The sequence below is a fragment of the Coregonus lavaretus genome (genome assembly GCF_964263955.1).
Source record: "Coregonus lavaretus genome assembly, contig: HAP1_SCAFFOLD_455, whole genome shotgun sequence".
NCBI lineage: Eukaryota > Metazoa > Chordata > Actinopteri > Salmoniformes > Salmonidae > Coregonus > Coregonus lavaretus.
The window spans coordinates 273,263-345,351 of NW_028166879.1; the positions used below are offsets into that span (position 1 = coordinate 273,263).

Consider the following 72,089-nt stretch of genomic DNA (forward strand, 5'->3'; position numbering starts at 1 on the left):
CAGGTCTTTCAGGTCGTCCAGGTCTTTCAGGTCGTCCAGGTCGTCCAGGTCTTTCAGGTCGTCCAGGTCTTTCAGGTCGTCCAGGTCGTCCAGGTCTTTCAGGTCGTCCAGGTCGTCCAGGTGCAGATAAAAGAAAAGGAGTTGATGAAGAAAAGAGACTGATCTCCGGAGTCTGCGTGAGAACAACCTTAACGAAACCTGTCTAGCCAAGGTAATGTAAAACAACGGCTGCTGTAAGACTGGAGGAACAGAAACTGATAAGAGAAGGCTGAAGTGACTTAATAACCAGACAGTCCACCAAACAGAGTTTGTCTTAGCAGTTACATTTCTCCAACCCATCCCTCAGCTGTTTACCAAAACAAAGTGTCTGGGTAACCACTTCGTTTTTTCCGAACGCCTGATTGCCATTTTGACTCCTCCATTGAATATAAGTGGTAAATAGGAAGACGAGGCTCAGAGCTGTAGGACGTTCCTCATTCTCATTATGTTGTTTGGCATCTCTGTTTCTCTCTCCTGTCCCATGTGTCCATCCACCTCATCTGCCTGTAGACTCTTCCCTCTGGGGTGGCAGACAGTACAATACAGGAGCAGACAGGCCAGCCCTGGAACAGTCCCTCCAAACATCAGCAGAGTCACCGGCCAGAAGTGCTCAGTTGCTTCAGCCTCTGGCCTCACCAGAACCAGCAGCAAGGGACCGGAGAGGTTCACTAACGCAAAGAGAACCTAGTACACAGCCATCGGCCATCTTGTATCCTGTCCTTTCACGTTAAAGAAGGTGAATATGAGGACGACTCCCACGATGGTCCGATAGAGCCTCTCTAGACTTTTAGACGCGCAGAAGTCAGTGTGGACCCAATGGGCCCAGAAGGTCCCAGCCAGCCAGAGGACAGCCATTCCCAGGGTACTGTAGGGGCTGAGGATGAGGAAGAGGAAGAGGCTGAGTATGTGAGTGGTGAGGAGCTTCTACAGGAGGTAGATGAAGGTAGGGAGGCCAGAAGGCATCTCTCGGACCTAGGGATGTTATTATTATATACATATATATATATATATCACTATATGATCATGTTATTATCTATTATTATATATCATTATTATATTACCTTGGTGAGGATCTGCAGAGACACCTGCGGTAGTCCACTATGGCCCAGGCGATGTTGATGAATGAGCCCACCATGCAGAGGCCTGGACAGGGGAAGATGAGACACGGATTAGAGAAGGATCTCGAGAGACAGGCATGTGAGAGACAGGCATGTGAGAGACAGGCATGTGAGAGACAGGCATGTGAGAGACAGGCATGTGAGATATTTGAGGTGGTGGTAGAAACACTTCCACTCACAAGGAGAGCAGATCTAGTGTGGTTCTAGTGTGGTTCTAGTGTGGTTCTAGTGTGGTTCTAGTGTGGTTCTAGTGTGTGTATATTTCGGAGAGAAATTGACAACTCAAAGTCTCCCAATAGTTGTGGCAGTGGCTGCAGACGCTCGCTCTCTCACACACACACACACACACACACACACACACACACACACACACACACACACACACACACACACACACTTCTCCCTCCCTCCTTCTCACACTCAATTCAATTCAATTTAAGAGCTTTATTGGCAAGGGAAACGTATGTTAACATTGCCAAAGCGAACAGTTTTTTACAGTTTTTTACGATTGCTTACACACTAAAATTAAACTTTTCCCACAATTAGCAAAACCTTACACTCAAGGAGCAAAACACAAGGCTAGATTTGCACAACTGTAAGCACATTGTCAGCTTCACACTATTTGCAAAACATTACACACAGCGATTTGCAAAACACTAAACACACTTGTATACATCAGACACAGAAGTATATCATGATGTCACTTCCTTGCAATTCCAAAGCACTGACTGTCAAATTACCACACCTATGAGCCAATCTGTTAAACACAGCCATCAGGTGCACAAACACATGATTGCTAAATTGTAGACACACCAATCAGGTTTAAGCACTATAAAAATGCAGCAGGTAGGTTCACCTGCCTTCAACCAAAATGGAAGGAGTCAGAAGAAGAGTGAGGGTGAGAAGAGGAGTACACAGAGGAGGAGAAGGAGGTAGAGGAAGAGGCAGAGGCCGAGCCAGAGGTCGAGGAAGACCTGAAGCAGGAGGAGAACATGCACAAAGAAGAAGAGGACCAAACTTATCAAATGACATTCGTGCAACACTAATGGACCATGTTGTGAACCACGGATTGACGCTGAGGGAGGCTGGACTGAGAGATCAGCCAAATCTTAGCAGATATACAGTGGCAACTGTCATAAGGACTTTTCGACAGGAAAACAGGTAAAAGAAGATCTGTCTACAGTTACAGTAATCAGCCGCTTATTGTATGCACCATATCAGCACTTGTGATACCCCTTCCTGTGACATTGTACAGTAAGTTACATGTATTATTCTCTACATAGGATTGAGGGTCGGGAACAACAAGGAGGAAGGGGGGCCATATTCACGCAAGAACAGGAGAGAGAGATAATAAACATGGTTTTGGCCAATAATGCTATCAGGCTCAGAGGACTACAAGCCAACATTATCGGTGACCATGCCATTTTCAATAATGTCCATCAGGTCTCTCAGTCAACACTGGCACGCATCCTGAAAAGACATCGGGTTCAAATGAAACAACTTTATCGAGTGCCTTTTGAGCGGAATTCAGAGAGGGTCAAACGGCTGCGGCATGAGTATGTGGAGGTTTGTATTGTTCACTTTAGCACTGTGATGTTGCATACTGCACACATGACTTTTTTACTTTGACTGTATACTAGACCTATCCTGAACTACACAATCTTGTCTTTTACTGTATTTCAGAGAGTTTTGCAGATGGATGCTGAGGAAATCCTGCATGAATTCATATATATTGATGAGGCAGGGTTCAACCTCACAAAATCAAAAAGGAGAGGCAGAAATATCATTGGCCACAGGGCTATAATTACATTTACATTTTACATTTTAGTCATTTAGCAGACGCTCTTATCCAGAGCGACTTACAGGAGCAATTAGGGTTAAGTGCCTTGCTCAAGGGCACATTTACGTCATTTAGCAGACGCTCTTATCCAGAGCGACTCACCAATTGGTGCGTTCACCCTATAGCCAGTGGGATAACCACTTTACAATTTTTTTTTGGGGGGGGGGGGGGGGGGGGTAGAAGGATTACTTTATCCTATCCCAGGTATTCCTTAAAGAGGTGGGGTTTCAAATGTCTCCGGAAGGTGGTGAGTGACTCCGCTGTCCTGGCGTCGTGAGGGAGCTTGTTCCACCATTGGGGTGCCAGAGCAGCGAACAGTTTTGACTGGGCTGAGCGGGAACTATGCTTCCGCAGAGGAAGGGGAGCCAGCAGGCCAGAGGTGGATGAACGCAATGCCCTCGTTTGGGTGTAGGGACTGATCAGAGCCCGAAGGTACAGAGGTGCCGTTCCCCTCACTGCTCCATAGGCAAGCACCATGGTCTTGTAGCGGATGCGAGCTTCAACTGGAAGCCAGTGGAGTGTGCGGAGGAGGGGGGTGACGTGAGAGAACTTGGGAAGGTTGAACACCAGACGGGCTGCGGCATTCTGGATGAGTTGTAGGGGTTTAATGGCACAGGCAGGGAGGCCAGCCAACAGCGAGTTGCAGTAGTCCAGACGGGAGATGACAAGTGCCTGGATTAGGACCTGTGCCGCTTCCTGTGTAAGGCAGGGTCGTACTCTCCGAATGTTGTAGAGCATGAACCTGCAGGAGCGGGTCACCGCCTTGATGTTGGCGGAGAACGACAGGGTGTTGTCCAAGGTCACGCCAAGGCTCTTCGCACTCTGGGAGGAGGACACAGCGGAGTTGTCAACCGTGATGGCGAGATCATGGAACGGGCAGTCCTTCCCCGGGAGGAAGAGCAGCTCCGTCTTGCCAGGGTTCAGCTTGAGGTGGTGATCCGTCATCCATACTGATATGTCTGCCAGACATGCAGAGATGCGATTCGCCACCTGGTTATCAGAAGGGGGAAAGGAGAAGATTAGTTGTGTATCGTCAGCGTAGCAATGATAGGAGAGGCCATGTGAGGATATGACAGAGCCAAGTGACTTGGTGTATAGGGAGAAAAGGAGAGGGCCTAGAACTGAGCCCTGGGGGACACCAGTGGTGAGAGCACGTGGTGCGGAGACAGCTTCTCGCCACGCCACTTGGTAGGAGCGACCGGTCAGGTAGGACGCAATCCAGGAGTGAGCCGCGCCGGAGATGCCCAGCTCGGAGAGGGTGGAGAGGAGGATCTGATGGTTCACAGTATCAAAGGCAGCAGACAGGTCTAGAAGGACAAGAGCAGAGGAGAGAGAGTTAGCTTTAGCAGTGCGGAGAGCCTCCGTGACACAGAGAAGAGCAGTCTCAGTTGAATGACCAGTCCTGAAACCTGACTGGTTTGGATCAAGAAGGTCATTCTGAGAGAGATAGCAAGAGAGTTGGCTAAAGACGGCACGCTCAATAGTTTTGGAAAGAAAAGAAAGAAGGGATACTGGTCTGTAGTTGTTGACATCAGTGGGATCGAGTGTTGGTTTCTTGAGAAGGGGAGCAACTCTCGCTCTCTTGAAGACGGAAGGGACATGGCCAGCGGTCAAGGATGAGTTGATCAGCGAGGTGAGGTAGGGGAGAAGGTCACCGGAGATGGTCTGGAGAAGAGAGGAGGGGATGGGGTCAAGCGGGCAGGTTGTTGGGCGGCCTGCAGTCACAAGTCGCAGGATTTTATCTGGAGAGAGAGGGGAGAAAGAAGTCAAAGCATAGGGTAGGGCAGTGTGAGTAGGACCAGCAGTGTCATTAGACTTAACAAACGAGGATCGAATGTCGTCAACCTTCTTTTCAAAGTGGTTGACGAAGTCATCCACAGAGAGAGAGGAGGGGGGGGCGGGGGGGGGAGGATTCAGGAGGGAGGAAAATGTGGCAAAGAGCTTCCTAGGGTTAGAGGCAGATGCTTGGAATTTAGAGTGGTAGAAAGTGGCCTTAGCAGCAGAAACAGATGAAGAAAATGTAGAGAGGAGGGAGTGAAAAGATGCCAGGTCGGCAGGGAGTTTAGTTTTCTTCCATTTCCGCTCCGCTGCCCGGAGCTCTGTTCTGTGAGCTCGCAATGAGTCATCAAGCCACGGAGCTGGAGGGGAGGACCGAGCCGGCCGGGAGGATAGGGGACACAGAGAGTCAAAGGATGCAGAAAGGGAGGAGAGGAGGGTTGAGGAGGCAGAATCAGGAGATTGGAGGGAGAAGGATTGAGCAGAGGGAAGAGATGATAGGATGGAAGAGGAGAGAGTAGTGGGAGAGAGAGAGCGAAGGTTGCGGCGGCGCATTACCATCTGTGTAGGGGCAGAGTGAGTAGTGTGGGAGGAGAGCGAGAGAGAAAAGGAAACAAAGTAGTGGTCGGAGACATGGAGGGGAGTTGCAGTGAGATTAGTAGAAGAGCAGCATCTAGTAAAGATGAGGTCAAGCGTATTGCCTGCCTTGTGAGTAGGGGGGGACGGTGAGAGGGTGAGGTCAAAAGAGGAGAGAAGTGGAAAGAAGGAGGCAGAGAGAAATGAGTCAAATGTGGACATAGGGAGGTTGAAATCCCCCAAAACTGTGAGGGGTGAGCCATCCTCAGGAAAGGAACTTATCAAGGCGTCAAGCTCATTGATGAACTCTCCAAGGGAACCTGGAGGGCGAAAGATGACAAGGATATTAAGCTTAAATGGGCTAGTGACTGTGACAGCATGGAATTCAAATGAGGAGATAGACAGATGGGTTAGGGGAAAAATTGAGAATGTCCACTTGGGAGAGATGAGGATTCCTGTGCCACCACCCCTCTGACCAGATGCTCTCGGGGTATGCGAGAACACATGGTCAGACGAGGAGAGAGCAGTAGGAGTAGCAGTGTTTTCAGTGGTAATCCATGTTTCCGTCAGCGCCAGGAAGTCGAGGGACTGGAGATTAGCATAGGCTGGGATGAAGTCAGCTTTGTTGGCAGCAGAACGGCAGTTCCAGAGGCTGCCTGAGACCTGGAACTCCAGGTGTGGGGTGCGTGCAGGGACCACCAGGTTAGAGAGGCAGCAGCCACGCGGTGTGGGGCGTTTGTGTAGCCTGTGCAGAGAGGAGAGAACAGGGATAGGCAGAGGCATAGTTGACAGGCTGTAGCAAATGGCTACAATAATGCAGAGGAGATCGGAATGAAATGAACTAAACATCTGGGACAGTAGAGAGCAGGGCCTCCCTCACCAAAAACTTCTACTTCTAACAACTATAATTGTTTCACTGAACCACCCGAACAAAAACTCTACCAACTTCCACCTTTAGAAATCAGAATTGTTGTGAACCACAGCGGTTCAATGTTTAAAGGAATAGACTCAACCCACTTTATTCAGCTAGCTAACTATGACACCATAGCTAACTAGCATGCTAGCATCCAAAAACACTCAGTTTAGCACCAACACTTGCATCCAAAAACACACAGTTTAGCGCCAACACTTGGTCACAACAAACCACCAAGAGTGTGTTAACACACTAAACAGATAATTCGTGTCCGTGTCTGTTGGCTAGCTAGCAATGGCCACTGTGTTGACCTTGTTTGAAGAACGGCTAGCTAGCTAGCTTCGTGCTACCCCCGGCACCGCCGAACAACAATGCCAACCCACAGTAACTAACCACAACAGCCCACGATGCCTAGCTATGACGCCATAGCTAACTAGCATGCTAGCATCCAATAACACACAGTTTAGCACCAATACTTGGTTACAACAAACCACCAAGAGTGTGTTAACACACTAAACAGATAATTCATGTCCGTGTCTAGTTTCTTTCGTAACGCAGCAAAAAATTAAGCGTTGGTTAGCTAGCACATTAACATTGGAAACAACTCTCCACCGTTGCACTAAACAGATAATTACCAATAAACGTTACCAGTAGCTACCCGCTAGCTAGCTAGCATACCAAGAGTGTGTTAACACACAAAACAGATCATTCATGTCCGTGTCAAGTTCCTTTCATAACGCAGCAAAAAAATTAAACGTTGGCTAGCTAGCTAGTACATTAGCTAGCACATTAACATTGGAAACCACTCTCCACCATTGCACTAAACAGATAATAACCAATAAACGTTACCAGTAGCTACCCGCTAGCTAGCTAGCCTCGTGCTTCGCCGGGCTCCGCCGTAACAATACTTAAACAATACGTAAACAATACTTACCTACAATAATTGCCCACGGAAACCTACAACAACCACCCAAATAAACTACCTACCTACGATCTAAATACATGGTTTAAGCTTTACTCTCCGTTTCTAAACCCTATCGCAGAGTTTTTCTCTGCATGGCGGTAGAAGGTTTACGATAATCAATGTCCCAGGGCAACGTGGGGGTCACATCACCCTTTGCGCTGCCATTTCACAGCATGGGGTTCTCCTCCGTCATGCCAAAATGGGCCCTTACAACACACCTCACATTCTCGCATTTTTGGACCGATTGCCCCACATCGTCACAGCAGGTAATGAAATGCACCAGATGCAATACACTGTCATCTGGGACAATGTGCCATTCCACCGCTCTGCTTTGGTCCAGAACTGATTTCAACACCATCCACAGTTGACAGTCCTATACCTTCCACCATACTCTCCGTTTCTAAACCCTATCGCAGAGTTTTTCTCTGCATGGCGGTGGAAGGTTTACGATCTCCAGCCCCAGGCTCAGGTACCCCTCATTCAGGCCATGGAGGACGCCTGTGACCAAGTCGACGCCGCAGCTGTGCAAGGATGGATTCGACATTCAAGACGGTTCTTCCCGCGTTGTCTTGCTAATGAGGATATTGCTTGTGATGTTGATGAAATTCTCTGGCCAGATCCAGCTAGGCGAAGAGATAATGTATAGTATGTTTACTGTAGTATTTTCTGTACAATATTGTCAGTTTTTTTCAGATAATTTTTTATGTTTGTTGTTGTTGTTATTTACTGTAATTGTAACCTGTACTGGATACAGTATTTTACGTTTGTCTGTTGTTTGCTGAGCTAACAGTGTTATGCACACTACTGTAGTAGCATGAAAACTGGGACATGTTTTGTTGTGATTCTCCATGTTGACATGTTGACTGATTTGGTTATATGGAGAGAAATAAATGATATTTTCCTCAGTCTGCAGCATTGGTCTTGTGTAGTGTTTGTATAGTTGCACTTTCTTTGTGTACTTCATTTACAGTACTCTAATCACTGAGAATTAGACTTGCTAAAAGTGTTTTAGATTAGCAACAGCAGTGTGTAACTGGTTCAAAAAGATTGAGGTCATATGAAATGTGTGTGTTTCGTACGGTAACAAAATATTGTTTTTATGAAGTCGTGTATAGTTTTGACAACAGTGTTCCATTTTGCAAATGATCTGAAGTGTTGTGCTACTTTGGTGTAGGGTTGTGCTAATTGTGTCTAGTGTTTTGACAAACCGGGCCCTGTTTTCAAAATTGTGCTTAAACAATTGAAAAAAACTGTAAATGATATGAGAGAAAAAATATTCCATTTTATTTGGAACGGCAAGCCAGACAAAATTAAACGGGCCTATTTATATAATGAATATGAATTAGGAGGATCACTAAAAGCTTCAGTCATACAAAAATTATACTTAAATCCGAACTGGTTCTCTAGCTAACTAGTAAGATTGTCTCACTCAATGTTCAAGGGACTTTTTCCTTTTATTCAGATTACAACCTCTCACTTTCAGGTATTTGAAAAGGAAATCATCTCCCAAATATCACTAGCCATAGAAAGCCATAGAAAGTTGGTTGCAATTTCAATTTAAACTCAAATATACTAATTGACAAAAAAAACGTATAATCTTCGTATAATCTTCGTAAATGATATCATCGGTAGGACTGGTGGAGTTATGTCGCACATGCAGCTAACAAAAACATATGGAAATGTCTGCTCTACCCAAAATTACAACCAAATAATTGCAGCATTACCGCAAAAATGGAAGAGGAAAGTGGAAGGAGGAAAAAGTAAGGAACTTGTCTGTCGGTCTTGCATTAAATAACATAATTGGTTAAAGAAAACTGTGATAAATAAAAAAGTTTACCAGTTTCATTTAAGGACCAAAAGATTGACAGCAGTCCCATATAGATTGCAAAATAGTTGGGAAGATATTTTTTGACGTACCGATTCTATGGCATAGTGTTTATGAACTGATACGCAAAACGACGCCGGATTATACATTTAGAATTTTTCAGTTTAAATTATTATATAAAATTCTTGCTACCAATAGAATGTTATTTATATGGGGGATACAATCTTCCCAGCTCTGTAGATTTGGCTGTGAAGAGACAGAATCATTAGATCATTTGTTTTGGTTCTGTCCATTTGTAGTTTGTTTCTGGACACAGGTCCAGGAATGGCTGAAGGATTGCAATATTTGCATGGAGCTGACCCTGCAGATAGCACTACTGGGTGATCTGAAAAGTCATAGTCAATCGATCAATAATATAATAATACTTTTAGCAAAAATGTTTATTTTCAATTCACAAACTGTAGAAACAATGAGAATAGAAGGGTTCAGAACTTTTGTAAAACATACAGTTGAAAATATATGTGAAATAGAAATCCAATATGGATGGTGTTAAGAGATAGATGGGTGGTGTTGAATGGAGCTGAAGGATGGGACTAATAACAACTAATAACAACTAATAACAACAAGATAACTAGTCTTAGACATGCTGCGTCCATAATAAGTATATAGGTTATATATTGTGAGCTTTTGTGAAAGGGCACAGTTAGAAAGATATGTCATACAGAAGCAAACCGGATGGACATCATGAAAATGATCGGAGGAAGTTCAGGAGGAAGTTCAGGAGTAAAAACAAACTAAATATAATTATTGACTGTGTCCATAAAATGTATAAGCATGAAGTAGAGGCCTAAGCATTGTTGTTCACTAGTTTACTCCAATTAGGGAAGGGATGGTGGGGTTGGAAAGTAATAAAGGGAAATATATATTTTTAAAGGATATGTATATATATATATATGTATGTATATTTGTATCTATGTGTATGTATGTGTGTATATATATGCGAGAGAAGAAATAAAAACATATGGGCGATTGGAAGTGATGCAGACAATTACATTGATGGAAGTTACAATCTGCAATATTAAAGTTGATCTACCCCCTAAAAAAAAGAATAAAATAAATAAACCAAATAAAAAACATTGCCAAAGCTAGTGAAGTAGTGTGACGAGGTGAAATGAAGGAGTCAGGCACAGGAGGTAAAATACCGAAGTCCAGAGTTTAATGCGTTCACATATATCAAACGCCCCAAGCGTCAAAAGGAACAAGCTCAAGGGAAAACATCCACCTTGGTATAAATACAATGTTGAGTAGCTCAACCGCGCTAACATGCTCTCACAATAAACAATCACTCACAAAGACAAGGGGAACAGAGGGAACACTTATACACATACTAACTAGGGGAATGAGCACCAGGTGTGTGTGATTGACAAGACATGACAAGTGGAGTGATGAGAATGAGATCGGCAGTAGCTAGTACTCCGGTGATGACGAATGCCGAAGCCTGCCCGAACAAGGAGGAGGGGCAGCCTTGGTGGACATCGTGACAGTTCCTCCCCCCCCCCCCCCCACCCTTTGACGCGCAGCTCCAGCAGTGCGCCGACCCCGGCAACGGCCAGGAGGACGCGGAGCAGGGCGAGTCGGATGGCGACGGTGGAAATCCCTCAACAGGGAGGGATCGAGGATGTCCCGCCTTGGGACCCAGCACCGTTCCTCCGGACCGTACCCCTCCCACTCCACAAGATACTGAAGGCCCGACGCCTCGAATCCAGGATGGAACGGACCGAGTACGCCGGGACCCCCTCAATGTCCAGAGGAGGTGGAGGCACCTCCCGCACCTCAGACTCCTGGAGCGGACCAGCTACCACCGGCCTGAGGAGAGACACATGAAATGAGGGGTTAATACGGTAATCGGGGGGGAGTAACAACCTGTATGTCACCTCATTAATTCTCCTCAGGACTTTAAACAGCCCCACAAACCGCGGGCTCAGCTTCCGGCAGGGCAGGCGGAGGGGCAGATTCCGGGTCGAGAGCCACCGGGGCCTCCCTGCGACCGATACCTGGATGACCAGAGGAGGGTGACGTGTGTGCCCAGTAGATCAGATGATCACAGATAAGAGCAGGCACGTACTGCAGCCCAGCTGGACACTGAGGTGGAGATGGCTCTGTGCGTAATGCCTGCGCTATATCAGCGTCCATCGTCCATACTACCGGCGCCACAATGCATGAGGCCGGGAGTATGGGGGTGTTGTCTCTGGGCCTCTCCTCTGTGTTGTACAGCCGAGACAGTGCGTCTGCCTTCACGTTCTTTGTACCCTGAATGTATGATAGTGTGAAATCAAACCGGGTGAAGAAGAGGGCCCACCTGGCCTGGCGTGGATTCAGCCTCCTCTCTGCCCGAATGTACTCCAGGTTACGGTGGTCTGTCCAGACGAGGAAAGGGTGTTTCGCCCCTTCGAGCCAATGTCTCCACACCGTCAAAGCTCGGACAACAGCCAGCAGCTCCCGATCACCAACGCCGTAGTTCTGCTCCGCCGAGCTGAGCTTCTTAGAAAAGAAGGCACAGGGGCGGAGCTTGGGTGGCGTGCCCGAAAGTTGGGATAGTACAGCGCCTATCCCTACCTCGGACGCATCCACCTCCACTACGAACGGTAATGATGGATCGGGGTGAACCAGTACCGGGGCTGAGGTGAACAGATCCTGCCAAATCTGCCTCAGCAGACCAGCGGAGCCAGGACGGCCCACCCTTCAACAAGGAGGTAATGGGAGTTGCGACCTTGCCAAAGCCTCGAATAAACCTTCGATAGTAGTTGGCAAAGCCAAGGAAGCGCTGCACCTCCTTTACCGTGGTTGGAGTCGGCCAATTACACACGGCTGAAATGTGGTCTCCCTCCATCTCCACACCTGTGGTAGTAATGCGGTATCCGAGGAAGGAGATTGACTGCTGGAAAAACACACTTTTCTGCCTTGGCATAAAGATCATTCTCCAGCAGTCGGACCAGTACCTTGCGAACCAGGGACACATGCTCGGCACGCGTAGCGGAATACACCAAGATGTCATCGATGTAGACCACCACACCACGACCAAGCATGTCCCGAAACACCTCGTTCACAAAGGACTGAAAAACGGATGGAGCATTCATCAAACCGTAGGGCATCACCAGGTATTCATCATGCCCCGAGGTTGTGCTGAATGCTGTTTTCCACTCATCCCCTTTCCGAATACGCACCAGGTTGTAGGCACTCCTGAGGTCTAATTTTGTGAAAAAACGGGCCTCATGCATTGACTCAATCACTGAAGGAATGAGGGGAAGAGGATAACTGAATCGTACCGTCATATTATTCAGTGGTCGATAATCAATGCACGGGCGTAAACCGCCATCTTTCTTTTTCACAAAGAAGAAGCTTGAGGAGACAGTGTGATTGACAAGACATGACAAGTGGAGTGATGAGAATGAGATCGGCAGTAGCTAGTACTCCAGTGATGACGAACGCCCGAAGCCTGCCCGAACAAGGAGGAGGGGCAGCCTCGGTGGACATCGTGACAAGTAGATAATAAACAAAAGTGAAATAAACAATAAAAATGAACAGTAAACATTACACTCAGAAGTTCCAAAAGAATAAAGACATTTCAAATGTCATATTATGTATATATACAGTGTTGTAACAATGTGTATTTCCGTTACACTCTCTCTGTCCCTCCCTCTCACACTCACGCACGGAGTACTCTAGCAACGCGCTGCCCACCTGATGATGTATTTTTCAGCAATCTATTTCCTGTGTTTGAGGGGTGCAAAATCCACTTGTCACTTAAATCTCACTGGATTGATTGCGTTCATTTTACTCCTGCGACTCTTTCATTGTCACAGTGCGTAGTTAAGGGACGGTAGACGGAGCGCTCGTGGAGTGACATCCTTTTTTATTTAAACTTGTCACACCTATAAGTATTCAAAAATAAACAAGGAGAGAAAAGCACCAAGTGACATACGTGCCGTGAACACAATCGCAGACAGGCACAAGCACAAACAATGATCCACACACAGGTGGATCTGAGAGGTGCCTAAATACTATCCCCAATCAGAGACTAACTCTAGACAGCTGTCTCTGACTGGGGATCATAAACCACCCCTAGTTATGATGTGAGGGCTCCCCCTAGTGGGAGTAAGGCCTAACCACAGTCAAACCCTCACATTCATACTCTTGTTTGTGCCTGTCGTTTCTTCCCGTTAAACATTACGACTGCGGAAATGTTTGTAATGACCTGTCAAATACACCCCGGTAATGGCTGAAATGGGCTCAATGGTATACATTGTATTTCCGTTGCATCTATAAGAACGCTAAAGCTTCGTTGTGGATTTAACGCATCGTATCGACACTTACATCACAAGAAAGATAACTATTTTGATTTGGGTGTTCATTTTTTGAGGAATTGAAAAAAATTAATAATTGTTTACAAATGTTTAGAATTTAGATGTGCTGAAATGAAAGCAACTTCCGAAAATGAACATTGATGATATTATGTCTGATCTCACAAACAATGTAAAGAATGTTTAGAGGTGTAACCAAACTGTTGATTTTTAATCTGAGGGTATCCTGCTATTGATACATTGTGGAGGCCAGGTCATCTGATGCAGCACTCCATCACTCTCCTTGGTCAAATAGCCCTTTCTTCTGTATACCTCCCCTACCTTGTCACAACACAACTGATTGGCTCAAACGCATTAAAAGGAAAGAAATTCCACAAATTAACTTTTAACAAGGCACACCTGTTAATTGAAATGTATTCCAGGTGACTACCTCATGAAGCTGGTTGAGAGAATGCCAAGAGTGTGCAAAGCTGTCATCAAGGCAAAGGGTGGCCACTTTGAAGAATCGAAAATATAAAATATATACAGTGGGGAGAACAAGTATTTGATACACTGCCGATTTGGCAGGTTTTCCTACTTACAAAGCATGTAGAGGTCTGTAATTTTTATCATAGGTACACTTCAACTGTGAGAGACGGAATCTAAAACAAAAATCCAGAAAATCACATTGTATGATTTTTAGTAATTAATTTGCATTTTATTGCATGACATAAGTATTTGATACATCAGAAAAGCATATCTTAATATTTGGTACAGAAACCTTTGTTTGCAATTACAGAGATCATACGTTTCCTGTATGTCTTGACCAGGTTTGCACACACTGCAGCAGGGATTTTGGCCCACTCCTCCATACAGACCTTCTCCAGATCCTTTAGGTTTCGGGGCTGTCGCTGGGCAATACGGACTTTCAGCTCCCTCCAAAGATTTTCTATTGGGTTCAGGTCTGGAGACTGGCTAGGCCACTCCAGGACCTTGAGATGCTTCTTATGGAGCCACTCCTTAGTTGCACTGGCTGTGTATTTCGGGTCGTTGTCATGCTGGAAGACCCAGCCACGACCCATCTTCAATGCTCTTACTGAGGGAAGGAGGTTGTTGGCCAAGATCTCGCGATACATGGCCCCATCCATCTTCCCCTCAATACGGTGCAGTCGTCCTGTCCCCTTTGCAGAAAAGCATCCCCAAAGAATGATGTTTCCACCTCCATGCTTCACGGTTGGGATGGTGTTCTTGGGGTTGTACTCATCCTTCTTCTTCCTCCAAACACGGCGAGTGGAGTTTAGACCAAAAAGCTCTATTTTTGTCTCATCAGACCACATGACCTTCTCCCATTCCTCCTCTGGATCATCCAGATGGTCATTGGCAAACTTCAGACGGGCCTGGACATGCGCTGGCTTGAGCAGGGGGACCTTGCGTGTGCTGCAGGATTTTAATCCATGACGGCGTAGTGTGTTACTAATGGTTTTCTTTGAGACTGTGGTCCCAGCTCTCTACAGGTCATTGACCAGGTCCTGCCGTGTAGTTCTAGGCTGATCCCTCACCTTCCTCATGATCATTGATGCCCCATGAGGTGAGGTCTTGCATGGAACCCCAGACCGAGGGTGATTGACCGTCATCTTGAACTTCTTCCATTTTCTAATAATTGCGCCAACAGTTGTTGCCTTCTCACCAAGCTGCTTGCCTATTGTCCTGTAGCCCATCCCAGCCTTGTGCAGGTCTACAATTTTATCCCTGATGTCCTTACACAGCTCTCTGGTCTTGGCCATTGTGGAGAGGTTGGAGTCTGTTTGATTGAGTGTGTGGACAGGTGTCTTTTATACAGGTAACGAGTTCAAACAGGTGCAGTTAAGACAGGTAATGAGTGGAGAACAGGAGGGCTTCTTAAAGAAAAACTAACAGGTCTGTGAGAGCCGGAATTCTTACTAGTTGGTAGGTGATCAAATACTTATGTCATGCAATAAAATGCAAATTAATTACTTAAAAATCATACAATGTGACTTTCTGGATTTTTGTTTTAGATTCCGTCTCTCACAGTTGAAGTGTACCTATGATAAAAATTGCAGACCTCTACATGCTTTGTAAGTAGGAAAACCTGCAAAATCGGCAGTGTATCAAATACTTGTTCTCCCCACTGTATGTAGTAACACTTTTTTGGTTACTACATGATTCCATATGTGATATTTCATAGTTTCGATGTCTTCACTATTATTCTACAATGTAGAAATAGAGAAAATAAAGACAAACCTTGAATAAGTAGGTGTGTCCGAACTTTTGACTGGTAGTGTATATAATTATTTAAAATATATTTTCCTTTATTATTTTCCCCTAACCCTACCACCCCTCCCCTAATTGGAGTAAACTAATGGACAACAAAACTTAGGCTTCTACTTCCAGCTTATACATATATTTACATTTACATTTAAGTCATTTAGCAGACGCTCTTATCCAGAGCGACTTACAAATTGGTGCATTCAACTTAGGATAGCCAGTGGGACAACCACCCTTTTTTTTATGGGGGGGTGGGGAGGGGGGGTGTAGAAGGATTACTGTTATACTATTCCAGGTATTCCTTAAAGAGGTGGGGGTTTCAAGTGTCTCCAGGAGAGGGTCAGTGACTCCGCTGTCCTGGCGTCGTGGTGGAGCTTGTTCCACCATTGGGGTGCCAGAGAAGCGAATAGCTTTGACTGGGCTGAGCGGGAACTGTGCTTCCATAGAGGGGCTAGCAGGCCAGAGGTGGATGAACGTAGTGCCCTCGTTTGGGTGTAGGGTCTGATCAGAGCCTGAAGGTAAGGAGGTGCCGTTCCCCTCACAGCTCTGTAGGCAAGCACCATGGTTTTGTAGTAGATGCAAGCTTCATACTGTATACATTTTAAGGACACAGTATATTTTACAATAGTTGTCTTTTGTTTGTTTTTAGTCCCATCCTTCAGCTCCACTCAACCCCTCCCATCTATCTCTGAACACCATCCAGTTTTGATTTATATTTGCCATATATTTTTCAACTGTGCTGTGATGTTTCACAAAAGTTCTGAACATTTTTATTCTCATAGATTCTACATCTCTTTTTTGTTTTGTTGCTAAGAGTATTATTATATTATTGATCGATTGACTATTACTTTTTTTAATCACCCCTCACGGGGCAGGGATATTTAACGTTAGCTAGTTAGCGCCAATCACTAACGTTACGCACATTTGCTAGCATGTCACCGCCTGTGTGGAAAAGCCTGACTACACCACGGAGAGATGTTAGCTAATGTAGCCAACTAGCCAACCAAGATGCCTAACTAGCTAGCCCGCCCTGCGACCTGTCTGGAACTGCGAGGAGTAACAGCGTAGCCTACGTTGCTACCATGACGAAGACCAAAGCCAGCGGGAGTACCGTTGAGGACAGTGGTGTCTCTCTATCACAGGTGAAGGATCTTTTAAAACGAACAAAAAGAGTTCTACAAGCAGTTGTTACAACAACAAGAAAATAGCTTCAAGTGTTTTGTCCAAATACTGGTGGATTCAACTAATAAAAGACTGGACGACCTGACCAGAGAGGTCCAGGACCTGAAGAACAGTTTGCAGTTCTGCCAAGGTAAACTTGATGAGTTTAAACAGGAGGACGGCACGACGACCACAATCTGTAAATCATTGAGAGAGGACATCAGTTCTGTATGTGAATCCATGATAACAATTTTCTTAAATTTTAGTCATTTAGCAGACACTCTTATCCAGAGCAACTTACAGTAGTGAGTTCATACATTTTCTGTACTCGTCCTCCATGGGAATCGAACCCACAACCCTGGCGGTGCAAGCGCCATGCTCTACCAACTGAGCTACACAGAGAAGTTACGGAGAAATCAGATTATCTCGAGGGACAATCAAGGCGGAACAACTGTAGCTCAGTTGGTAGAGCATGGCGCTTGCACCGCCAGGGTTGTGGGTTCGATTCCCACGGGGGGGCAAATGACATGCGGTCACCGCTGCCGTTAACCAATCAGGTGAGGAGCAGATGTTTGCTTGGAAATCTTCTGTTCATGAAACATAGTTCCGCCTGTCATTAGTTCCAGGCAAGCGCAACCAAAAAAAAGATGGAGGAAAGCCAATCATCACTTTGTCTGGTTTTCCAATTCTATATGATTTTGCATTGCTAGAATACAGAGACAAAATCACAAGGTCAATGTCATTGGAGAAAGATAGCAGAGTGTTGCTGTTGATGGTGGGTGAATAGAGATTTGCACAACAATGTTTGCTTGTGCTGCTAGCTAGCTATGAACATCAAGCAACCTTAAACCTCAAAACTGTGATCAAAGCCACCAAATTCTGAAATTTGCCCACCAGAGGATAGAAATCACCAGTAACATGCATTATAACATTGTAAATGACACACTAAGCATGAATTTCCCATGTAACATGCTACCAATTGCATTATGGTATCTTAACATTATAATTCTCATGTAGTGTACCTTATGATTCTTTCATTATTCTGATGTCATGACATTGATGATTACAGCTCACTTCCTGTAAAATACATAGGCCTACATGCACATGAATGGGTACTTTGGGTAAAGGAAAGTGTGGCTTTGAAACATTGTCTATCTTCATAGTTTTCCTCTCCTAGGGACTAAAACTGGACTAAAACATTATTTTCATAATTCATCCCACAATCTTCCCCATCTGACTAGTACACCCACTCCCTTTTTTCTGACATCTGTAGCAGAAAATCCTTTCACTCTCTTCCATTGCCGTTATCTACAAATGCATTTGGAGCATGAGTTTTTAATTTACAATGATAAATAGGCCTAAATCAAGATAACAAGCTAATGTGAAGTTAACTAGCTGATGACATTTCACTTAGCTATAGTGTGTACATTTGGCTAGAAAGCTAACTAACAAGCAGCTAATTCGCCTACAGTAACCTGCTAGCTGCTCATTAGCTAGCTACGGTAAACCGAGTTCATTTCTTGTAATCTCTCCTCCGTCAGGCTTCTTCTTCTTCTTTGGACTTTATATGGCGGTTGGCAACCAACTTTAAGGTGCATTACCACCACCAACTGGACTGGAGTGTGGACCTCAGTTCATCTTTCAATCACCCATGTAGGTATATGCTCCTAAAAACCAATGAGGGGATGGGAGAGGTGGGACTTGCAGCGCATCAAGGGTCACAAATAGAACCAAGTTCTGTTTTAGTGCCTGGCCATGCAGACTCTCGTTGACGCGCACGAGCAGTTTGGATGCAATTAGTTTTTTATTTAACCTTTATTTAACTAGGCAAGTCAGGTAAGAACAAATTCTTATTTACAATGACGGCCTACTGTCTTGTTTTGTATGCTTTGTACAAAATAATAAAATGCAGGACGACAGGATATTTATAAACGTAGCTCTTTATTAACTAGCTATAACTGGCATGTCCATGTGTCTCTGGCCATGATCATCTTAGAATGACCTCACCACCTGGGTGGTCTTAACCAATCATAGCACAGTATGATATGACAGTAATGCATCCAATTACAATTCAGTATGCTGACACATATGAATATTACACCTACCAAAAGGCAAAATCCTCATGCGGGGACGGGGGCTGGATTTACAAATAAAAATATAGGACAAAACACACATCACGACAAGAGAGACACCACAACACTACATAAAGAGAGACCTAAGACAACAACATAGCATGGAAGCAACACATGACAACACAGCAAGGTAGCGACACCACATGACAACAACATGGTAGCAATACAACATGGTAGCAGCACAACATGGTAGCAGCACAACATGGTAGCAACACAACATGGTAGCAGCACAACATGGTAGCAATACAACATGGTAGCAGCACAACATGGTAGCAATACAACATGGTAGCAACACAACATGGTACAAACATTACTGGGCACAGACAACAGCACAAAGGCAAGAAGGTAGAGACAACAATACATCACGCGAAGCAGCCACAACTGGCAGTAAGAGTGTCCATGATTGAGTCTTTGAATGAAGAGATGGAGATAAAACGGTCCAGTTTGAGTGTTTTTTGCAGCTCGTTCCAGTCGCTAGCTGCAGCGCACTGAAAAGAGGAGCGACCCAGGGTTGTGTGACCTTTAACAGTATGTGACTGGCAGAACGGGTGTTGTATGTGGAGGATGAGGGCTGCAGTAGGTATCTCAAGATAGGTAGCAGTGAGGCCTAAGAGGGTTTTTATAAATAAGCATAAAACAATAAGCAGCAATGATTGAATAACATGTATGTGTACATTTATTTTGCAACGCACCGCTCGTGTTGGTCAGCATGTAGATGGAATATTGCTTGCGGGGTTGTGGATGGCGGTTTGCACATAAAACCAACCGTCTCCATACTCCGGACATGTAGGTGGCAGCAAACGGCTCACGTACCTTCCAGCCTGGTGTTTAAAAAAACGCTCTACCAGCAACGCGCGTCGGCTAGATCCTCCCACACGAAGAAGAGTGACTCGATTTTAATTTGTTGGCCCGTGTTTGTGAGAGAGAAGCAGGAGGAGGAGGACTGGTGCCTTGCTTTAGAGCTGACGGGGACGGACAGATAACATTACCGAATACGTGGTCATAGCCGATTCACTCTGCTTCTGAGTCGCGCCGGTCGATAAAAGTTCACTTTTGGAAGCCGTAAAAATGGGGATCCGCAAAAAGACCAACAAGAACCCGCCGGTGTTGAGTCATGAGTTTGTCATCCAGAACCATGCAGATATTGTTTCCTGTGTTGCTATGGTGTTCCTCCTCGGGTTGATGTTTGAGGTAAGGCTAGTCCACAGGTTGGAGGGGGTCTGGGATGCAATAAGACCTAGCTTTCCAAACAGGCCCTACTGAGCCTAGTACAAGGTACAAAGCCTAGCTACAATGTGTCAACTGGCCTGGGGGGGGAGATGATTTCGTTCCGTCACGTCAGTCTCTTGAAAATGGACAGGGCTGATCTACTCGTCCTCCTCTAGTGACAAATCCAAAGTTTCTCCGCTTTTTTAGGTTGTCCTTGTTGTAATATTCAAGTAAATGGTAATTGCAGAAGTGTCTTTTTGATTTGAAAAGGCGTGTAGTAGCCTAGTTATAGATTTAAAACTGAACCCCTCCATCCCTGCCGGGTTCCCTATTGTTCCTGTCGAGTCTGGCCACTTGGACATTTGAATAACTTTGTCTACGTCGCATTACACGCATCATTGCAATATTTGGGGCAACAATGTAACCTAACTGGAACTAGCGTTACATATGGATTGGTACATTTAGCGACCACAATGTTGCAATTTCTCTGGATACAATATTGTGCTAGACTGTCCAGCATGGATACTTTTTATTCGCAGATAAAGTGTAGGCTACGTGGCAATCACTGGGCGATTGTAAGCGCTGTCATCGTTTATAGGTAGCACCGCTCGTTCGAAAAACGAGTTAGATTCAGAAAGTCCTAAGCATCGCCTATTCAGTTTACAAATTGAACAGCTTAGGTTTTAAAAACATATATATATAATGTTTTATTTATTTATTGTTGGTTTACACTGACTTCTTTTTTGCCTTCATGTTTTGCCTACATGAAGTATCCTTTACTAATGCTGCGTTAATGTAGTAGTTGGAACTAGGAAACTCGAACATTTGAACCGCTAACTGGTTGCAGTTATACACGTGCTGCGTTCAGCCATCTAGGAAGTCGTACATTTCCGAGTTCCCTAGTTCCGACTGGACGTGAACGCAACATAAAATTCAGCGCCAGCATTGAGTTGAGGAGACGCATTATGGGAGTTTGAGTTCTTGTGCCTTGATGTGCTGTAGTCACATTGATGATGCACATCTAAAATAAATAACCTACTGTATTCCAGAACGGAGTTCTACAAATGTATAGTTATGAATCAGTCTTGCCATATTTATATAGCTTTATGAAATCCAAATCCCCGGTTTTCAATTCAATCTTATCTGTAGTATTGGATTGAATGGTTTGCACACTCAACATGTGTTTCTGTCTGATACTTTGTGGTCTAGTCAGTAAATCTACAATGCTACCTGGTTTATTTAACACAGCAGTAGGCTACCCACAGAAAGGCCAGAAAGCTAATGAGAAAATCATGCTGTGGTTTGCTTTTAGTCAATAACTCAGAAACAAGCCTCTGGATGTGTCTCAAATGGCACCCTATTCCCTATATAGTGCACTACTTTTGACCAGAGCCAGGCTAAGTAGTGCACTATATAGGGAATAGGGTGCGATTTGGGACTGAACCCCGTGTTTCATGTCTTTAATTAATCCTCTTCCTTGTCCCCTCTGTGATGCAGGTCACCTCGAAGGTTGCAGTGCTGTTCATCACTGTCCAATACAACGTTACCATCTCAGCAAATGGTGAGTTTAACTTCTTAGTGGCCCCATCTGAACTTTTATCATTTTTTTCACTGGGTCAAACAGTGATGCTCAAAAAGATGAGGATCCGGTATGGAGGTTGTATCAACTACCTCTTTTGCTTTTGTAACTTTTTGTTGTTGTTCTTGTGACATTTTATTTTGAATGAATGACAAGACAACAATTGCCTCATGCCATCTTCCTTTCTCGTCCACCTTTTCTTTAGTGTGTGTGTGTGTGTGGAACTAGTTTGCCTGTTATCAAGTATAGAAACTTTAACTATGACTAGAATCTACAGACTAGTTGTAGAATCAGAAGGCTTCTCCTGTGTGTTAGAGAATAGAAGTACTCGTATGGTCTACCAGTTGCCTAACACCTTCTTTCAGAGCTTTATTTTTTTTCCCTTTGGCACTATATTTAGTCTTCCTGATTTGATAAAGTTCTCCTTTTAGGTTGTCCTGGAACGATTGGGGCTAGAGTGTAACACAAGCCACGGCATCGGAGTCTTGTCTGAGTCCCAAATGGCGCCCTATTCCCTATATAGCGCACTACTTTTGGACCAGGGCCCGTAGGGTAGTGTACTACATAGGGAATAGGGTACCATTTGGGATGCAGTCCTTGCCTCATCTCAAGGTGAATTCATGGTATTCTACACACTCGTGCTACACTCTTCTTACCAGTGGATAGTGCTGAGCGCTTAACCAACATTTTTGTTATTTTTCTTTTTTTTTTAACAACTAACTGGCCAACGTTGGTTCAATTATTTGAATTCAATTTTTTTTTTTTTTTTTTTACTGTAACCTTAATGCGCCGTTTTCTCTAGAGAGAAATCAGATCAAGCACGAACTGTGTGATGTTGTAGTTTCCAACAGGCCAATATTCTACATAGTTTAGTGCAGAAAATGTTCTAATGAACTACAATGACCATAATCCATTGCGCGCCTACTTGTCCGGTCAAGTTTGTGGGGCAGACACAGAGGGAGAGAAGAACGCGCGATCGAGAGAGCAGTTGTTGCTTCGCGAGGTATCTCTACCCGACAATACATTATCTAAGTGATTGATAGCTGGTATTCAGTAGTCATAAAAGTATGCCTTATTTACTTTAAAGAACTAATAAAAAAGTGATTTTGTCAGACAACATAGGCAGCAGGTTCTATAGTCAGCTAATATAAAGGATGACTCATTGGGGAGCACAGAGACGGAAGGCTGGCTGGCTGCTACTGCATGAGAACAGAGATGGAAGGCTGGCTGGCTGCTACTGCATGAGAACAGAGATGGAAGGCTGGCTGGCTGCTACTGCATGAGAACAGAGATGGAAGGCTGGCTGGCTGCTACTGCATGAGAACAGAGATGACATAATGACTTGGAATAAAATAATGGTCATCAAATAAAACTGAAATATCTTAGTAAAGTAATGTGAATGAATGATGGTTAATAAGTGATAAGTAATGTGAATGAATGATGGTTAATAAGTGATAAGCAGTAATGGGCAGTCACTACCATCAGGGGACTTTTACTGTTTTACTCTGTGTTACAGCATTTGACCTATCAAATAAATAAAAACAGAAACCGATAATTAAAAAATAAAAACAAACTGACTTAAAAAAAAAAAAACTGACTCTCAGCATTACCAGTGTAGCGCCTTACTCATTTATCCTATAACTTACTGCTCTATTTTCTTCATTTAAAGTCTAACGTGCTGACGGAATGTGCTTTATGATGTCGGATTTTATTTGAAGAGCTGATGTTCTTATCAGAGTCGAGTTGCGTCCAAAATACCACCCTGTTCCCAACAGTGCACTACTTTTGGGACGCAGGTTCAGTTTACAGTGCTCACAAGCCCTCTGTCATTCATTAACAGGCTGATATTTGTTGAAGCTAAATGACTACAGTAGCAGGTCAGGACTTTGGGAGGGAAGTTGACTAAACCTTGTTGCTTATAAAGGCTTCGTAAAGCAAATGTGTTTAAAAAGTGGGACCTCAGTATAATTGCGACGATGCATCTCTTCCATCAGAGGGTCCAGAAGAGACTGTTTTTGAACAACTTCTTATAAATGATATACAGTATAAGGCATCTATGAAGGGTTATAAAGGGTTTATTAAGGCTTAATAAATGTTTCATGTGTCTCCCTACCAGAGGAGAGTGTAGTGAACCACTTCCACCATGGTCCACGGGGCGGCAGGTAGCTTAGTGGTTAAGAGCGTTGTGCCAGTAACCGAAAGGTCGCTGGTTCTAATCCCCGAGTCGACTAGGTGAAAAATCTGTCTGTGCCCTTGAGCAAGGCACTTAACCCTGATTGCTCCTGTAAATCGCTCTGGATAAGAGCGTCTGCTAAATGACTAAAAATGTAAATGTCAAATGGTCTGAAGGATCTGCCTACAGTCCTGAGCCCTGAGGCTGCCTGCTAGCAAGGCATCTCATTACATTCTAGATGGCAGTGACGTTCTATTTACTACATTAAAAACATTGGGGCAGTAACATAAAGGCTTTATGAAGGCTTTTATAAAGGGATTATTAATGCTTAGGTCTCCCTATCAGAGGGCCTGCCAGAGGAGAGCGGAGTGAACCACTTCCACCACGGTCTGAAGGATCTGGCTACAGTGTTCTTCTACATGATGGTCGCCATCATCATGCACGCCATCATCCAGGAGTATGTACTGGACGTAAGTAGTGACACCCACCCAGACACTTCCTATGTTTTTCTGTACATTTGATATGTTATTATAGTCTTATTTGCTCGTTGATAAAAAATAATTTAAATAAGTCAGACAACCACCGATCAGTTTGATATTCTGACAGCATAATTGATCATCCGACACTGATAATCACTGATCAGTTTGACCTCGATTGACTCTTCTCATGTGTCCTTATATACAGAAGATCAACCGGAAAATGCACTTCTCTAAGACCAAGCACAGCAAGTTCAACGAGTCAGGCCAGCTCTCCGCCTTTTACCTGGTCTCCTTCGGCTGGGGAACCAACATCCTCATGTCGGTAGGTAGGCGTGTGTGTGTGTGTGTGTGTGTGTGTGTGTGTGTGTGTGTGTGTGTGTGTGTGTGTGTTGCTGGGGAACCAGCATCCTCATGTCGGTAGGTAGGCGTGCGTGTGTGTGTTGCTGGGGAACCAGCATCCTCATGTCGGTAGGTAGGCGCGCATGTGTGTGTGTGTGTGTGTGTGTGTGTGTGTGTGTGTGTGTGTGTGTGTGTGTGTGTGTGTGTGTGTGTTGCTGGGGAACCAGCATCCTCATGTCAGTAGGTAGGCGCGCATGTGTGTGTGTGTGTGTGTGTGTGTGTGTGTGTTGCTGGGAGACCAGCATCCTCATGTCGGTAGGTAGGCGCGCGTGTGCGTGTGTGTGTTGCTGGGGAACCAGCATCCTAATGTCGGTAGGTAGGCGCGTGTGTGTGTGCGCGCGTGTATGTGTATGTGTGTGTGTGTTGCTGGGGAACCAGCATCCTCATGTCGGTAGGTAGGCGCGTGTGCGTGTGTGTGTGCGCGTGTATGTGTGTGTGTGTGTGTTGCTGGGGAACCAGCATCCTCATGTCGGTAGGTAGGCGTGCGTGTGTGTGTGTGTGTGTGTGTTGCTGGGGAACCAGCATCCTCATGTCATTACATGGTTTAAACTATTTGTTTACTGGATTATCTGGTGTGTGTGATGTTAATAGGTGATTTTTAAATGGTTTTAATACTGGGCTAGTTGTATGTGTATTGGGTGCCTGACTTTGTCTGAAAGTGGGGGTGCAAAAGCTTGGGTGGTTGGGGGGGGTTTAAAATGAACTTGTCTTAGCAGCATACATATTTGATGCAAAGAGGGTAGAAATGGCTTATTTGGTGGATATTACTTACCAAGCCGAAGCAGACAGACCTGGCGCCAGGATAAAGTGACTAAGGGGGCTGTTGGAATCGGTGAGGGGGCACAATTTGGGGGGGTTCTTGCACTGGAATTGTATTGAATTCTGCTTATATCACGCTATAGCACAATAAACAAAGTTCAAATACCGACACTCCGAGACCATTGAGTACTTTTGAAGTGACAGGTTGGTGCGAAATGTGTAGCCCATCACCTCTGCTCTGTATCAGCACAATGGACAGCGCCCTCACACTAAACCAAGGCCTATTTGGTAATGAATATAGGCTAGAAGACAGATAGGCTGTTTGAAAATAGGTAAATTACCCTATTTGAAAGCAGCTGTCTTACCAAAATAATGCAAACTAACTGCTGAAAATAGTAGTCTAGTTATTCATGCAAAACAAATACTGAATAACAACATCGTGCCGGATGTGAGGGCCACCACCGATTCAGAGGACTGGGTGGTCTCGCTCTCCGAGGCCGACTTTAATGAGGTCAACACCCACAAGGCCGCAGGGCCCGAGGGTATTCCAGGGCGCTTTCTCAGAGCATGCACAGAACAGCTGGCAGGCATATTCACGGTCATTTACAACCTCTCCTTGTCCCATCATTCCTCTTCCCAGGAACTCTAAGGCTTAATGCCAGAATGACTACCACCCTGTAGCACTCACATCTGTTACCAGAAAGTGCTTTGAGAGGGTGGGTCTGGTACACATCAACTCCATCATCCCAGACACCCTAGACCTACTCCAATTTGCATACTGCCCGAACAGATCCATAGATGACGCAATCTTAATTGCACTCCACACTGCCCTCACCCACCTAGATAAGAGGAATACCTATGTGACAATGCTGTTCATTGACTACAGCTCAGCATTCAACACCATAGTCCCCTCCAAGCTCGTCAACAAGCTTAGGACCCTGGGACTGAACACCTCCCTCTGTAACTGGGTCCTGGACTTCCTGACGGGCCGATCCCAGGTGGTGAGGGTAGGCAACAGTACCTCCGCCACGCTGACCCTCAACACGGGGGCCCCCCAGGGCTGTGTGCTAAGTCCCCTCCTGTACTCCCTGTTCACCCACTCTGTGGCCAAGCACAACTCCAACACCGTCATTAAGTTTGCTGACGACACGACGGTGGTAGGCCTGATCACCAACGACGATGAGACAGCCTACATGGGGGAGGTCTGAGACCTGGCAGAATGGTGCCAGGACAACAACCTCTCCCTCAACATCAGTAAGACCAGGAAGCTGATCGTGCACTACAGCAAATGGAGGGCCGAGCACGCCCCCATCCACATCGACGGGCTGCAGTGGAGCAGGTCGAGCAAACTTAATGACGGTGTTGGAGTTGTGCTTGGTCGAGCGCTTCAAGTTCCTTGGTGTCACTGGACCCTCAAAGTTGCTGTACCATTTGAGAGCATCTTGACTGGCTGCATCACTGCTTGGTATGGCAATATCACCGCCCTCGATCGCATGGCGCTACAGAGGGTGGTGCGGACAGCCCAGTACATCACTGGGGCCGAGATCCCTGCCATCCAGGAACTCTATATCAGGAGGTGTAAAGGAAGGCCCGGAAAATCGTTATAGACTCCAGCCACCCAAGCCATAGACTCTACCTTCCGCACGGCAAGCGGTACCAGTGCATCAAGTCTGACACCAACATGCTCCTGAACAGCTTCTATCCCCAAACCATAAGACTGCTAAGTAGCTAACACAATGGCTACACGGATTATCTGAGTTGACCGTGTATTACATTATTTTTTTCACTGTCTCTATGACTCACACGCTCTGACACATGCACATATACAGTGGGGAAAAAAAGTATTTAGTCAGCCACCAATTGTGCAAGTTCTCCCACTTAAAAAGATGAGAGAGGCCTGTAATTTTCATCATAGGTACACGTCAACTATGACAGACAAAATGAGAAAAAAAAATCCAGAAAATCACATTGTAGGATTTTTAATGAATTTATTTGCAAATTATGGTGGAAAATAAGTATTTGGTCTATAACAAAAGTTTCTCAATACTTTGTTATATACCCTTTGTTGGCAATGACACAGGTCAAACGTTTTCTGTAAGTCTTCACAAGGTTTTCACACACTGTTGCTGGTATTTTGGCCCATTCCTCCATGCAGATCTCCTCTAGAGCAGTGATGTTTTGGGGCTGTCGCTGGGCAACACAGACTTTCAACTCCCTCCAAAGATTTTCTATGGGGTTGAGATCTGGAGACTGGCTATGCCACTCCAGGACCTTGAAATGCTTCTTACGAAGCCACTCCTTCGTTGCCCGGGCGGTGTGTTTGGGATCATTGTCATGCTGAAAGACCCAGCCATGTTTCATCTTCAATGCCCTTGCTGATGGAAGGAGGTTTTCACTTAAAATCTCATGATACATGGCCCCATTCATTCTTTCCTTTACACGGATCAGTCGTCCTGGTCCCTTTTCAGAAAAACAGCCCCAAATCATGATGTTTCCACCCCCATGCTTCACAGTAAGTATGGTGTTCTTTGGATGCAACTCAGCATTCTTTGTCCTCCAAACACGACGAGTTGAGTTTTTACCAAAAAGTTATATTTTGGTTTCATCTGACCATCTGACATTCTCCCAATCCTCTTCTGGATCATCCAAATGCACTCTAGCAAACTTCAGATGGGCCTGGACATGTACTGGCTTAAGCAGGGGGACACGTCTCGCACTGCAGGATTTGAGTCCCTGGCGGCGTAGTGTGTTACTGATGGTAGGCTTTGTTACTTTGGTCCCAGCTCTCTGCAGGTCATTCACTAGGTCCCCCCTTGTGGTTCTGGGATTTTTGCTCACCGTTCTTGTGATCATTTTGACCCCACAGGGTGAGATCTTGCGTGGAGCCCCAGATCGAGGGAGATTATCAGTGGTCTTGTATGTCTTCCATTTCCTAATAATTGCTCCCACAGTTGATTTCTTCAAACCAAGCTGCTTACCTATTGCAGATTCAGCCTTCCCAGCCTGGTGCAGGTCTACAATTTTGTTTCTGGTGACCTTTGACAGCTCTTTGGTCTTGGCCATAGTGGAGTTTGGAGTGTGACTGTTTGAGGTTGTGGACAGGTGTCTTTTATACTGATAACAAGTTCAAACAGGTGCCATTAATACAGGTAACGAGTGGAGGACAGAGGAGCCTCTTAAAGAAGAAGTTACAGGTCTGTGAGAGCCAGAAATCTTGCTTGTTTGTAGGTGACCAAATACTTATTTTCCACCATAATTTGCAAATAAATTCATAAAAAATCCTACAATGTGATTTTCTGGAAATTTTTTTCTCAATTTGTCTGTCATAGTTGACGTGTACCTATGATGAAAATTACAGGCCTCTCTCATCTTTTTAAGTGGGAGAACTTGCACAATTGGTGGCTGACTAAATACTTTTTTTCCCCACTGTATTTATACTGACTCTACACGCATGCACACGGACTCCCATACAATCATAGTTTACGCTGCTGCTACTCTGTTTATTATATATCCTGATGCCTAGTCATCTTACCCCTATACATACAGTTGAAGTCGGAAGTTTACATACACCTTAACCAAATACATTTAAACTCAGTTTTTCCACAATTCCTGACATTTAATCCTAGTAAAAAATTTGGAAAAAAAAAAAAGTTTTAGGTCAGTTAGGATCACCACTTTATTTTAAGAATGTGAAATGTCAGAATAATAGTAGAGAGCTTTTATTTCTTTAATCACATTCCCAGTGGATCAGAAGTTTACATACACTCAATTAGTATTTGGTAGCATTGCCTTTAAATTGTTTAACTTGGGTCAAACATTTCGGGTAGCCTTCCACAAGCTTCCCACAATTAGTTGGGTGAATTTTGGCCCATTCCTCCTGACAGAGCTGGTGTAACTGAGTCAGGTTTGTAGGCCTCCTTGCTCGCACATGCTTTTTCAGTTCTGCCCACAAATTTTCTATAGGATTGAGGTCAGGGCTTTGTGATGGCCACTCCAATACCTTGACTTTGTTGTACTTAAGCCATTTTGCCACAACTTTGGAAGTATGCTTGGGGTCCTTGTCCATTTGGAAGACCCATTTGCGACCAAGCTTTAACTTGCTGACTGATGTCTTGAGATGTTACTTCAATATATCCACATAATTTTCCTTCCTCATGATGCCATCTATTTTGTGAAGTGCACCAGTCCCCCCTGCAGCAAAGCACCCCCACAGCATGATGCTGCCACCCCCGTGCTTCACGGTTGGGATGGTGTTCTTCGGCTTGCAAGCAACCCCCTTTTTCCTCCAAACATAACGATGGTCATTATGGCCAAACAGTTCTGTTTTTGTTTCATCAGACTAGAGGACATTTCTCCAAAAAGTACGATCTTTGTGCAGTTGCAAACCGTAGTCTGTCTTTTTTATGGCGGTTTTGGAGCAGTGGCTTCTTCCTTGCTGAGCGGCCTTTCAGGTTATGTCGAAATAGGACTCGTTTTACTGTGGATATAGATACTTTTGTACCTATTTCCTCCAGCATCTTCACAAGGTCCTTTGCTGTTGTTCTGGGATTGATTTGCACCTTTTCGCACCAAAGTTTGTTAATCTCTAGGAGACAGAACGCGTCTCCTCCCTGAGCGGTATGACGGCTGCGTGGTCCCATGGTGTTTATACTTGCGTACTATTGTTTGTACAGATGAACTTGGTACCTTCAGGTGTTTGGAAATTGCTCCCAAGGATGAACCAGACTTGTGGAAGTCTACAATTTTGTTTCTGAGGTCTTGGCTGATTTCTTTTGATTTTCCCATGATGTCAAGCAAAGAGGCACTGAGTTTGAAGGTAGGCCTTGAAATACATCCACAGGTACACCTCCAATTGACTCAAATGATGTCAATTAGCGTATCAGAAGCTTCTAAAGCCATGACATCATTTTCTGGAATTTTCCAAGCTGTTTAAAGGCACAGTCAACTTAGTGTATGTAAACTTCTGACCCACTGGAATTGTAGTACAGTGAATTATAAATGAAATAATCTGTCTGTAAACAATTGTTGGATAAATTACTTGTGTCATGCACAAAGTAGATGTACTAACCGACTTGCCAAAACTATAGTTTGTTGACCTGGTCCTCTGTAGCTCAATTGGTAGAGCATGGCGCTTGTAACGCCAGGGTAGTGGGTTCAATCCCCGGGACCACCCATACGTAAAAATGTATGCACACATGACTGTAAGTCACTTTGGATAAAAGCGTCTGCTAAATGGCTTATTATAATTATTATTATTATTATTATTATTATTATAATACATTTGTGGAGTGGTTGAAAAAGGAGTTTTAATGACTCCAATCTAAGTGTATGTAAACTTCCGACTTAAACTGTATTTACCTCAATCACCCCAGTATCCCTGCACATTGTAAATATGGTGTTGGAGCTGACCCTGTATACAGTGCATTCGGAAAGTATTCAGACCCCTTTACTTTTTCCACATTTTGTTACGTTACAGCCTTATTCTAAAATGGATTAAATTGATTTTTCCCTCCTCATTAATCTACACACAATACCCCATAATGACAAAGCAAAAACAGGTTTGTAGACATTTTTGGAAATTAATTTACATAAGTAATCAGACCCTTTACTCAGTACTTTATTGAAGCACCTTTGGCAGTGATTACAGCCTCGAGTCTTCTTGGGTATGACACTACAACCTTGGCCCACCTGTATTTGGGGAGTTTCTCCCATTCTTCTCTGCAGATCCTCTCAAGCTCTGTCAGGTTGGATGGGGAGCGTCGCTGCACAGCTATTTTCAGGTCTCTCCAGAGATGTTCGATCAGGTTCAAGTCCGGGCTCTGGCTTGGCCACTCAAGGACATTCAGAGACTTGTCCCGAAGCCACTCCTGCGTTGTCTTGGCTGTGTGCTTAGGGTCGTTGTCCTGTTGGAAGGTGATCCTTCGCCCCAATTTGAGGTCCTGAGCGCTCTGGAGCAGGTTTTCATCAAGGATCTCTCTGTACTTTGCTCTGTTCATCTTTCCCTCGATCCTGACTTTATATAAACCTTTCATTATGGGGTATTGTGTGTAGATTGATTGAGGAATTGTATTTATTTAATTCATTTTAGAATAAGGCTGTAACGTAATGAAAAGGGGAAGGGGTCTTTTTTTATTTCTCGTGTGTGTTTGTTCTACCTTAAGTTAATTTTAGTGCTACATTGATATTGATGACTGCATTGTTGGCAAGAAAGGCATTTCACTGTACTTGTGCACGTGATATTAAAACTCTAAACAAATGCGAACGAATGAATGTGAACAGAACAAAAGTGGTACTGCTATAAGCCTATAAACAGAATGATAAAGACAGTCTGTGTTCAGGCCAGTTACAGTAAACAAAAGACCAATGGAGATCCAGATGACCAACACACAGCCTGCTGACCAACACACAGCCTGCTGACCAACACACAGCCTGCTGACCAACACACAGCCTGCAGCCTACTGACCAACACACAGCCTGCTGACCAACACACAGCCTACAGCCTGCTGACCAACACACAGCCTGCTGACCAACACACAGCCTGCTGACCAACACACAGCCTACAGCCTGCTGACCAACACACAGCCTGCTGACCAACACACAGCCTGCTGACCAACACACAGCCTACAGCCTGCTGACCAACACACAGCCTGCTGACCAACACACAGCCTGCTGACCAACACACAGCCTACAGCCTACTGACCAACACACAGCCTACAGCCTGCTGACCAACACACAGCCTACAGCCTGCTGACCAACACACAGCCTACAGCCTACTGACCAACACACAGCCTACAGCCTGCTGACCAACACACAGCCTGCTGACCAACACACAGCCTACAGCCTGCTGACCAACACACAGCCTGCTGACCAACACACAGCCTGCTGACCAACACACAGCCTACAGCCTACTGACCAACACACAGCCTACAGCCTGCTGACCAACACACAGCCTACAGCCTGCTGACCAACACACAGCCTGCTGACCAACACACAGCCTGCTGACCAACACACAGCCTGCAGCCTGCTGACCAACACACAGCCTGCTGACCAACACACAGCCTGCAGCCTACTGACCAACACACAGCCTATAGCCTGCTGACCAACACACAGCCTGCTGACCAACACACAGCCTGCAGCCTGCTGACCAACACACAGCCTGCTGACCAACACACAGCCTGCTGACCAACACACAGCCTGCTGACCAACACACAGCCTATAGCCTGCTGACCAACACACAGCCTGCTGACCAACACACAGCCTGCTGACCAACACACAGCCTGCAGCCTGCTGACCAACACACAGCCTGCTGACCAACACACAGCCTGCAGCCTACTGACCAACACACAGCCTACTGACCAACACACAGCCTGCTGACCAACACACAGCCTGCTGACCAACACACAGCCTGCTGACCAACACACAGCCTACAGCCTGCTGACCAACACACAGCCTGCTGACCAACACACAGCCTGCTGACCAACACACAGCCTGCTGACCAACACACAGCCTGCTGACCAACACACAGCCTACAGCCTGCTGACCAACACACAGCCTGCTGACCAACACACAGCCTGCTGACCAACACACAGCCTGCTGACCAACACACAGCCTGCTGACCAACACACAGCCTACAGCCTGCTGACCAACACACAGCCTGCTGACCAACACACAGCCTACAGCCTGCTGACCAACACACAGCCTGCTGACCAACACACAGCCTACTGACCAACACACAGCCTGCTGACCAACACACAGCCTGCTGACCAACACACAGCCTGCTGACCAACACACAGCCTACAGCCTGCTGACCAACACACAGCCTGCTGACCAACACACAGCCTGCAGCCTGCTGACCAACACACAGCCTGCTGACCAACACACAGCCTGCTGACCAACACACAGCCTACAGTCTGCTGACCAACACACAGCCTGCTGACCAACACACAGCCTGCTGACCAACACACAGCCTACAGCCTGCTGACCAACACACAGCCTGCTGACCAACACACAGCCTGCTGACCAACACACAGCCTACAGCCTGCTGACCAACACACAGCCTGCTGACCAACACACAGCCTGCTGACCAACACACAGCCTACAGCCTACTGACCAACACACAGCCTACAGCCTGCTGACCAACACACAGCCTACAGCCTGCTGACCAACACACAGCCTGCTGACCAACACACAGCCTGCTGACCAACACACAGCCTGCTGACCAACACACAGCCTGCAGCCTGCTGACCAACACACAGCCTACAGCCTGCTGACCAACACACAGCCTGCTGACCAACACACAGCCTGCTGACCAACACACAGCCTGCAGCCTGCTGACCAACACACAGCCTACAGCCTGCTGACCAACACACAGCCTGCTGACCAACACACAGCCTGCTGACCAACACACAGCCTGCTGACCAACACACAGCCTGCTGACCAACACACAGCCTGCTGACCAACACACAGCCTACAGCCTGCTGACCAACACACAGCCTGCTGACCAACACACAGCCTACTGACCAACACACAGCCTGCTGACCAACACACAGCCTGCTGACCAACACACAGCCTACAGTCTGCTGACCAACACACAGCCTGCTGACCAACACACAGCCTGCTGACCAACACACAGCCTACAGCCTGCTGACCAACACACAGCCTGCTGACCAACACACAGCCTGCTGACCAACACACAGCCTGCTGACCAACACACAGCCTGCTGACCAACACACAGCCTGCTGACCAACACACAGCCTACAGCCTGCTGACCAACACATAGCCTGCTGACCAACACACAGCCTGCTGACCAACACACAGCCTGCTGACCAACACACAGCCTGCTGACCAACACACAGCCTGCTGACCAACACACAGCCTACAGCCTGCTGACCAGCCTACAGCCTGCTGACCAACACACAGCCTGCTGACCAACACACAGCCTACAGCCTGCTGACCAACACACAGCCTGCTGACCAACACACAGCCTGCTGACCAACACACAGCCTGCTGACCAACACACAGCCTACAGCCTGCTGACCAACACACAGCCTGCTGACCAACACACAGTCTACAGCCTGCTGACCAACACACAGCCTGCTGACCAACACACAGCCTGCTGACCAACACACAGCCTGCTGACCAACACACAGCCTGCTGACCAACACACAGCCTACAGCCTGCTGACCAACACACAGCCTGCTGACCAACACACAGCCTACAGCCTGCTGACCAACACACAGCCTGCTGACCAACACACAGCCTGCTGACCAACACACAGCCTACAGCCTGCTGACCAACACACAGCCTGCTGACCAACACACAGCCTGCTGACCAACACACAGCCTACAGCCTGCTGACCAACACACAGCCTGCTGACCAACACACAGCCTGCTGACCAACAAACAGCCTGCTGACCAACACACAGCCTGCTGACCAACACACAGCCTACAGCCTACTGACCAACACACAGCCTGCTGACCAACACACAGCCTACAGCCTGCTGACCAACACACAGCCTGCTGACCCCCCCCCCCCTCCCCCGCTTCTCCTTCACCCAAATTCAGACAGCTGATGTTCTGAAAGAGCTGCAAAATCTGGACCCCTACAAATCAGCTGGGCTAGACAATCTGGACCCTTTCTAAAATTAGCCGCCGAAATTGTCGCAACCCCTATTACTAGCCTGTTCAACCTCTCTTTCGTATCGTCTGAGATCCCCAGAGATTGGAAAGCTGCCGCGGTCATCCTCCTCTTCAAAGGGGGTGACACTCTAGATCCAAACTGTTACAGACCTATATCCATCCTGCCCTGCCTTTCGAAAGTTTTTGAAAGCCAAGTTAACAAACAGATCACCGACCATTTCGAATCCCACCGTACCTTCTCCGCTATGCAATCAGGTTTCCGAGCTGGTTGTGGGTGCACTTCAGCCACGCTCAACGTCCTAAATGATATTATAACCGCGATCGATAATAGACAGTACTGTGCAGCCGTCTTCATCGACCCGGCCAAGGCTTTCGACTCTGTCAATCACCGCATTCTTATTGGCAGACTAAATAGCCTTGGTTTCTGAAATGACTGCCTCGCCTGGTTCACCAACTACTTCTCAGATAGAGTTCAATGTGTCAAATCGGAGGGCCTGTTGTCTGGACCTATGGCAGTCTCTATGGGGGTGCCACAGGGTTCAATTCTTGGGCCGACTCTTTTCTCCGTGTATATCAATGATGTCGCTCTTGCTGCTGGTGACTCTCAGATCCACCTCTACGCAGACGACACCATTTTGTATACATCTGGCCCTTCATTGGACACTGTGTTAACAAACCTCCAAACGAGCTTCAATGCCATACAACACTCCTTCAGTAGCCTCCAACTGCTCTTAAACACTAGTAAAACTAAATGCATGCTCTTCAATCGAACGCTGCTGGCACCCGCCCACCCGACTAGAATCACTACTCTCGACGGGTCTGACCTAGAGTATGTGGACAACTACAAATACCTAGGTGTCTGGTTAGACTGTAAACTCTCCTTCCAGACTCACATTAAGCATCTCCAATCCAAAGTTCAATCTAGAATCGGTTTCCTATTTCGCAACAAAGCCTCTTTCACTCATGCTGCCAAACATGCCCTCGTAAAACTGACTATCCTACCGATTCTTGACTTCGGCGATGTCATTTACAAAATAGCCTCCAACACTCTACTCAGCAAATTGGATGTAGTCTATCACAGTGCCATCCGTTTTGTCTCCAAAGCCCCATATACTACCCACCACTGCGACCTGTACGCTCTTGTTGGCTGGTCCTCACTACATATTCGTCACCAAACCCACTGGTTCCAGGCCATCTATAAATCACTGCTAGGCAAATCCCCGCCTTATCTTAGCTCATTGGTCACCATAGCAACACCCACCCATAGTCTGCGCTCCAGCAGGTATATCTCACTGGTCATCCCCAAAGCCAACACCTCCTTTGGCCGCCATTCCTTCCAGTTCTCTGCTGCCAATGACTGGAACAAATTGCAAAAATCTCTGAAGCTGGAGACTCTTATCTCCCTCACTAACTTTAAGCATCAGTTGTCAGAGCAGCTTACTGATCACTGCACCTGTACACAGCCCATCTGTAATTAGCCCACCCAACTACCTCATCCCTATATTGTTATTTATTTTGCTCATTTGCACCCCAGTATCTCTATTTGCACATCATCTTCTGCAAATCTATCACTCCAGTGTTAATACTAAATTGTAATTATTTTGCACTATGGCCTATTTATTGCCTTACCTCCATAACTTACTACATTTGCACACACTATATAAATTTCCTATTCGTTATTGACTGTACGTTTTTGTTTACCCCATGTGTAACTCTGTGTTGTTGTTGTTGTTTTTTCCGCACTGCTTTGCTTTATCTTGGCCGGGTCACAGTTGTAAATGAGAACTTGTTCTCAACTGGCTTACCTGGTTAAATAAAGGTGAAATAAATAAAATTACGGCACTGATCCAAAACAGTCCATGTGGGAGCAAAGCAAAACTTTAGTGGTCAAAACCATCTTGAGGTGACTGGGGTGGGGGTGCAAAATGCAATCTGTTATTATATCATGTATAAAATGGACATATCTATTTTAAAATAAATTACCCAATGGCACATGACAGCCCGCTGTCTGTCTCCTCTGTGTCTGTCTCTCTGCGTCTCGTCTCTCTGTGTCTCCTCTCTGTCTGTCTCCTCTGTGTCTCCTCTCTGTCTGTCTCCTCTGTGTCTCCTCTCTGTCTGTCTCCTCTCTGTCTCCTCTCTGTCTGTCTCTCTGTGTCTCCTCTTTGTCTGTCTCTCTGTGTCTGGCTCCTCTCTGTCTGTCTCCTCTCTGTCTGTCTCTCTGTGTCTGGCTCCTCTCTGTCTGTCTCCTCTCTGTCTGTCTCTCTGTGTCTGTCTCCTCTCTGTCTGTCTCTCTGTGTCTCCTCTCTGTCTGTCTTTCTGTAGCTCCTCTCTGTGTCTCCTCTCTGTCTGTCTCTCTGTGTCTCCTCTCTGTCTGTCTCCTCTCTGTCTGTCTCTCTGTGTCTCCTCTGTCTGTCTCCTCTCTGTCTGTCTCCTCTCGGTCTGTCTCCTCTCTGTCTGTCTCCTCTCTGTCTGTCTCCTCTCTGTCTGTCTCCTCTCTGTCTGTCTCCTCTCTGTCTGTCTCCTCTCTGTCTGTCTCCTCTCTGTCTGTCTCCTCTCTGTGTCTCCTCTCTGTCTGTCTCCTCTCTGTCTGTCTCCTCTCTGTCTGTCTCTCTCTCTGTCTGTCTCTCTGTGTCTCCTCTCTGTCTGTCTCTCTCTGTCTCCTCTCTGTCTGTCTCTCTCTGTCTCCTCTCTGTCTGTCTCTCTCTGTCTCCTCTCTGTCTGTCTCCTCTCTGTCTGTCTCCTCTCTGTCTGTCTCCTCTCTGTCTGTCTCCTCTCTGTCTGTCTCCTCTCTGTCTGTCTCCTCTCTGTGTCTCCTCTCTGTCTGTCTCCTCTCTGTCTGTCTCCTCTCTGTCTGTCTCTCTCTCTGTCTGTCTCTCTCTCTGTCTGTCTCTCTGTGTCTCCTCTCTGTCTGTCTCTCTCTGTCTCCTCTCTGTCTGTCTCTCTCTGTCTCCTCTCTGTCTGTCTCTCTCTGTCTCCTCTCTGTCTGTCTCTGTTCTCCCGAGTGGCGCAGTGGTCTAAGGCACTGCATTGAATTGCTAGCTGTGCCACTAGATCCTGGTTCGAATCCAGGCTCTGTCGTAGCCGGCCGTGACCGGGAGACCCATAGGGCGGCGCACAATTGGCCCAGCGTCATCCAGGGTAGGGGAGGGAATGGCCGGCAGGGATGTAGCTCAGTTGGTAGAGCATGGCGTTTGCAACGCCAGGGTTGTGGGTTCGTTTCCCACGGGGGGCCAGTATGCAAAATAAAAAAATAATAATGTATGCACTCACTAACTGTAAGTCGCTCTGGATAAGAGCGTCTGCTAAATGACTAAAATGTAAATGTATGTCTGTCTCTGTGCATCCTGTCTGTCTCCTGTCTGTCTGTCTCTGTCTCCTGTCTGTCTCTGTCATCCATATGATCAACAATACATTTCTCTTCTCCAGGAGAACTTCCTGTCCAACCCAGTGAATCTATGGGAAGGCTACCCCCATACCTTGATGCCGTAAGTACTGGAGCCAGACCATGTAAACACAATGCAAACAAGCACATTGTACAAAAGGCTCATTAGTGGGTACTGCCCCTTTAAGAGCCATGTGTACAACTAAACACAAGTAAACCTTTCCATATCCCCCTAGCTGTTGTTTCCTTTGTAATGGCCAACCACCACTCATCATTCTCAGTCCTCAGTTCACTAATGACCAACCACCACTCAGTATTCTCAGTCCTCAGTTCCCTAATGACCAACCACCACTCAGTATTCTCAGTCCTCAGTTCCCTAATGACCAACCACCACTCATCATTCTCAGTCCTCAGTTCCCTAATGACCAACCACCACTCAGTATTCTCAGTCCTCAGTTCCCTAATGACCAACCACCACTCAGTATTCTCAGTCCTCAGTTCCCTAATGACCAACCACCACTGAGCATTCTCAGTCCTCAGTTCCCTAATGACCAACCACCACTGAGCATTCTCAGTCCTCAGTTCCCTAATGACCAACCACCACTGAGCATTCTCAGTCCTCAGTTCGCTAATGACCAACCACCACTCAGTATTCTCAGTCCTCAGTTCCCTAATGACCAACCACCACTCAGTATACTCAGTCCTCAGTTCCCTAATGACCAACCACCACTCAGTATTCTCAGTCCTCAGTTCCCTAATGACCAACCACCACTCAGTATTCTCAGTCCTCAGTTCCCTAATGACCAACCACCACTCAGTATTCTCAGTCCTCAGTTCCCTAATGACCAACCACCACTGAGCATTCTCAGTCCTCAGTTCCATATGTAAACTAATGTCAACTGGTGCAATTTTTGCATAGACGTTAAGGGAAGTAGGTGGGTTTGTTTAAACATACAGGTTGAATACTCAGAGCTTAGTTCTCCCAAGTAGTCCTAAGTACTGGTGTAAACTAGTCTAAGTTCTATAGCCAGTCTATAAGTGTGGAAACCATTCTCCTTACTTAGTACCTTTTGTGTAAACCACTGTAAACTAGTGTGCTCATACAAGCTTTAGATATTTGATTGGACAGATCAGAGGTGGTGTATTTTCTTGTTAGTCGCAGGATTTGCATAGACGTTAATAGAAGGAGGTGGGTGTGTTGGTGCTGACTCCCATGTGGAATGAGTTTGTCATAGCAACAGATTTTTTGGTACTGACTCCCATATGGAATGAGTTTGTCATAGCAACAGATTTTTTGGTACTGACTCCCATATGGAATGAGTTTGTCATAGCAACAGATATTTGGTACTGACTCCCATATGGAATGAGTTTGTCATAGCAACAGATATTTGGTACTGACTCCCATATGGAATGAGTTTGTCATAGCAACAGATTTTTGGTACTGACTCCCATATGGAATGAGTTTGTCATAGCAACAGATATTTGGTACTGACTCCCATATGGAATGAGTTTGTCATAGCAACAGATATTTGGTACTGACTCCCATATGGAATGAGTTTGTCATAGCAACAGATATTTGGTACTGACTCCCATATGGAATGAGTTTGTCATAGCAACAGATTTTTGGTACTGACTCCCATATGGAATGAGTTTGTCATAGCAACAGATATTTGGTACTGACTCCCATATGGAATGAGTTTGTCATAGCAACAGATATTTGGTACTGACTCCCATATGGAATGAGTTTGTCATAGCAACAGATATTTGGTACTGACTCCCATATGGAATGAGTTTGTCATAGCAACAGATATTTGGTACTGACTCCCATATGGAATGAGTTTGTCATAGCAACAGATATTTGGTACTGACTCCCATATGGAATGAGTTTGTCATAGCAACAGATATTTGGTACTGACTCCCATATGGAATGAGTTTGTCATAGCAACAGATATTTGGTACTGACTCCCATATGGAATGAGTTTGTCATAGCAACAGATATTTGGTACTGACTCCCATATGGAATGAGTTTGTCATAGCAACAGAGTTTTGGTACTGACTCCCATATGGAATGAGTTTGTCGTAGAAACAGATATTTGGTACTGACTCCCATATGGAATGAGTTTGTCATAGCAACAGATATTTGGTACTGACTCCCATATGGAATGAGTTTGTCATAGCAACAGATATTTGGTACTGACTCCCATATGGAATGAGTTTGTCATAGCAACAGATATTTGGTACTGACTCCCATATGGAATGAGTTTGTCATAGCAACAGATATTTGGTACTGACTCCCATATGGAATGAGTTTGTCATAGCAACAGATATTTGGTACTGACTCCCATATGGAATGAGTTTGTCATAGCAACAGATATTTGGTACTGACTCCCATATGGAATGAGTTTGTCATAGCAACAGATATTTGGTACTGACTCCCATATGGAATTAGTTTGTCATAGCAACAGATATTTGGTACTGACTCCCATATGGAATGAGTTTGTCATAGCAACAGATATTTGGTACTGACTCCCATATGGAATGAGTTTGTCATAGCAACAGATATTTGGTACTGACTCCCATATGGAATGAGTTTGTCATAGCAACAGATATTTGGTACTGACTCCCATATGGAATGAGTTTGTCATAGCAACAGATATTTGGTACTGACTCCCATATGGAATGAGTTTGTCATAGCAACAGATATTTGGTACTGACTCCCATATGGAATGAGTTTGTCATAGCAACAGATATTTGGTACTGACTCCCATATGGAATGAGTTTGTCATAGCAACAGATATTTGGTACTGACTCCCATATGGAATGAGTTTGTCATAGCAACAGATATTTGGTACTGACTCCCATATGGAATGAGTTTGTCATAGCAACAGATATTTGGTACTGACTCCCATATGGAATGAGTTTGTCATAGCAACAGATATTTGGTACTGACTCCCATATGGAATGAGTGTCTTTACTCAGCATGTACCTCTGTGTGTCTAAACCAATCTGATTAGTGCTTAATTATTCTGAGATATTTGATTGCAAATGATAGCTGTTTTTTTTTTTGCAGGAAAGTTTTACTTACTGTGATATGTGGTTGTCTTACCTACCTTAGTTGAATGCACTGATTGTAAGTCGCTCTGTATAAGGGTGTCTGCTAAATGACAAAAAATGCAAATGTAAGGTGATTATGTTAGAATTGACAGACTTGGTGTTCATTTGTCCTGCTTGTAGGTTCCAGATGAAGTTCTATTTCATCTGTCAGTTGGGCTACTGGCTTCACGCCCTCCCCGAGCTCTACTTCCAAAAGACCAAGAAAGTGAGTACGTGTGTATGTGTGTGTGTGTGTGTGTGTGTGTGTGTGCGTTATTTGGGTTGAAGTTACTGAACTCACAAGTAGAAAGACTAGGCATACAGACAGGCTACATACCATTTATTGTTTGATTTCCAAATGTTAACATTGTATTTAAAGAATTTCTAACATTTGCCTGAGGTCATTACACGTAATGCACAAACAGAGTAAATGTTTTACTGACATCCTTTGTGTGTGTGTGTGTCATGTAGGAGGACATTCCTCGTCAGTTGGTATATATCGCTCTGTACTTGGTCCACATCGCAGGAGCCTACATCCTCAAGTAAGACCTGGTTCTCTTCACATCAACATACGTTCACATCAACATACGTTCACATCAACATAAGTTCACATCAACATTACTGTAAGTTCACATCAACATTACTGTAAGTTCACATCAACATTACTGTAAGTTCACTTCACGTCAACATTACTGTAAGTTCACGTCAACATTACTGTAAGTTCACGTCAACATTACTGTAAGTTCACGTCAACATTACTGTAAGTTCACTTCACGTCAACATTACTGTAAGTTCACGTCAACATTACTGTAAGTTCACTTCACGTCAACATTACTGTAAGTTCACGTCAACATTACTGTAAGTTCACTTCACGTCAACATTACTGTAAGTTCACGTCAACATTACTGTAAGTTCACGTCAACATTACTGTAAGTTCACGTCAACATTACTGTAAGTTCACTTCACGTCAACATTACTGTAAGTTCACTTCACGTCAACATTACTGTAAGTTCACTTCACGTCAACATACGTTCACATCAACATACGTTCACATCAACATTACTGTAAGTTCACGTCAACATTACTGTAAGTTCACGTCAACATTACTGTAAGTTCACTTCACGTCAACATTACTGTAAGTTCACGTCAACATTACTGTAAGTTCACGTCAACATTACTGTAAGTTCACGTCAACATTACTGTAAGTTCACGTCACATCAACATTACTGTAAGTTCACTTCACGTCAACATTACTATAAGTTCACTTCACGTCAACATTACTGTAAGTTCACGTCAACATTACTGTAAGTTCACGTCAACATTACTGTAAGTTCACTTCACATCAACATTACTGTAAGTTCACTTCACGTCAACATTACTGTAAGTTCACTTCACGTCAACATTACTGTAAGTTCACGTCAACATTACTGTAAGTTCATTTCACATCAACATTACTGTAAGTTCACTTCACGTCAGCATGTTCTTTATTATCATTGAGTAGGCCTGGTTCCACGCTCAACCTTAGCTGAACTTAGCAGCTTCAGTATGCCCCAATACTTCCTGGAGGTTTCTGGGGCCTTTATCTTATAGAAAAAAAAAAAATAGATCATGGTGATAGCTACCTCCTCTATGAAGCATCTAACCATCTAACGGCGTCCATTTTGTGTCTTCCAGTCTGAATCGTCTGGCTCTGGTTCTGCTGGTGTTCCACTACTTTGTAGAGCTTCTCTTCCACGTGTCCCGCCTGGTCTACTTCAGCAACGAGAAGAGACTGACAGGGTGAGCACACACGCACACACACACACACACACACACACACACACACACACACACACACACACACAGAAGAGACAGACTGGGTCAGTTGAGGTTTCACACACACACACACACACACACACACACACACACACACACACACACTGGGTGAGTTGAGGTGGAGGACTGTGTGTTTTTTCACATTGTTTGTAACTTTATTTTGTAAATAATGTTGCTGCTTCCGTCTCTTATGACCGAAAAGAGCTTCTGGACATCAGAACAGCGATTACTCACCTTGAACTGGACGAATACTTTTTCTTTAATGAGTCGGACGATAGGGATGTCCTCCAGACACCCGACAGGGCCCTCATCCCCGTCACTCGCAGCAGAAAGAAAAGGAGATATCGCGGAAGGAGATCGGGGTGCCTGGTAAGGAGCCGGCGACGAGTGGCTAATCTGCCTTTGCCATCGATACTATTGGCCAATTTACGATCGCTTCATAATGAATTGGACGAATTACAGGCACGTATATATCCTACCAACGGTACACGTATATATCCTACCAACGGTACACGTATATATCCTACCAACGGGACACGTATATATCCTACCAACGGGACACGTATATATCCTACCAACGGGACACGTATATATCCTACCAACGGGACACGTATATATCCTACCAACGGGACACGTATATATCCTACCAACGGGACACGTATATATCCTACCAACGGGACACGTATATCCTACCAACGGGACACGTATATATCCTACCAACGGGACACGTATATCCTACCAACGGGACATTAAAAACTGTAATATCTTATGTTTCACAGAGTCGCGGCTGAACGATGACACGGATAACATACAGCTGGCAGGTTATACACTGTATCGGTAGGATAGAACGGCAGCCTCTGGTAAGACAAGGGGTGGCGGTCTGTGTATATTTGTAAACAACAGCTGGTGCACGATATCTAAGGAAGTCTCAAGGTTTTGCTCGCCTAAAGTATGATAAGCTGTAGACCACACTATCTACCAAGATAGTTTTCATCTATATTCTTCGTAGCTGTCTATTTACCACCACAAACCGATGCTGGCACTAAGACCGCACTCAATTAACTGTATACAGCCATAAGCAAACAGGAAGACGCTCATCCAGAGGCGGCACTTCTAGTGGCCGGGGACTTTAATGCAGGGAAACACACAGCGATGCGTACAAAGCTCTCCCTCGCCCTCCATTTGGCAAATCTGACCATAATTCTATCCTCCTGATTCCTGCTTACAAGCAAAAACTAAAGCAGGAAGCACCAGTGACTCGGTCAATAAAAAAGTGGTCAGATGACGCAGATGCTAAGCTACAGGACTGTTTTGCTAGCACAGACTGGAACATGTTCCGGGATTCTTCAGACAGCATTGAGGAGTACACCACATCAGTCACTGGCTTCATCAATAAGTGCATCGATGATGTCGTCCCCACAGTGACCGTACGTACATACCCCAACCAGAAGCCATGGATTACAGGCAACATCTGCACTGAGCTAAAGGGTAGAGCTGGCGCTTTCAAGGAGTGGGACTCTAACCCGGAAGCTTATAAGAAATCCCACTATGCCCTCTGACGAACCATCAAACAGGCAAAGCGTCAATACAGGACTAAGATCGAATCATACTACACCGGCTCTGACGCTCGTCGGATGTGGCAGGGCTTGCAAACTATTACAGACTACAAAGGGAAGCTCAGCCGCGAGCTGCCCAGTGACACAAGCCTACCAGACAAGCTAAATCACTTCTATGTATGCTTCGAGGCAAGTAACACTGAAACATGCATGAAGGCATCAGCTGTTCCGGACGACTGTGTGATCACGCTCTCCGTAGCCGATGTGAGTAAGACCTTTAAACATGTCAACATTCACAAGGCCGCAGGACCAGACGGATTACCAGGACGTGTACTCCGAGCATGCGCTGACCAAGTGTCTTCACTGACATTTTCAACCTCTCCCTGTCTGATTCTGTAATACCAACATGTTTCAAGCAGACCACCATAGTCCCTGTGCCCAAGAACACTAAGGTAACCTGCCTAAATGACTACCGACCCGTAGCACTCACGTCTGTAGCCATGAAGTGCTTTGAAAGGCTGGTCATGGCTCACATCAACACCATTATCCCATAAACCCTAGACCCACTCCAATTTGCATACCGCCCCAACAGATCCACAGATGATGCGATCTCTATTGCGCTCCACACTGCCCTTTCACACCTGGACAAAAGGAACACCTATGTGAGAATGCTATTCATTGACTACAGCTCAGCGTTCAACACCATAGTGCCCTCAAAGCTCATCACTAAGCTAAGGACCCTGGGACTAAACACCTCCCTCTGCAACTGGATCCTGGACTTCCTAACGGGCCACCCCCAGGTGGTAAGGGTAGGTAACAACACATCCGCCATGCTGATCCTCAACACGGGGGCCCCTCAAGGGTGCGTGCTCAGTCCCCTCCTGTACTCCCTGTTCACCCATGACTGCATGGCCAGGAACGACTCCAACACCATCATTAAGTTTTCCGACAACACAACAGTGGTAGGCCTGATCACCGACAACAACGAGACAGCCTATAGGGAGGAGGTCAGAGACCTGGCCATGTGGTGCCAGGACAACAACCTCACCCTCAACATGAGCAAGACAAAGGAGATGATTGTGGACTACAGGAAAAATAAGAGGACTGAGCACGCCCCCATTCTCATCGACGGGGCTGTAGTGGAACAGGTTGAGAGCTTCAAGTTCCTTGGTGTCCACATCACCAACAAACTATCATGGTCCAAACACACCAAGACAGTCGTGAAGAGCGCACGACAAAGCCTATTCCCCCTCAGGAGACTGAAAAGATTTGGCATGGGTCCTCAGATCCTCAAAAGGTTCCAGAGCTGCACCATCGAGAGCATCCTGACTGGTTGCATCACTGCCTGATATGGCAACTGCTCGGCCTCCGACTGCACGGCACTACAGAGGGTAGAGCGTACGGCCCAGTACATCACTGGGGCCAAGCTTCCTGCCATCCAGGACCTCTATACCAGGCGGTGTCAAAGGAAGGCCCTAAAAATTGTCAAAGACTCCAGCCACCCTAGTCATAGACTGTTCTCTTTGCTACCGCACGGCAAGCGGTACCGGAGCGCCACGTCTAGGTCCAAGAGGCTTCTAAACAGCTTCTACCCCCAAGCCATAAGACTCCTGAACATCTAATCAAATGGCTACCCAGACTATTTGCATTGCCCCCCCCCCCCCCCCCAAAACTATTTTACGCTGCTGCTACTCTGTTTATTATCTATGCATAGTCACTTTAATAACTTTACCTACATGTACATATTACCCCAATTACCTTGACTAACCGGTGCCCCTGCACATTGACTCTGTACCGGTACCCCCTGTATATAGCCTCGCTATTGTTATTTTTACTGCTGCTCTTTACTTATTTGTTACTTTTATTTAGTATTATTTTATATTGTCTTTTTTTATTTAATTTTTTGGTATTCATTCTTAACTGCATGGTTGGTTAAGGGCTTGTAAGTAAGCATTTCACTGTAAGGTCTACTACCTGTTGTATTTGGCGCATGTGACAAATACAATTTGATTTGACACACGGCATACTTCAAAGCCCTACAACAAGATGCCATCTTAGCATTTTAGACAAGGACGTATAGGAAGTTAAGCTACTAGCTAGCTACACTCTCAAGGTCTTGAGTAATGATAGTGTTGATATCAATTGGAAAAAGAAAATTGAGATCAAAGGGAGGCAGTAGATGTCATGGTCATCTTACTTGTGTGTGTGTGTGTGTCCGTGTGTGTGTCCGTGTGTGTGTCCGTGTGTGTGTGTGTCCGTGTCCGTGCGTGTCCGCCTGTGTCACGGTGTGTCGGGTCTCTGTCCTAGGTTCACCGTCTGGGCGGTGCTGTTTGTTCTTGGGCGGCTGCTCACCCTGTCCCTGTCTGTTCTGACTGTGGGTTTCGGCCTGGCCAACGCTGATCAACAAGTACTGGACCTGGCCAACGGAAACTTCAACGTACTCTTCGTTCGGTAAGAGAGAGAGAGTGTGACTTGACCACGAGTAGCAGGATGACTGTGCCCTCACACAGAGTGTCTGGCATGTGCACGGAGCGTTTCATTAACATGGTGCTGTAGCTGCAGGACTAAAACAGCAGAACAGTTTAGCCTTAGTTGTAGTTGTGGTGGAAGTCGGCCAAGCTGTTTAGTTTGTGAATTGCTGTGATACCTTTTTTAAGTTAATCTACCTTCAAGAATCTACCACTTCATACTTTAAGTGTCGCTAACACATCTTTATCTCCTACCCCACAGGATCACTGTGCTGGCGACCATCTGTGTGACTCAGGCCTTCATGATGTGGAAGTTCATCAACTTCCAGCTGAGGAGGTGGAGAGAGCAGACCAAGCCCCAGGCCCAGCCCCTGAAACCCAAGAAGCCCCAAGCTCCCAAGAGCAAGTCCAAGAAAGACAAAGGTGAGCAGAACTACATACCAGAGGATAGTTGCAGAAACTAACGTTTTCCAGGAAGCAACACTATAACCCAGGAAGCAACACTATAACCCAGGAAGCAACACTATAACCCAGGAAGCAACACTATAACCCAGGAAGCAACACTATAACCCAGGAAGCAACACTATAACCCAGGAAGCAACACTATAACCCAGGAAGCAACACTATAACCCAGGAAGCAACACTATAACCCAGGAAGCAACACTATAACCCAGGAAGCAACACTATAACCCAGGAAGCAACACTATAACCCAGGAAGCAACACTATAACCCAGGAAGCAACACTATAACCCAGGAAGCAACACTATAACCCAGGAAGCAACACTATAACCCAGGGAACAACACTATAACCCAGGAAGCAACACTATAACCCAGGAAGCAACACTATAACCCTGGAAGCAACACTATAACCCTGGAAGCAACACTGTGGTCCTCTGTAGCTCAGCTGGTAGAGCACGGCGCTTGTAACGCCAAGGTAGTGGGTTCGATCCCCGGGACCACCCATACACACAAATGTATGCACGCATGACTGTAAGTCGCTTTGGATAAAAGCGTCTGCTAAATGGCATATTATTATTATTATTATATTACTATAACCCAGGAAGCAACACTATAACCCAGGAAGCAACACTATAACCCAGGAAGCAACACTATAACCCAGGAAGCAACACTATAACCCAGGAAGCAACACTATAACCCAGGAAGCAACACTATAACCCAGGAACGGGAGACCCATGGGGCGGCGCACAATTGGCCCAGTGTCGTCCAGGGTAGGGGAGGGAATGGCCAGCAGGGATGTTGCTCAGTTGGTAGAGCATGGCGTTTGCAACGCCAGGGTTGTGGGTTCGATTCCCACGGGGGGCCAGTATGAAAAAATAAAAAATGTATGCACTCACTAACTGTAAGTCGCTCTGGATAAGAGCGTCTGCTAAATGACTAAAATGTAAATGTAAATGAAGCAACACTATAACCCTGGAAGCAACACTATAACCCAGGAAGCAACACTATAACCCAGGAAGCAACACTATAACCCAGGAAGCAACACTATAACCCAGGAAGCAACACTATAACCCAGGAAGCAACACTATACTAGGATGCCAGAAAATACGCCTTGACAATGTGAAAGGGAAAGTTCTTTGATAAGGCTTTTATATTGTTTTAATGAAGTTGTTATTGCAGTGTTTCAGAGTCAAACAAGGAAAATGTCATTATACTTTTTTTAATTTAAATTTTTAATTTAACCTTTATTTAACCAGGTAAGCCAGTTGAGAACAAGTTCTCATTTACAACTGCGACCTGGCCAAGATAAAGCAAAGCAGTGCGATTTTAAAACAACAACACAGAGTTACATATGGGGTAAAACAAAACATAAAGTCAAAAATACAACAGAATATATATATACAGTGTGTGCAAATGTAGCAAGTTATGGAGGTAAGGCAATAAATAGGCCATAGTGCTAAATAGTTACAATTTAGTATTAACACTGGAATGATAGATGTGCAGAAGATGATGTGCAAATAGAGATACTGGGGTGCAAATGAGCAAAATAAATAACAATATGGGGATGAGGTAGTTGGGTGGGCTAATTACAGATGGGCTGTGTACAGGTGCAGTGATCGGTAAGCTGCTCTGACAACTGATGCTTAAAGTTAGTGAGGGAGATAAGAGTCTCCAGCTTCAGAGATTTTTGCAGTTCGTTCCAGTCATTGACAGCAGAGAACTGGAAGGAATGGCGGCCAAAGAAGGTGTTGGCTTTGGGGATGACCAGTGAGATATACCTGCTGGAGCGCAGACTACGGGTGGGTGCTGCTATGGTGACCAATGAGCTAAGATAAGGCGGGGATTTGCCTAGCAGTGATTTATAGATGACCTGGAGCCAGTGGGTTTGGCGACAAATATGTAGTGAGGGCCAGCCAACAAGAGCGTACAGGTCACAATGGTGGGTAGTATATGGGGCTTTGGTGACAAAACGGATGGCACTGTGATAGACTACATCCAATTTGCTGAGTAGAGTTTTGGAGGCTATTTTGTAAATGACATCGCCGAAGTCAAGGATCGGTAGGATAGTCAGTTTTACGAGGGCATGTTTGGCAGCATGAAAGAGGCTTTGTTGCAAAATAAGAAGCCGATTCTAGATCTAACTTTTTATTGGAGATGCTTAATGTGAGTCTGGAAGGAGAGTTTACAGTCTAATCAGACACCTAGGTATTTGTAGTTGTCCACATATTCTAAGTCAGACCCGCCGAGAGTAGTGATTCTAGTCGGGCGGGCGGAAGCAGCGTTCGATTGAAGAGCATGCATTTAGTTTTACTAGTGTTTAAGAGCAGTTGGAGGCTACTGAAGGAGTGTTGTATGGCATTGAAGCTCGTTTGGAGGTTTGTTAACACAGTGTCCAATGAGGGGCCAGATGTGTCCAATTATACTGTTTTTTTCTTTTCTTTTGCATGTTAATTTTCCTCACCTGTCATTTGATCCATGGACATTGACTTCATTCTCTGTCGTTTGCAGCCAATGGAGTGAACGGAGTAAGTTCCAACGGAGCTGATTCGCCGAGAGTGAAGAAAGAGAAGTCTTCATAAAGTCTCAGACCCCATCCAACCCTCCAACCCACACCCACACCAAAAAGACCACCTTTTCTCCCCTCCCCCTCAGGCTGCATCCAGCCTTCTCATGTCAATGGCCCAATCCCAAATCGACCCCTAGACCCTATGGCAGGGATCATCAACTAGATTCAGCCGCGGGCCAAGTTTAGATTTTTTTTCTTGAGTAGATGTTCAGGGGGCCAGAACATAATTACACATTTGTAAGACTGCAAATTGACCGCAAGAAGCCCAAACCGATATAATATTTGACTAAAACGTAATCATTTCAGACCTTGCTTACGTTTGTATACAATCACATATATATATATCTCTATATTATGCGTGGGAATACTTTGGAACAGATTTCCAAAATTTAAAATCACTTGGAGCTGATTTCCTGGCGTTTGTACAGTCTTATGTCCAACAATAAAAATAGAAATTAAAAAAAAAAAAGGTCAACTTGGGGGGGCCAAATATAATGGCCCGCAGGGCCGCCAGTAGGGGAATCCTGCCCTATGCACTTGTGGAGATCAAAAATAATTTCATTGGTATAAGCAGTATGGTGAAACTTCAACCTAGCCTATCAGAGGTCCAGTTGGAGCTATTACCAAATTGATTACATCTGTTGAATCACCTCAACTGCACAGGGCGTATGATCTAGGGGTTGATTTGGGATCTAATCTACTAAAGGACTCGGCTCCTCCCGGCAGGACTACAAGCCCCACAATGCATCTTAGCTTTATCTGCTTCTTGCCAATCTTCAAGTGATCCCGATTTCCCATATCTCGCTGCTGTGCCATTTACTACAGAAAAATAAAATCATAAAAAATAAAATATTTAAGTGCCTATTGATACAGATTGTTTCGACAGATTTAACATTTCAGGAATTAATTTTTATTTTTAAATCAGTGTTTCAGTAATCTGTTTCCAAAGTCAAACATATCATATGCCATTTTTATTTATCAGACTGTATACTGTATGACATTTTTCTGTTTATGTTAACAGAAGGGCTTCTTGAATTCATTCCCATCTGTTTGGAATCACTAGCAGAGAAACTCCTGCCTACTTTCCTTCAGTCTGTATCAGAGGTTGTGTTACATAGGTTTCATGGGTTCCACAATTTTGCTTTAACCTACTAGTTGTGTGTCCCAAATGACACCCTATTCCCTATATAGTGCTCCAGTTTTGGCCAGAGCTGTATTGGCCCTGGTCAAAAGTAGTGTACTTACATAGGGAATAGGGTGCAATTTGAGTCGCGGACATTCTCTCAGGACACTGGCAGTGAGAATGCAGTACAGGGCGCCATTCTAGAGTATTTTGAGTTTATTTTGCTTTTCAAGCCTTTTGCGTTGGTGCCGTCCCGGGCCCTGTTTTTAGTTCTCTCTTAATGCATCCTTCCTGTGGTCTTTACTTTCCTGAAGTCATCACTGATATAACATGGTTGGATAGGGCTGTTTACCCCCAACCCAATCAATGGCAGGATCAGTGGTCACTCAATGAAGGGAGGAAGAAATTATTGAAGTGCATCCTAAATGACACCCTGTTCCCTATATAGTGCACAGAGCCACTATTGGGCTCTGGTCAACAGTAGTGCACTATATAGGGAACAGGGTGCAATTTAGGACAGATCTGTGGAGTTGTCCTGGTTTGGAGATGATCTAGAGTGCCTAACAGGGCACTGAAAGGATATGGTGACTGTATGTTCCATATATATATATATATATATATTTCGCACCCTATTCCCTAAATAGTGCACTACTTTTTACTAGGGCTCTGGTCTAAAGTAGTGCACTATATAGGGAATAGGGTGCCATTTGGGATGAATCACTGTGTATTTCTGTCTCTTTTGAACCATGTCCATGAGAATATCATTTGTTGTTAAAGACGTGATGGATAAGGAAGTGTTCTATTGTTGTGATCTGTTTTATGTCGGCCCCCCGCCCCCGCCCTTATTTTAACTGAACGTGCCAAATGGTAGCTCTCTTCATGACACATGAGATAAGCGCTCTTTACTTTCCTTTTAACATGCCCACTTGTTGCTATTAAAAATGATTTACACAAAGAAATGCCTCAAATTTTATGAAACTTGAGATGGTATTTGTAGAAATATGTTGATATCGTGACGTCATCCTGTTTGACTGCGATATGTGGTTGTCTTACCTATTAGTTGAATGAACTGACTGGATAAGAGAAGATAAGAGTGTCTGCTAAATGACAAACGTAGTCATAAAAAATATAATAATACATATCAATCATATTATAATTAATTTTACTACCTCAACGATCCCAATGAATAAACTTCAACTAGAGGTGGGGGCGACAGGTTAAGCGCGTTGGGCCAGTAACCGAAAGGTCGCTGGTTCGATACCCGGGGCCGACTAGGCCTTGAGCAAAGCACTTAACCCTAATTGCTCCTGTAAGTCTATCTGGTCCCGGTTTTCCATAGCGATGGAATTTATGCTTATGAGTGTTTTAATGAAGCATCTTTCCTACGGCCCAAGATGTAGTCTAACATGCATTTCCCAAAACACCATGCGGAGAGAACGTTTTTTTAAGTGCGTTGTTGAAGCTGATAGGATCGCACATGTTGGCTACACATGACATATATTGATGCGAGAATTACAGACCGTAGCGTACAAATAGCTAAATAAAACTCAATTGATTGAACAAGAAATTATTTTTAAATACCATTGAAATATATATATGTGTGTGTGTGTGTGTATACCGTTGAAGTTAGAAGTTTACATACACTTAGGTTGGAGTCATTAAAACTTGTTTTTCAACCACTCCACACATTTCTTGTTAACAAAAAAGTCGGTTAGGACATCTACTTTGTGCATGACACAAGTACTTTTTCCAACAATTGTTTACAGACAGATTATTTCACTTATAATTCACTGTATCACAATTCCAGTGGGTCAGAAGTTTACACACACTAAGTTGACTGTGCTTGGAAAATTCCAGAACATGATGTCATGGCTTTAGAAGCTTCTGATAGGCTAATTGACATCATTTGAGTCAATTGGAGGTGTACCTGTGGATGTATTTCAAGGCCTATCTTCAAACTCAGTGCCTCTTTGCTTGACATCATGGGAAAATCAAAATAAATCAGCCAAGACCTCAGAAAAACAATTGTAGACCTCCACAAGTCTGGTTCATCCTTGGGAGCAATTTCCAAACGCCTGAAGGTACCACGTTCATCTGTACAAACAATAGTATGCAAGTATAAACACCATGGGACCACGCAGCCGTCATACCGCTCAGGAAGGAGACGCGTTCTGTCTCCTAGAGATGAACGTACTTTGGTGCGAAAAGTGCAAATCAATCCCAGAACAACATCAAAGGACCTTGTGAAGATGCTGCAGGAAACAGGTACAAAAGTATCTATATCCACAGTAAAACGAGTCCTATATCAACATAACCTGAAAGGCCGCTCAGCAAGGGGGATTGGTGCACTTCACAAAATAGATGGTATCATGGGGAAGGAAAATTATGTGGATATATTGAAGCAACATCTCAAGACATCAGTCAGGAAGTTAAAGCTTGGTCGCAAATGGGTCTTCTAAATGGACAATGACCCCAAGCATACTTCCAAAGTTGTGGCAAAATGGCTTAAGGACAACAAAGTCAAGGTATTGGAGTGGCCATCACAAAGCCCTGATCTCAATCCTATAGAAAATTTGTGGGCAGAACTGAAAAAGCGTGTGCGAGCAAGGAGGCCTACAAACCTGACTCAGTTACACCAGCTCTGTCAGGAGGAATGGGCCAAAATTCACCCAAATTATTGTGGGAAGCTTGTGGAAGGCTACCCGAAACGTTTGACCCAAGTTAAACAATTTAAAGGCAATGCTACCAAATACTAATTGAGTGTATGTAAACTTCTGACCCACTGGGAATGTGATGAAAGAAATAAAAGCTGAAATAAATCATTCTCTCTACTATTATTCTGACATTTCACATTATGAAAATAAAGTGGTGATCCTAATTGACCTAAGACAGGGAATTCTTACTAGGATTAAATGTCAGGAATTGTGAAAAACTGAGTTTCAATGTGTTTGGCTAAGGTGTATGTAAACTTCCGACTTCAACTGGAAATGAAAGCTGATTTTTGCTGGGTTTCGGGACTGATAGGTTTAAATAAGGAGCATTTTCAAGTGCAACTTTAGTAAGGATGGTTTTGGGAAACAGCTTGAAGATTTAACTATGCGGCTACGAAGGTTCTAACGATGAACTTAGCCTTAAGATGCTTTTGGTAAACCGGGCCTGTCATGCCAAATAGTGTCATCCCCCCCACCTCCCCCCCACCCTACCCCTGCGTCACAATGGGATTCGATGAGTTCTAGCTTACGTTGCTAGAACTTGCAAAACATTATTTGCCATGACAGGCCCTGTATAAGATCGTCTGCTAAATGACTCAAATGTAGACGTAAAATGTAGAGGTCAAAGTTCATGAGTTGAAACTAGGTTAAAAAAAATATGATATGTGTTACCACACGGTGGTGCTATGCTTCACACAACCTGCGTTTAAAATATTGAGATGCAATTTTGCAGTGAACTGAAATATATAATTAGCCATTCATGTGTTTAAAAAGGCCTGAAATACCCCGCACATTATTTATTTATTTTTAAGATCATTGTATAATCTTCAGTTATGCAAATGTAATTTAATTTGTGAGTTATCACAGGAGTCAAGGTAACCTCATGTCTTAATATTGTGTATCATATCAAAGGTTTTGAGATTGTTGACCCTATACAGGACAGGAGACCTAAAGGTTGTAATAATTTCATTGAGCAGTTGAAACCTGTAGAAAGCTGATTCAGCTAGAATGGTTGAAGTAGATCAGAACTTTTAGGAGCAGCAGAGGTAACCTACTTAGCTACCAGAGACCCGGAACAATGTTTATCCACAGACAACCATTCCTTTACCCTCATTTCTACACTCCTCCCCTGCAGACCAAAGTGACGTTGCAAAAAAAAAAAAAAAAACCCTGATTGCATCTCAAATGGCACCCTATTCCTTACATAGTGCACTACTTTTGACCAGAGCCCTACGGTAATGTAAGTAATGATCTATACTGGGAAATTTGGCGTGCTATTTGGGGACGCACACAATCTGGCAATATGTAAAATAACATACGGACGTTATGATATAATGTAGGCCAGCCTAAGCTAATTAGACGCGTTACTTACATAGTAGATGTAGCGATTACATCAACAACGTAATATATCGTGTTTCAACACACAAGTTTGCCCTATAGATGGAATTTTAATTGGACAGATTTCCTCCTAATGCTAAACCAGTTGTTGTTAGAGCTGTGTAGGAAAGGAGGGGATGAGAGATGTTTTACTGTCTCCAGGCCAAGGTCTATCTCTATGCTACCGACTGTGTTTTCTACGTTCACTTTACCCTGCCTTCATGTACATATCTACCTCAAATACCTTATTAAATCAAATCAAAATCAAATCAAATGTTATTTGTCACAAGTATCTATATCCACAGTAAAACGAGTCCTATATCGACCTAACCTGAAAGGCCGCTCAGCAAGGAAGAAGCCACTGCTCCAAAACCGCCATAAAAAAAAGCCAGACTATGGTTTGCAACTGCACATGGGGACAAAGATTGTACTTTTTGGAGAAATGTCCTCCGGTCTGATGAAACAAAAATAGAACTGTTTGGCCATAATGACCATCGTTATGTTTGGAGGAAAAAGGGGGTTGTTTGCAAGCCGAAGAACACCATCCCAACCGTGAAGCACGGGGGTGTCAGCATCATGCTGTGGGGGTGCTTTGCTGCAGGGGGGACTGGTGCACTTAAAAAAAATAGATGGCATCATGAGGAAGGAAAATTATGTGGATATATTGAAGCAACATCTCAAGACATCAGTCAGGAAGTTAAAGCTTGGTCGCAAATGGGTCTTCCAAATGGACAATGACACCACGCATACTTCCAAAGTTGTGGCAAAATGTCTTAAGGACAACAAAGTCAAGGTATTGGAGTGGCCATCACAAAGCCCTGACCTCAATCCTATAGAAAATGTGTGGGCAGAACTGAAAAAGCGTGTGCGAGCAAGGAGGCCTACAAACCTGACTCAGTTACACCAGCTCTGTCAGGAGGAATGGGCCAAAATTCACCCAACTTATTGTGGGAAGCTTGTGGAAGGCTACCCGAAACGTTTGACCCAAGTTAAACAATTTAAAGGCAATGCTACCAAATACTAATTGAGTGTATGTAAATTTCTGACCCACTGGGAATGTGATGAAAGAAATAAAATCTGAAATAAATCATTCTCTCTACTATTATTCTGACATTTCAAATTCTTAAAATAAAGTGGTGATCCTAACTGACCTAAGACAGGACATTTTTACTAGGATTAAATGTCAGGAATTGTGAAAAACTGAGTTTCAATCTGTTTGGCTAAGGTGTATGTAAACTTCTGACTTCAACTGTAGGTCCTGGATGGTAGGAAGCTTGGCCCCAGTGATGTACTGGGCCGTACGCACTACCCTCTGTAGCGCCTTACGGTCGGATGTCGAGCGGTTGCCATACCAGGCGGTGATGCAACCGGTCAGGATGTAGAACTTTTTGAGGATCTGGGGACCCATGCCAAATCTTTTAAGTCTCCTGAGGGGGAAAAGGTGTTGTCTTGTCCTTTTCACGACTGTGTTGGTGTGTTTGGACCATGATAGTTTGTTGGTGATGTGGACACCAAGGAACTTGAAGCTCTCGACCCGCTCCACTACAGCCCCGTCGATGTGAATGGGGGCGTGTTCGGCCCTCTTTTTCCAGTAGTCCACGTTCAGCTCCTTTGTCTTGCTCATGTTGAGGGAGAGGTTGTTGTCCTGGCACCACACTGCCAGGTCTCTGACCTCCTCCCTATAGGCAGTCTCATCATTGTCGGTGATCAGGCCTACCACTGTTGTGTCGTCAGCAAACTTAATGATGGTGTTGGAGTCGTGCCTGGCCATGCAGTCGTGGGTGAACAGGGAGTACAGGAGGAGACTGAGCACGCACCCCTGAGGGGCCCCCGTGTTGAGGATCAGCGTGGCAGATGTGTTGTTGCCTACCCTTACCACCTGGGGGCGGCCCGTCAGGATGTCCAGGATCCAGTTGCAGAGGGAGGTGTTTAGTCCCAGAGTCCTTAGTTTAGTGATGAGCTTTGTGGGCACTATGGTGTTGAACGATGAGCTGTAGTCAATGAACAGAATTCTCACATAGGTGTTCCTTTTGTCCAGGTTGGAAAGGGCAGTGTGGAGTGCGATTGAGATTGCGTCTTCTTTGGATCTGTTGAGGCGGTATGCGAATTGGAGTGGGTCTAGGGTTTCCAGGATGATGGTGTTGATGTGAGCCATGACCAGCCTTTCAAAGTACTTCATGGCTACCGACGTGAGTGCTACGGGGCGGTAGTCATTTAGGCAGGTTACCTTCGCTTTTATTATCTATCCTGATGCCTAGTCACTTTACCCTGCCTTCATGTACATATCTACCTCAAATACCTTATTATTATCTATCCTGATGCCTAGTCACTTTACCCTGCCTTCATGTACATATCTACCTCAAATACCTTATTATTATCTATCCTGATGCCTAGTCACTTTACCCTGCCTTCATGTACATATCTACCTCAAATACCTTATTATTATCTATCCTGATGCCTAGTCACTTTACCCTGCCTTCATGTACATATCTACCTCAAATACCTTATTATTATCTATCCTGATGCCTAGTCACTTTACCCTGCCTTCATGTACATATCTACCTCAAATACCTTATTATTATCTATCCTGATGCCTAGTCACTTTACCCTGCCTTCATGTACATATATACCTCAAATACCTTATTATTATCTATCCTGATGCCTAGTCACTTTACCCTGCCTTCATGTACATATCTACCTCAAATACCTTATTATTATCTATCCTGATGCCTAGTCACTTTACCCTGCCTTCATGTACATATCTACCTCAAATACCTTATTATTATCTATCCTGATGCCTAGTCACTTTACCCTGCCTTCATGAACATATCTACCTCAAATACAGTACATCGTACCTCTGCACATCGATCTGGGACTGGTACTCCCTGTATATAGGTCCATTCTTGTGTATTTTGTTTTATTCCCCTTGTGTTACTATTTTATTTGTATTATGTATTTTTTTAACTGCATCGTTGGGAAGGGCTTGTAAGCAAGCATTTCACGGTAAAGTCTACATCGGTTGTATTTGGCGCATGTGACAAATACAATTCTATTTGATTTGAATTTGAGATAAACTTCATTCATGTCCTATTTTTATTTTTTTATTTTTTTTATTTCACCTTTATTTAACCAGGTAAGCCAGTTGAGAACAGGTTCTCATTTACAACTGCGACCTGGCCAAGATAAAGCAAAGTAGTGCAATAAAAACAACACAGAGTTACATATGGGGTAAAAAAAACATAAAGTCAGAAATACAACAGAAAATATATATACAGTGTGTGCAAATGTAGCAAGTTATGGAGGTAAGGCAATAAATAGGCTATAGTGCAGAATAATTACAATAGTATTAACACTGGAATGCTAGATGTGCAAGAGATGATGTGCAAATAGAGATACTGGGGTGCAAAAGAGCAAAATAAATAACAATATAGGGATGAGGTAGTTGGGTGGGCTAATTTCAGATGGGCTGTGTACAGGTGCAGTGATCGGTAAGGTGCTCTGACAACTGATGCTTAAAGTTATTGAGGGAGATAAGAGTCTCCAGCTTCAGAGATTTTTGCAATTCGTTCCAGTCATTGGCAGCAGAGAACTGGAAGGAATGGCGGCCAAAGGAGGTGTTGGCTTTGGGAATGACCAGTGAGATATACCTGCTGGAGCGGAGACAAAACGGATGGCACTGTGATAGACTACATCCAATTTGCTGAGTAGAGTGTTGGAGGCTATTTTGTAAATGACATCGCCGAAGTCAAGGATCGGTAGGATAGTCAGTTTTACGAGGGCAATTTTGGCAGCATGAGTGAAGGAGGCTTTGTTGCGAAATAGGAAGCCGATTCTAGATTTAACTTTGGATTGGAGATTCTTTATGTGAGTCTGGAAGTTGAGTTTACAGTCTAACCAGACACCTAGATATTTGTAGTTGTCCACATACTCTAGGTCAGACCCGTTGAGAGTGGTGATTCTAGTCGGGTGGGCGGGTGCTAGCAGCGTTCGATTGAAAAGCATGCATTTAGTTTTACTAGTGTTTAAGAGCAGTTGAAGGCTACTGAAGGATTGTTGTATGGCATTGAAGCTCGTTTGGAGGTTTGTTAACACAGTGTCCAATGAAGGGCCAGATGTATACAAAATGGTGTCGTCTGCGTAGAGGTGGATCTGAGAGTCACCAGCAGCAAGAGCGACATCATTGATATACACGGAGAAAAGTGTCGGCCCAAGAATTGAACCCTGTGGCACCCCCATAGAGACTGCCATAGGTCCAGACAACAGGCCCTCCGATTTGACACACTGAACTCTATCTGAGAAGTAGTTGGTGAACCAGGCGAGGCAGTCATTTGAGAAACCAAGGCTATTTAGTCTGCCAATAAGAATGCGGTGGTTGACAGCGTCGAAAGCCTTGGCCAGGTCGATGAAGACGGCTGCACAGTACTGTCTATTATCAATCGTGGTTATAATATCGTTTAGGACCTTGAGCGTATAGACGAGGAGGCATACAAAGGTATGCCAATTGGTATTGGTATGTTATGTTATGCAGATCACATTTACCATCCTGCCTTAACTCTTCAATTAATATCCCATAGGCCTATTGCTATTACTGTTGTTATTGCTATTATTGTTTTCACATTATCGAGAGGGAACCTGCATGTAGCATTTCGTTGGACTGTGACTGCAATGTGTATCGTGTGAATATGACAAATAGACTTGAACTTGAACTATTGCTCACATGGTCCTCCTATTCGTGTTATGACTACCGTAGTAGGATATGTGTTGATTATTAAGTACACTCTAAAAATGTGGGGTTCAACAACGGTTCTTCTAAGATCCTCAAAGTTCTTTGAAGATCCTTAGGGTTCTTGGCACTGACATTTGCCCCCAAAAGGTTCTTCCAAGAACCCCATAGGAGGTGGGGTTAATTGAAGAAGCTCCTTAGTTGGTGGGGATTCTTGCAGGAACGTAACTGAACCAACTGAAACATTTGGATTTGAATTTGAAAGGACAGCAGGTCCAGGCACTTAACTGAAAAATGTAAAGATCTCCTCAATGTAAGGTAAGGTTTGTCCCTTGTACGATCTAAATTGATCATGTTTTCTGATTATACCATCTATCTTTTCATATTTGTGCAAATCTTTCTAAGACAGAAAATGTACACAATTCAATGGATATTAATCAACAAAGTGGTAAGAATATGTAGGCTATAAGAATATGTTGAAGGCTATCTGTATTGGGTGTAGATGACTGAACTGCTCACTTTGGTGTCTGCAGGTATACAGACGAGGAGGCATACAAAGGTATGCCAATTGGTATTGGTATGTTATGTTATGCAGATCACATTTACCATCCTGCCTTAACTCTTCAATTAATATCCCATAGGCCTCTACATTATGGACAAGGTATGTGTATAAAAAGCATTATCAAAACAGTTTTTTTTAATTCACATTTACCACAAAAACCAAGGTATGACTACTGTCATGTGCATGTTTTGTTAATCATCTGTATAATTACTACACCTCTGATGGATATAACAGGAAACCTGTTCGATCACCATGCACTGCAAAATCATTCTGGCTATGGATATGGAGAACATCAACACATTAACATCAACATGCCAGAGGATATACCCATTGGACTTGGGGCTCTGCTGGGAGTTTACCTCATATTTAGATTTGTTTATTCTGCTTTGCCACTAAAATCATAATAAACACTGACAACTAAAATATTTTGTTATTATTATGCATATATTATTATTAATAATACTATTAATAATAATAATAATAATAGGGGAGGGGGGGGGGTTGAGTTAAAAAATTAACGGCAAAAGGTTCTACAAAAGGTTATCTGAGGATTAAAAGAGGTTATTTGAAGAGCTTATAGGGGTTCCCCCTCAGGTTCAATTTGAAGAACCCCTAAAGGATACTCCAGGAACCTTTTCTTTTTAGTGTATCATTTAGTGTATCATTCAGAGTAATTTATGTCTACGGGCTGGAGTCAGTGTGTGTGTGTGTGTGTGTGTGTGTGTGTGTGCACTCTGAGACCATGTCATGAGTCAGGCTCTGGAATACGCTCTTGGTTTCTTTCTGCTTTGCTCATCACTTTCCTTCTATTGCATCCAAATGGCACTGTATTCCCATAGGGCTTCGGTCAAAAGTAGTGCACTACAGAGGGAATATAGGGTGCCATTTGGGACTAACCCTTCATCTACAGCAATGGTCATTGTCTGATATGTTTACCCCATGTTCCTAATCAAACTATTCACAATCACTATTTACTTTAAATAATACATTCCTGTAAATTGCATATTCACTTCATTCAATGTTCTATTTATGATTGACTTGTGTAGAAGAAAAATCAGATAAGTAGACTAATGTGTAATAAGCACCTTATAGGCCTATAATTCAATTTGTGTTTAGCCTACATGTTGATGTAGCTCTTAATACGTAGGTTAAATAGGTTATGGGTACAGCAATGCTTTAGGCTATGGCTACTGTCAAGTTATCCTATCAAACAATCACTGTATATATATTTTCTGTTGTATTTTTGACTTTATGTTTTTTACCCCATATGTAACTCTGTGTTGTTTTTATCGCACTGCTTTGCTTTATCTTGGCCAGGTCGCAGTTGTAAATGAGAACTTGTTCTCAACTGGCTTACCTGGTTAAATAAAGGTGAAATTAAAAAATTAAAATAAAAAACAACTATGCATTCATATCCTATCCTTGATCAAACGAACTTCATGCTGTTTCTCTTTTCTCACGCTCCGTGCTATATCATCACTTGGACAGGTTGTTGCTTTTTGGTCACTGCGAGGCAATGCTGGCTTCCATAGCAGAGAGAGAGAGAGACCCCGCTGATCGAGTTGCTCCTCTCTGTGGTGCGGTGATGGTGTGTGTGGGGGAGGCTTGCGGTGATGGCGTGTGTGGGGGAGGCTTGCTAGCGAGATAAACAAGCAGCCAGTCAGCATCGGGGTTTCAGCCAGCACAGAGCAGTCGGAGGAACATGGCGGCAGCACAGTTAGCTAGCAGTATAGCACTTTCCCTCAACAGAAGGTCAGACGGCGTTTAACACACGGGATTTAACAGAGCACAAGCTACAGAAAGTTTCAAATCGTAAGTAAGCATGTGGGCTTTTGTTGTTTTGGTTGGTTCGCTGTGTTTTTGGTGTGAAATTCGTGCCCAGATTTCGCGAGTGATTCAATCTCAGTTGTGTGATGCAGTGTCGGTTAGCTGCGTTAGCTTGCTAAGTAAGGCAAGGCTGATTGCCGAACGGCAGCAAGCTAGCTAGCTAGACATTTTTGCCTGCCACTTTAGTGAGTTCGTAAGTTGTTCCCTTGCAGCTCTTGGCCCATTTTCACTACTCATTTCAAGTAAAGGGGCTTGGCAGATATGCAGTGCGTTTGCATGTGTAACAAATGCATTGTGCACCGGGGAATATTTTGTATTTCTGAGTATGCTTGTTGTCAGTGACTGAAGTTAACCGATTCAAACGCGATATCTTCCAATGCTAGCAACCATTAGCTAGCTACAAAAGTGGACATTGTGAATGTTTTCAGAGACCCTCGCCGTGGCTATTTAACTGTTTTGTGCGGGCTTTTAAATTCAGCGGAGGGATCGGATTGCTCATATATCTGAATCACCCTTACCTAACTATTAATAAAAAGGTAAACTACTTTGTTTACGTAATAACAGTGACTTTTAGTGAGTCAGCTTTCTCTCTGCACCATGTATGGTTGCTTTGCTGCAATGTCGCATGGTGGCAAAGTTGCAACGTTACACCAGCGGTGTCACGTTTTTCCAATAGCTTTAGTTATTTAGTTTAGTTTGAAGGAAATGTTCCGAGTTGCTTTGCTTTTCTCTCCATGGGGACAGTAATACCCCTTTCATACACAGACGAAAGTTTCCGCAAATGTACCAATGCCGGAATATCAGACTGTTACCATGGTTACTCCACGGCTAAATCAGCCTGAAAGAAGTCGCTGTAAAGAAAAAGATGCAACAGTCTCTCTACCGGTATAATGTAGAATAAAATGATATTTACCAGTTGTCAGTGCTGTTGGACCTTTCGCCGGAAGGTAGTGGAGATCAAATGTACACAGTGAAGTATTGTTTACCCAACTGTTTGCAGCGCCGGTAGGTTCTGTCACTTATGTTTTCCATCTCTTAATGCATTTCATGTGATGCACAATGTGGAAACAATAGCCGAATGTAACCCAAAGATGTCAACTGAAGCAGGTTCCCTCACAATAAGCTGGAAGCGCTTGTGAAATTTGCCAGTTGATTGCAGTGGGACAACTTTAGGTCTGTGCTTCAGTTAAGTGTTGACGTGTGAATTGCATCAGTATTTAATCGATATACAGACCCGCATACTGAAAGTTGGCTTAATAACACTACTCTGTGGATATTTTGTCTCAGATTACCTCCTACATAAGGACAAAAACAACATGTAAAGTACGTTCAAAGGAAGTTTATTCAACATTCTGCCTTGTAATGGGACTTTAAACAAAAAGTGAGAGTACATGTTGGAGATGAGGAGTCTTCCACACTCGGATTCGTAGAGGCTAATTTGCCACGCCTGCTTCTTTTTACCCACTTTTTGGTATATTTGTAAGGGGTAGGGTGTACATTTTAGTCATTTAGCAGATGCTCTTATCCAGAGCGACTTACAGGAGCAATTAGGGTTTTTCACCTAGTCGGCTCGGGGATTAGAACCAGCGACCTTTCGGTTACTGGCACTACGCTCTTAACCACTAAGCTACCTGCCGCCCTGTACCCCATTCATAGATGCTAACTACATTTAGCGCCTATTGATGATAGTATCTTCTGATCGGGGGAGTTGTGTTAAAAGCCCCCGTAACAGCCTTATTCTAACATTGATTAAATAAAAAATTACCCCATAATGACAAGCGAAAACAGGTTTTTAGGAATTTCTGTTAATTTTATAAAAAATAAAATAACAGATACCTTATTTGCATAAGTATTCAGACCCTTTGCTATGAGACTTGAAATTGAGCTCAGGTGCATCCTGTTTCCATTGATCATCCTTGAGATGTTTCTACAACTTGATTGGAGTCCACCTGTGGTAAATTCAATTGATTGGACATGATTTGGAAAGGCACACACCTGTCTATAAAAGGTCCCACAGATGACAGTGCATGTCAGAGCAAATCCAAGCCATGAGGTCAAAGGAATTGTCCGTAGAGCTCAGAGACAGGATTGTGTCGAGGCACAGATCTGGGGAAGGTTACCAAAACATTTCTGCAGCATTGAAGATCCCCAAGAAAACAGTGGCCTCCATCATTCTTAAATGGAAGAAGTTTGGAACCGCCAAGACTCTTCCTAGAGCTGGCTGCCCGGCCAAACTGAGCAATCGGGAAAAAAGGGCCTTGGTCAGGGTGGTGACCAAGAAGCCGATGGTCTCTCTGACAGAGCTCCAGAGTTCCTCTGTGGAGATGGGAGAACCTTCCAGAAGGACAACCATCTCTGCAGCACCCCACTAATCAGGCCTTTATGGTAGTGGCCAGATGGAAGCCACTCCTCAGTAAAAGGCATATGACAGCCTGCTTGGAGTTTGCCAAAAGGCACCTAAAGACTCTCAGTCCATGAGAAACAAGATTGAACTCTTTGGCCTGAATGCCAAGCGTCGCGTCTGGAGGAAACCTGACACCATCCCTACGGTGAAGCATGGTGGTGGCAGCATCATGCTGTGAGGATGTTTTCAGCAGCAGGGACTGGCAGACCAGTCAGGATCGAGGGAAAGATGAACGGAGCAAAGTACAGAGAGATCCTTGATGAAAACCTGCTCCAGAGCACTCAGGACCTCCGACTGGGCGAAGTTTCACCTTCCAACAGGACAACACAGGAGTGGCTTCAGGGCAAGTCTCTGAATTTCCTTGAGGGGCCCAGTCAGAGCCCGGACTTGAACCCGATCAAACATCTCTGGAGAGACCTGAAAATAGTTGCGCAGCAACGCTCCCTATCCAACCTGACAGAGCTTGAGAGGATCTGCAGAGATGAATGGGAGAATCTCCCCAAATACAGGTGTGTCAAGTTTGTAGCATCATACCCAAGAAGACTTGAGGCTGTAATCGCTGCCAAAGGTGCTTCAACAAAGTACTGAGTAAAGGGTCTGAATACTTATGTAAATTAATTTCCAAACATTTCTAAAAACCTGTTTTTTCTTTGTCATTATGGGGTATTGTGTGTAGATTGATGAGAAGGGAAAAAAACAAGTTAATCCATTTTAGAATAAGGCTGTAACGTACAAATAAATCTGGAAAAAGTCAAGGGGTCTGAATACTTTCCAAATGCGCTGTATCTCGCAAAGCAACAGCTGCTCTCTATATCCGCTCATGATCGCGCAAACTGTGCAATGTGGCATTGAACTCACAGGAAAAAAAAAAAAAATTCAAATATTTGAACCAATAGCTCAAACACAAACACGCTAGGATTTGTAGCGGAGCTCTTGGCTCTCTGTTTTCAGAGTTAGTTGGAGGCATTTACATTTAGGTCATTTAGCAGACACTCTTATCCAGAGCGACTTACTAGTGAGTGCACACATTTTTTAAATTATTTTTTTATATACTGGCCTCCACGTGGGAAACGAACCTACATCCCTGCCGGCCAAACCCTCCCCTACCTCGGACGACGCTGGACCAATTGTGCGCCGCCCTTGGGTCTCCCGGTCGCGGCCGGCTGCGACAGAGCCTGGACTGGAACCAGGATCTCTAGTGGCACAGCTAGCACTGCGATGCAGTGCCTTAGACCACTGCGCCACTCCGGAGTGGCATGGTGGTGGGGACATGCTTATGACTCTAGACCTTTTGAGTTTAAGGACGGGGGGCTGGATTCACTATGCTGCTACACCAGCCCTGGTACGATATTACAGTAGAACCTTACAATACAAACAGCCGATGCATTATTATATCATAGGCTACTATGATAACCTACACACCTTGATCCCCAATACAATATTATAGTAGCGCAGAGTTGCGTGTAATATTTAAATTGTGTTGCTTTGCTTTCATTTACATGATTTGCACATAATACAAATTGCATTGAATTATGAGCTGTGGTTTTATGTGTTTTTCTTTGTCTCAACATGCTGGGTTACTCAAGGATCCAAGGCTGGATGTTTTTTCCCACAGCTGCTTTTGGCACAGTGTGTGTGTGTGTGTGTGTGTGTGTGTGTTACCTGGGACTAGTGTGCGGCGACGATTGCGTAGCAACCCTTGTTGACAGGTCTGTGTGACAAAGTAATGCTCGGGTCACCACAAGACTGACTGGGAACAATAAGCTTGTTCCTTCTCACGCTCTCTCTTTTACACTTACAATTTAGTCATTTAGCAGACGCTCTTATCCAGAGCGACTTACAGTTAGTGAGTACATTACTTTTATTTTATTCATACTGGCCCCCCGTGGGAATCGAACCCACAACCCTGGCGTTGCAAACACCATGCTCTACCAACTGAGCTACATCCCTGCCGGCCATTCCCTCCCCTACCCTGGATGATGCTGGGCCAATTGTGCACCGCCCCATGGGTCTCCCGGTCGCGGCCGGATACGACAGAGCCTGGATTCGAACCAGGATCTCTAGTGGCACAGCTAGCACTGCGATGCAATGCCTTAGACCACTTTCTTCTCTCTCTCTCTCTCTCTTTGTCCCCCCTCTCTCTGTCCCCCCCTCTCTTTTTTTGTCCTCCCCTGCTCAATCAATCTCCTTAAGAGAGAGCAGAGCGCTGACTACAGGCCACGACTTCATCCTGAAACCCTTATCATTTGACCCATGGTCTCTCACCAAACAAAGCAACCACTATTACTTCATCACACTCTGGTAGTGTCCCAAACTGTACCATATTGGTCTCTGGTCAAAAGTAGTGCACTATATAGGAAGATGGGCTACATACCCAATGGCAACCTATGACACTGCCTGGATCTGCTCTTCCATGGATGCCTCCGTGCAAGTGTTTGTTTTAACAGTAATTGAAAATGTTGCCAATCACTGAAATAATCTAATCAACCTGAAATGAAAGTTAATTTCTTCAAATGGAGCATTTCATTTGCTCTGAGATTGCCTCCATATTAAGCTGAGCTTGTCTTGATTTGTAATTGCAGTGTGTGTGTGTTTGTGTGGTAGGCTTAAGTGTCTGCTGCTGTGTTAAATATCCAAATGGCACCCTATACCCTATTTAGTGCACTACGTTTCCCTTTGGGCCCTGGACAAAAGTAGTGCACTAAATAGGGAATAGTGTGCCATTTGGGATGCATGCACAATGATGTTGCAACTTGCTATACATTCCACACAGAGAGGCAATGTACTGCTGCTACTGCTTAGGCCTCAAGTGGCCCCTCTTTGTAGGCCCTCGGATCAATTCCGGGATCTCAACTCACTGTTGCGAGTTAGAATAGTAGAATACACAAGGTGCAGTTTTGAAATTTGGTTGGGTGTCAGCGGTTTTTCTTGTTATGTCAGTCACTGAGAGTCATTCAATTAGCCCATGTCAGCTAACATTTTTTTTTTTGATTTGGTAAATTAGTCTAGCCAGCTGTCTAAACGAATTACCGACCGTAATATATAAAAAAATGGAAAACATTTCTCTCCAGGCAGTGGCAGAATTGCATGAAATTAGCTGTAAAACTGCTAATTTGTCTCTCCGGACGATGGCAAAAGGAGTAGAATTGCAGGAAATTACCTCTAAAACATAATTGTTTTCTCTCTGCTAAAATGTTTTGCTCGTGGGGGTGGGCCCCCCAACAACATTTCACTTAGGGCCCCCAAAAGGCTAGGGCTGGCTCTGACTGCATGTGTGGGTATAGATGTCAGTACGCAGAACCGCGAGCCACTGCGCCCCCTCATGATGAGATCATATTTTTTGTGGCCCCCACTCCCATCAAAGTTGCCCATCCCTGAACTAGATCATTCAAGTAGGTCTAGGCCTACTTTAAAAATGACTCAGTAGACTATTGAAACTGAACTAATAGACTACAACCTAGATAATTGGAATAATTCACAGTATTTACTTACTAGATGACATAAAACATTTACACATCAGGCTGCGTCCCAAATGCCACCCTATTCCCTATTTAGTGCACTAAGGTTGCCCTATTTATTTTATTTTATTTTTTATTTATCCTTTTATTTAACCTTTTATTTAACCAGGTAAGCCAATTGAGAACAAGTTCTCATTTACAACTGCGACCTGGCCAAGATAAAGCAAAGCAGTGCGATTTAAAAACAACAACACAGAGTTACATATGGGGTAAACAAAACAAAGTCAAAAATACAACATAAAATATATATACAGTGTGTGCAAATGTAGCAAGTTATGGAGGTAAGGCAATAAATAGGCCATAGTGCAAAATAATTACAATTAGTATTAACACTGGAATGATAGATGTGCAAGAGATGATGTGCAAATAGAGATACTGGGGTGCAAATGAGCAAAATAAATAACAATATGGGGATGAGGTAGTTGGGTGGGCAAATTTCAGATGGGCTGTGTACAGGTGCAGTGATCGGTAAGGTTTTCTGACAACTGATGCTTAAAGTTAGTGAGGGAGATAAGAGTCTCCAGCTTCAGAGATTTTTGCAGTTCGTTCCAGTCATTGGCAGCAGAGAACTGGAAGGAATGGCGGCCAAAGGTGTAGGCTTTGGGGATGACCAGTGAGATATACCTGCTGGAGTGCAGACTACGGGTGGGTGCTGCTATGGTGACCAATGAGCTAAGATAAGGCGGGGATTTGCCTAGAAGTGATTTATAGATGACCTGGAGCCAGTGGGTTTGGCGACGAATATGTAGTGAGGACCAGTCAACAAGAGCGTACAGGTCACAATGGTGGGTAGACCCGTTACGGACGCAGGCAATAAGGCAGTGATCGCTGAGATCCTGGTTGAAGACAGCGGAGGTGTATTTAGAGGGTAAGTTAGTCAGGATGATATCTATGAGGGTGCCCATGTTTACGGATTTAGGGTTGTACCTGGTAGGTTCCTTGATAATTTGTGTGAGATTGAGGGCATTTAGTTTGGATTGTAGGACGGCCGGGGTGTTAAGCATATCCCAGTTTAGGTCACCAAGCAGTACAAACTCTGAGGATAGATGGGGGGCAATCAATTCACATATGGTGTCCATGGCGCATCTGGGGGCTGAGGGGGGGCTGTAGCAAGCGGCAACAGTGAGAGACTTATTTCTGGAAAGGTGGATGTTTAGAAGTAGGAGCTCAAACTGTTTGGGCACAGACCTGGATAGTATGATAGAGCTCTGCAGGCTATCTCTACAGTAGATTGCAACTCCACCCCCTTTGGCAGTTCTATCTAGATGGAAAATTTTGTAGTTGGGGATGGACATTTCTGAATTTTTTGTGGTCTTCCTAAGTCAGGATTCAGACACTGCTAGAACATCTGGGTTGGCGGAGTGTGCTAACGCAGTGAATAACTCAAACTTAGGGAGGAGGCTTCTGATGCTAACATGCAAAAAACCAAGGCTTTTACATTTACATTTTAGTCATTTAGCAGACGCTCTTATCCAGAGCGACTTACAGTTAGTGAGTGCATACATTATTTTTTTAATTTTTCATACTGGCCCCCCGTGGTAATCGAACCCACAACCCTGGCGTTGCAAACGCCATGTTCTACCAACTGAGCTACATCCCTGCCGACCATTCCCTCCCCTACCCTGGACGACGCTGGGCCAATTGTGCGCCGCCCCATGGGTCTCCCGTTTGCGGCCGGCAACGACAGAGCCTTTTAAAGTTACAGAAGTCAACAAATGATAGCGCCTGGGGAGTAGGAGTGATAATGGGGGCTGCAGGGCCTGGGTTCACCAGAGGAACAGAGGAGGACTAGAATAAGGATACGGCTAAAGGCTTTAAGAACTGGTCTTCTAGTGCGTTGGGTACAGAGAATAAAAGGGGCAGATTTCCGGGCGTTGTAGAATAGATTCAGGGCATTATGTACAGACAAGGATATGGAAGGATATGAGTACAGTGGAGGTACACCTAAGCGTTGGGTAACAATGAAAGAGGTAGCATCACTGGAGGCACCGATTGAGCTGGTCTCCGCGTGTTTGGAGGGTGGAACAAAGGAGCTATTTGAGGCAGTTTGAGAGGGACTTGGGGCTCTACAGTGAAATTGTATAATAAGAACTAACTGGAACAGCAATAGGCAAGGCATATTGACATGGGAGAGAGGCATAAAGCAATCACAGGTGTTATTAGAGAGAGCTAAGACAACAACTGGTAATGGCGATAAAGTTTGGGCTGAGGCTAAACAGATAAACAGGACAGGGTACCGTGTAAAGGAACAGTCCAGCAGGCATCAGCTGTGCAGCTGAGTGATCATAAGGTTCAGTGAACAGCAATATGTGAGTCCGAGAGCAGTTCGAATTGGTGCTACAGCACAGGCGAGCAGGAAGCACGGCTGATTGATTGCGTGTGCTAGCGGGCCAGGGCTAGCAGATGGATCTTCGTGGTCGTCGCAACGGGAAGCCTGTTGAAACCACAGACGATTACGTCGGCAGACCAGTCGTGATGGATCGGCGGGGCTCTGTGTCGACACTAGGAGGTCCTGTCCGGTTGACAGAGAGGTAGATGGCCGGGAGATGGGCCTGACTCGAGGCTAGCTCAAGGCTAACTGGTGTTTGCTTCGGGGGCAGTGGTGATTAGCGAACAACAACAGCCGCCATTCGGTTGCAGCTAGCTAGTTGCGATGATCTGGTGTTAAAGGTCCAGTGATTCAGGTACTCCGGCAGAAAATCCAATGTTCTGGGTGAAAACCGCTAACGGTGGCTAATAGCAAGGAGCTAAAAATAAATACATCTCTGCTTTTTTTGTTGAGTGCGCCAACTTATATCTACCCCAATTAAGCCTTTTGGACGTTTTTCTTGGTAAGCCCTTCTCGCAATAAACAACTTCTCTGATAGTTGATTCAAATAAAATGTTCTGTGTGGCATCGATATTAGTCAAACATTTTATTCTAGTGTAAAAAATAACTACAAAGTGTAAATGGGATAGTTTTTGGAATAAAGTCAGTCTTGTCCAAAACTACATTTTGTGAGTTCGTCATGACTTACTTGAGGGTTGGGTTTTGATTTCAACAATGCTCACTTGCCCACTAACACGGGATACACAGCTGCAGTGATTGTTCTCTATCCAATCCTACCGCAGAACACACAGACAATGAGACAGACCTGCCCAGTGGCAGCGGATTGGACTGTTTACATAAAACACATTTAACTTGAGAAATACTGCACCAAACGCCTTAGCTAGATGTAAAATTGCGCGACTAAAACCTCCTCGGAAAAAACCGTCAAAATTAATTACAGATTTCTTGAGTTATCTTAGATTCATTCTGA

General features: G+C 44.6%; 1 protein-coding gene and 1 pseudogene across 2 annotated transcripts; one reads left to right on the forward strand and one right to left on the reverse strand.

The window, feature by feature from the left end:
- Window positions 1-453: 453 nt before the first annotated feature.
- On the reverse strand, window positions 454-1,174 carry LOC311114178 (XK-related protein 9-like; annotated as a pseudogene). Its single transcript has 2 exons — window positions 1,101-1,174; window positions 454-1,011 (listed from the first exon to the last, which is right to left on the reverse strand). The product of its transcript is annotated as an XK-related protein 9-like (transcript).
- Window positions 1,175-19,900: 18,726 nt separating this feature from the next.
- Window positions 19,901-51,407, forward strand: LOC311114176 (translocating chain-associated membrane protein 1-like). The gene is made up of 11 exons (XM_084189450.1): window positions 19,901-20,161; window positions 21,677-21,740; window positions 24,277-24,401; window positions 24,616-24,732; window positions 38,633-38,691; window positions 41,823-41,907; window positions 42,153-42,223; window positions 43,356-43,460; window positions 47,360-47,503; window positions 47,783-47,943; window positions 50,488-51,407. The coding sequence occupies exons 1-11, from the start codon at window positions 20,039-20,041 to the stop codon at window positions 50,556-50,558; spliced, it is 1,125 nt and encodes a 374-aa protein (XP_084045576.1). The 5' UTR covers window positions 19,901-20,038; the 3' UTR covers window positions 50,559-51,407.
- Window positions 51,408-72,089: the final 20,682 nt, after the last annotated feature.

What these genes read in the sequence shown, in the direction of transcription:
- LOC311114176 (XM_084189450.1), top strand. Translation starts at nt 20,039, where the DNA reads ATGGGGATCCGCAAAAAGACCAACAAGAACCCGCCGGTGTTGAGTCAT. An exon ending in TCCAGGAGTATGTACTGGAC is followed by an intron (nt 24,402 to 24,615) that starts GTAAGTAGTGAC and finishes CCTTATATACAG; the next exon opens with AAGATCAACCGGAAAATGCA. An exon ending in GCAGGAGCCTACATCCTCAA is followed by an intron (nt 42,224 to 43,355) that starts GTAAGACCTGGT and finishes TGTGTCTTCCAG; the next exon opens with TCTGAATCGTCTGGCTCTGG.